Below are 72,089 nucleotides of genomic sequence, written 5' to 3'. Positions count from 1 at the left end.
GAAGTGGAGAAAATGGTTAATAGATTGCAGTGCAATAAAGCAGCTGGGGTGGATGAAATTAAGTCGGAACTCATCAAATGCAGTGGAATGTCAGGTCTTAAATGGCTACACAGGATAATTGAAATGGCCTGGGGGTCAGGACAGGTTCCATCAGACTGGACAAAAGCAGTAATCACATCAATCTTTAAACATGGAAACAGAAAAGATTGTAACAACTACAGAGGTATCTCTTTAATCAGCGTTGTGGGTAAAATATTCTCAGGTATTGTTGAAAGTAAAGTGCGAGTATTAGTTGAAGACCAATTGGATGAAAATCAGTGTGGGTTTAGGCCTCTTAGAGGATATCAAGACCAGATCTTTAGCTTACGGCAAATAATGGAGAAATCTTATGAGTGGAACAGGGAATTGTATCTATGCTTTATAGATCTAGAAAAGGCATATGACCGGATTCCTAGGAGGGAGTTATTGTCTGTTCTACGAGATTGTGGAATAGGAGGCAAACTTTTGCAAGAAATTAAAGGTCGTTACATGAACAGTCAGGCAGCAGTTAGAGTTGACGGTAAATTGAGCTCGAAAAATGGCTCTGAGCACTATGGAACTTAACATCTGTGGTCATCAGTCCCCTAGAACTAACAATTACTTAAACCTAACCTAACCTAAGGACATCACACACATACATGCCCGAGGCAGGATTCGAACCTGCGACCGTAGCAGTCGCGCGTTTCTGGACTGAGCGCCTAGAACCGCGAGACCACTGCTGCCTAAATTGAGTTCATGGTTCAGAGTAGTTTCAAGGTAAGACAAGGCTGTAACCTGTCTCCACTGTTGTTCATATTATTTATGGATCATTTGTTGAAAACAATAGACTGGCTGGGTGAGATTAAGATATGTGAACACAAAATAAGCAGTCTTCCATTGTGGATGACTTAGTTGTGATGTCAGACTCGATTGAAAGTTTTCAAAGTAATATTTCAGAGCTAGATCAGAAATGTAAGGACTATGGTATGAAGATTAGCACCTCCAAAACGAAAATAATGTCAGTGGGAAAGAAATATAAACGGATTCAATGCCAAATAGGAGAAATAAAGTTAGAACAGGTGGACGGTTTCAAGTACTTAGGATGCATGTTCTCACAGGATGGCAACATAGTGAAAGAACTGGAACCGAGGTGTAGCAAAGCTAATGCAGTTAGCGCTCAGCTAGGATCTACTCTCTTCTGCAAGAAGGAAGTCAGCACCACGACTTAGTTTTCTGTGCACCGTTCAATCTTTCGACCAACTTTGTTGTATGGGAGCCAAAGCTGGGTGGATTCATGTTACCTTATCAACAAGGTTTAGGTTACGGATGTGAAAGTAGTTAGGATGATTGCAGGTACTAGTAGATGGGAACAATGGCAGGAGGGTGTCCACAATGAGGAAATCAAAGAAAAACTGGGAATGAACTCTATAGGTGTAGCAGTCAGGGCGAACAGGCTTAGATGATGGGGTCATGTTACACGCATGGGAGAAGCAAGGTTACCCAAGAGACTCATGAGTTGAGCAGTAGAGGGTAGGAGGAGTCGGGGCAGACCAAGGAGAAGGTGCCTGGATTCGGTTAAGAATGATTTTTAAGTAATAGGTTTAACATCAGAAGAGGCATCAATGTTAGCACTGAATAGGGGATCATGGAGGAATATTATAAGGGGGGCTATGCTCCAGACTGAACGCTGAAAGGCATAATCAGTCTTAAATGATGATGATGATGATGAGTCACGGTCTAAAAACAGTCAAAATGGCTTGAAAATCAGTTGATGGTGAGATAAATATATTAGGAGACAAGACACTTTAAATAGTAGATGGTTTTTGCTACTTGGGCAGCCAAATTTCTGATCATGGCGAATTAGAGAGGATATGAAATGAAGACTAGTAATGGGAAGAAAAGCATATCTGAAGAAGATAAATTTGTTAACGTCGAATTTAGATTTAAGTGTTAGGAAGTATTTCCTAAGGGTATTTATGTGGAGTGTAGCCACCTATAGAAGTGAAACGTGGACTATAAACAGTTTAGACTGGATGACAATAGAAGCTTTGAAAATGTTGGGCTATAGAAGACTGTTGAAGGGTAGATGGGTAGATAAAGTAAAATTGGAAATTTGTGTCAAGTTCTATAGGACCAAAATGCTGACGTCATCGGTCCCTACCCTTACACACTACTTACTCTTAAACTGATTTGCGGTAAGGACAACACACGCACACACATGCCCGAGGGAGGACTAGAACCTCCGATGGAGGGAGCCGAGTGAACCGTGGGAAGACGCCTACACCACGTTGATACACCGCGTGGCTAGATCACATAATTAATGAGTGGATGACTTAGCTAGGGAGACAATAAATTTGTGACACATCTTGACTAAAAGAAGAGATCGTTTGCTAGAACACATTCTGAGACACGGAATCACTAATTTAGTACCACTGTGAATTGCAGGGGCCAAATTCGTAGAAGGAGACGAAGAGGTGAGTATATGGTTGGTTGTTTGGGGAGGGAGACCAGACAGCGTGGTCAACGGTCTCATGGGATTAGGGAAAGATGGGGAAGGAAGTCGGCCGTGCCCTTTCAGAGGAACCATCCCGGCATTTACCTGGAATGATTTAGGGAAATCACGGAAAACCTTAATCAGGATGGCCGGACGCGGGATTGAACCGCCGTCCTCCCGAATGCGAGTCCAGTGTCTAACCACTGCGCCACCTCGCTCGGTGTGAGTAAATTAAGCAGATTCAGAAGACTGCAGACTGCTGTAGTTGTTCGGATATTGAGAGGCATTCACAGAATAGAGTAGCAAGGAGAGCTGCGTCAAACCAGTCTTCCGACGGAAGACAATAACAACAACGGGTAAGATAGCGAGTAATGTATGTTTGATGTGGTTTGATAAATTCTGTAGAATTAATGATGTTCATGAAACGATATGATTATAGTGTACACCAATTAAATTTTCGTTGAATACTATACACATGCACTGAGTAGTGACCTACCATAAATTTCGTATTTACATAAAATGTACAAATAGGCAACTCTCATGTATGTTCCGTGAGCAGAGCATTGACATAAAAGTACTTGCGAACTAAGTGCCTATAACTGCACATCATATTTCGAAATTCAACAGCAACCCTCGAAGGTGTCCTGAATAACAATCGCAAGAAATGCTACTAACCGCTCGCACCCAAACATAAATCTCGACTGCAGCTAGTAATGCAATACAGCTACCTCGAATCTCATCGACAATCTAGACAGTCAAATAATCTAAGTCCAATGTAAAGTTGAAGAAGGTAAATGAAATGGCTGCTTGGTCGCACATCCTCAACAAAAGCACACTCATCACCCACCAACAAAAGACGACAAAAGGGAAACACCTACGAAAGAATGCACACGCACTACAGCTCACCCTAAAATACTGTCTGTGACGAAATACACTACTGAATCAAATTTAAGTATTTAAATAATAGCTACAATTCCAGTCTAAAGTAATTACACGTACTTACATGATATTATAATAGTGTATAAGATATTGCCTTCATTTTTCGACAGTTAGTTTAAAAACAACAAATATTAAAAAAGCTGTCATCAAAATACACAAAGCATGCCCGCATCTCGTATTCCAAGGCGATTTAGAAATTTTAAATGAAATGCCTTTTATTTTGACATTCTGTTCATTACTATTAAAGCGCCCATGTAGTTTTCATAGAATTTTAATAAAGTTAATTTACATAACTAAACAATGAAAGTGCATCAAATAGCAAATCCAAGGCACGCACCCATTAGGAAGGCTCTAAAAATTCATGCCTAACTGTGAAGGATTGTAGTATCGACACATTTCCATTAAAATTTATTTTTTATTGTAGCGTGGTGTCAACAAAGAACAGACACCATGTATTTATATAACTGAATCCCCACGATGGACAATTAATACACAATGTTCAGTAAGGATGCTCATTTAAGTATGACCACCAGGCGAATGACCGGACATCACGCTTTCCTGTACACAAGACTGCAACATTCAGTTACACACATTGCGGTAGTATCGCGTACCCAGTGTTTCAATGGAAGAGCCCTGGCAGAACTTTTATTTTTACTCAGGAGGTATATGTGAAAAGTTTTCCGACGTGATTATGAGCGAACTGCGGGAATTAACAGACTTTGAACCTGGAACGGTAGTTGGAGCGAGACGCAGGGGGCGTTCTATTTCCGAAATCGTTAGGGAATTAAGTATTCAGAGATCCACAGTGTCAAGAGTGTATCGAGAATACATTTCAGGCATTACCTGTAACGTCATACTAGGTAGGACACTGTAACAACATTTGACGTTAATGGGCTATGGCAGCAAGGCAGCCGACCTATTGCGTTTCTTAACAGCGCGTCAGCATTTGAGCGGCTTTCCTTGGCTCTTGCCCATATCGGTTGGACCCTGGGCGACTTGTAAACCGTGGCCTCGCCACATGAATTCCGATTTAAATTGGTGATGATAGCCTTCGATTGTGGCACAAATCCCACGAAGTCATATACCCAAGTTGTCAACAAGGCATTATGCAAGCTGGTGGTGACTTCGCAATGGTGAGGATTGTATTTATATGGAATGGACTGGGTCCTCTGCTCCCACTGAACCGATCATTGACTAGAGATCGTAATGTTCGCCTATTTTGAGATCATTCATGGCTTCATGTTCCCAAAGAACGATGGAATTCTTATGGATGACAATTAGCCATTGTGGACAGCTCTGCCATAGGGTTTATCCACCAAAATTTCCCAGCATTAATGCATTTCAAAAATTTTGGGTCATAGTCGTCAGGTCACTTCATGAACAAAATCCTGCAGCGCCAACAATTCCACAATTATTGACATCTGTAGGGGCAGTGTGGCTCAATATTTCTGCAGGGAACTTCCAACGACTTATTGAGTCCATTCCACATCGAGTTGCAGCACCAGCTCCCACAACACATTATTAGCTCTCCCATGACTCTTGTGAAATCGATGTAATTTATCCTCCTTGATGGACAACGAACCCACTTTCTTCAGTGTGGATACACATTTACGTTCGACCTCATGCGTGATCTACAGTTAGAGAGCGTGTAGGATATGGACGGGGGCTGCAGAAATTTAGCCCTGGTTGGGAGTGGGGTTCAACTGGGAAATGAGCGGAGAGAGTCCGCACAGGTGAGATAAACACTGTGTCTGGGTGGTGCAGTGGTTAACGGAATCACCTCGCTTCGCACGACGGGCGAGTGCGTTGTTCCTGTTCCCACCTTTATCGTACGGCTGCAAGGGTTTCGTTTTTTATCCTCAATGTCGTGTGAGCCGTTGTGTGTGTCACATCATTGTTTGTCTTTCAGTGTCCAGTATTTGTGATTCTATTCTGACGCGTCGCTGCCTTGCGCCTTGCTGTCGTCCATGACTCCATCCACAAGTACTGTCAATTTTAGTTTTCACTTACGAACAACACAAAAGGCAAGCATTAGCCGACATGATTCCCCAAGCGACAGCCATTGTGCCTAATCGGGTTTCTGAGAGGCAACGGGGCCCGTTGCGTGATGGTCCTAGTGCATTTCCACCGTTAACCTCGCGTAGGTACTTCGCCGCTGCAGCATCCGTGCAGCCGCTACCTCGACTTCAAATAAGCGCAGACGGATGCAAGATGGTAAAGAGTCAGACGATTCCTCTTCCATTCTTCGCTCTATTGGAACGATTCCTTCGGAGGAGATCCCTCCGCTCCCCGAGTACCGACCGGATGATTACATGTCGGTTACTGTTCAAGATTCAAAAGCATGCAGCATCCAGTCCGATGCCACTTCAGAGACCGAAACCGCCTCTTGGGAATCACTCGGGGATAGTCCTGTTCCTGAGCTCCGTCCTATATCCCCGGACTTGGCAGGCATCCACAGTCTGTAACGTCTTCCCAACCTTCTTCTGCAGCACCGGATGGCGAACGAATGTAACAGGCTGCTGCTGATCAGAACCAGATGAGCACATGTGTGCCAGTGAGATATATGCTCACGCGAAAAGACGTACCATAAGTTTTTGTTTCCAGGAGCCTTTCGAAGACTGGAGGAGGTGGCAAAGGAGGTTACTGTTTAACTCCCCGTCGAAAAAGAAGTCATTAGAGATGGAGCAGAAGCATGGATTAGGAAAGGATGGGAAAGGGAAGCGTTCGTTCGAAGGAACCGTGCCAGAATTATCCGGAAGCGATTTAGGGAAATCACGGAAAACCTACATCAGGATGGCCCACTGGAAGAGTGGGGTGTATCCTCTGTACCTCTGCAGGAACCTCTCCCCTCCCCCCCCCCCCCTACCCCACGACCACACATACCGCAGTTGTCTTTCCGTACAGACGTAACAAACAGCGTTTTCAATCTAAGCGCGCGGCACCGCGAAGAAATGACAAAACAGAAGAGAGGTATTCACCTCTTTACATTCAGATTCATCCTTTGAATCTTCCATGGACTGTTAAAGGTCATTTACAAGTAATCAACTGCATAGTTCCGGTAATCGACAGGTGAAGGTCTATACCTTTCTTACCTCGAATGTGAACAGAATTAGTTCCAAGATTAGATTTGCGGCGCTGCAACAATTTAATTACGATTCGAGTGCAGTTGTCATATTTTTGGAACAAGATTTAATTTGACGACTTTTCTATTCTCGGTTTTCTGGTCTCTTTAATGTGGCTTCTGAACTTCCTACTGATACTGTGTTATTTTGCAGTCAAGGACCAGCGCTGACTTATGTCCAAACTCTTGCTACGTTAATTTAATTCTTGCTCATACCTTGTCAGGACCGCCGGCTATAGTGGACGAGCGCTACAGTCTGGAACCTCTCGACCGCTGCAGTCACAGGTTCGAATCCTGCCTAGGGTATGGATGTGTGTGATGTCCTTAGGTTAGTTAGGTTTAAGTAGTTCTAAGTTCTAGAGGACTAATGACCACAGCAGTTATGTCCCATAGAGCTCAGAGCCAGCCGTGTTAGGATCTGGCCATTCCACGCATCGTGCGCGTTTTTATAAAGATGATACAGTTTATTTATTTCGTAGAACTCCGCAGAAACTTCCTTTAAGCGGCCATTTTAATTGTATTTTGCGCCCTGTGGATCAGACCCCTAACTTTAATCTCAGTAAGGGACCAGACGATTTGGTACACTCTTCTTAAGTATGCGATGCTTAGCTTTATCACTGTCAACTGTCGTCTGCTACACACATTTTACAGCTCCTTCCAGCAGCGGACTCGATCGCTTCTGTCTTTCGGTATTTCATGTGGACAGCCATAAGCATTAGATGTGATATCGTTTCACTGATCACTGCGGACCGGTAACTTTCAATTAAGTGGCGTAACCAGTCAAATTATGTCACCTCCCCTGGATTTTGAACACACCTGTCTTATAAGATCCTTCCTTCCAGATCGTCGTTCGAGATGTTTGGACCGGTAGCTTGCGTTCGCAGGGCCGTTATCCTCCAAAAACGGCATAGTGCTCAGCCGATGACAAACGTTTGATACGGAAAGAGTTAACGCGTTACGGCGCTGAGACGGCGCGGGATCTCTGTCGTACAGAGGAATTTTCTTATTCCGTCTTTCGACAACTTTATGACGTGGCCCCTTTACGGACTATGGATGTGCGCCATGTTAAGGAGAAGCTTCTCCAGTTGAAGAGACAACAAATTGCAGGTCTCAGGGTGCGATTGCAACCCAGCTCCTTCCGACAGGATGAAGTGAACTCCTTATCTCACCTTAACCTGTAGCGAATTAATCACACTGATGGCCACGTACTGACATCCTAACGTGACATTTGCAAAGCTATCTATAATTACTTTACAGACCTTTATTATGTCCCTGCTACTGATACAATTGTCCCTGACGCATTTATTCCTCTGCTGGGTTGTTTCATTAGTCTAGAATGAAATGATGAATTTCTAAGTGACTTTACTCGCGATTATGTAGATCGCCTTAGTGTAGGTTCTCCATCGCAGAAACCGCCACGACTAGTCGGCATTCCTAAGGAATCTTATGTACACTTTTGACCTCTTATAGATAAGACTATTACGTCACCGGTAAATGACGGGTTTGATTCCTGAGCCCTTCATGGTTAGTAAAATTTCACCGGTCTCCATCACATGTATTATAATAGTAAAAAAGTACATATAAAAAAATGAAAAAGACACATTTAAAGGATAATAAATTGCATTATTTGAAATGTTATGCTTGTACAAATTTCGGCTAATCGGACTTCCTCTCTTACATGTCAATTGTAAATACAGGCAGGAAACTTCAAGGAGACCAATACGTGGCAAAATCAAGAAAATCCTCCTTACTGGTTTCCACTTCAATTCAATAAAAAATACTTAATACCGACATCAAATCTTCTGTTATATCGAAATATATATGGTACAAAACACTTGTAGTCCGTCATACTCCGAGCCGCACATCTTAACAGAAACTTCTACATACGAGAGAGAGATAGAGAGAAACACCATCATTTACAAAGAAAAATTAATTATTCTTTCTTTTTCATTTGTCTGCGCCTTACCGGGCATTCATATTTAACGTCTTTGCCAAATCTTATGGTCGATCGGTGTTTCATTTTTTGTTTTTAATAACTTTTAACTTTAGCAGGTATTATCCAATTCTTTTACTGGTCTTTACACTTCTGTCATAGTGACTGAACAACTTACTGCCCAGATCACCATCCAACGGGGTTTACAGCAGAGAAGCACCTTCTCCGCGATGATTTTTGTCTTGGACTTAGAACTTCTGCTTTGCTGTATTACTGATCAGTTATGTGGCTGAAACCTATTAGGAGAAAACTTTTCGCTACGATAGTACGTGGATGAGGTTATGGTACTGCTACGTAGTATCCATGACATATCCTTGCTGACAGACATATGGTCTCTCTCTCTCTCTCTCTCTCTCTCTCTCTCTCTCTCTCTCTCTCTCTCTCTGGGATCCGCATTAATGAACGGAAATACACCCTATTCCCATTGCAGGGTTTCCAACACGTTTTCATTCCGTGGATAAAGGCGCTTGGTCGCCACAAATCGCTCTCCTATGGAAATGGCTGCACTATGTTGATGGGAGATGACGAATCGAAATCAAGGGGCAGTTCGTGAACATGAACGCTGCTCCCATACTCTTCTTCACAATGTGCTGATCTTTTATTCCTACTTTTTCAGCAAAATATAATACGCTGCACACATATTTCCGCTCTCAGCGATGATGGCGCGGATACTGATGCAATTGTCCGATCGTTTCCTTTGGAAAAGTCATACTTTCCGACTTCGGTACGGCACTAGTTGCGAGGTCTCGTCCCATTGGTCGGCTGCGACTTGCCAGTATCAAAGTGAAGACTTCATTGTTGTTTATACGGCGTAAGGCTTTAATATTTACTCGACCTACTCATTCTACTACCACTCGCTTGTTTACGTGTCTTCGACAGGCCAGTCCGACACCCACCTTAATGACAGCACATACGTAAATTTATGTTCTAATAAGTTTACGGGAAGCCGATATTTTATCGATGACACACCTTACCATAAAATCCTTCCTTTTTCGTTCGGGAGTACAATCATTTCCCTCCACAGTTGAAATGGCTGTGCGATTGATATACGGGAAAACAGTGTGGTTTGACATTAGTCTTCCTATCCTCCCTATGGGAGTCGCCTCATCGTTGTTTAGGGTCAAGAAAAATCTGATCCCGACCAACGAACGCCTCCATCACATTCGTCTCAGTCCGACTGGTCTTTGCGGGGAACTGATACATTACTACACTGACTTGTCTCTTGGGTAAGAGAACACTGGCACTGGATTCACCGACAACTTAATTTCCTTACCTGATAAGCTGAAGCTAGTTTCTCGGTTGACTTTCTTCCCTGTCCATACTTTCCCGTCTTCCGTTGCACAAAGACCAATTCGGACACAACATCCACTATGTAGATGGGTGTGACAACGACCCCGACCTCCACACATTTCGTCAGTATGTGGCGGAAGCTCATTAGAAGTGGCAGAGGCTTCCTAGGTATCATGCTTTATTTGCAAATATTTAGCACCTTGTCTCTTATTCCCAAGGAATTAGATAGATTTGTTTTTGGTCCATTTTGGTAATGCCTTCTCTCACTCCTAGACAAAAGAAAATTTCAATACCATAATTGTAAAATTTATGTCTGTCAAATTTTGTTTTCATAAAGTAACGTAATTAAAAATGTTAAAAAATAAAAGAAATAATAAAAAATGATGTAAAAAACTAACCTACGTCCATGTGAAGGACAAGCAAAGCGATAGGCGGCCGGGAGGGGTGGGGGGCGGTGGGGTGAGGATGGTAGGCGGTGGGGCAGGCCTCGGGTTCGATCCCTGCCTACTTTGTCTCCACCCAGCCTGAAGCTGACTGTCTGCTCTTTCCTTTCTTTCTCCCCCTTCGACAATTCTACCGCATGCAGAATTCCTAAAGTAATATGTTGTAGTGTTTACTGAAATCATTCGCTTTCATCTTAAACTTTACGTTGTCCAGTTATTAGTTTTATGATCCTTCGTAAGCAAATCAATTTCATTTCGTTAGATATAATGCTGCAAGCTTGATGCTGCAATGAATTTTTCTCGTTACCTCCACTTTTCCTGCTGTACTTAGTATTTCTGTATTATGTTCGTCGGGTCTGTAACGTAGTTATGCTGTCGATATACTGTTCATCCTTCATTTCGTCCACCTTAGAGCATTCCTCTCCCACGCGGCTAGTCGTCTTTGGCAGTCAAACGAATCACGTCTTCCTTTCGCACCGGCTACCAGATTCTCGCACTTCCACAACATTGCAGTGTTCTGTGCAAACAGTATCACTAAATTTAACTTCCGTCTGTTGCTTTCTCCTCTAAGTGTCTTCCGAGCAATAAATGAAGAAAGTTTTTTGAATACTGATGGTGTTGCGATTTACGTCGGCTTAGTATAACTATATTGGTTGTATTTTTATGACTGTCGCTATAGTGCGGTATAGCTTTCGTAAACCCTCTAACGGTATGGTATTTGTTGTAAAATGAAGAACAAATACAATACCGATATAATTCCTCCAGAAAGTACTATTTTCGGCTTGAATGAAACATATTATATATCCCCTGATTACAGCACTGATCATTCAAAGGTACTCTGAAATGCCTATCGAATGCTACATTTAGTATATACTGGGTGGTTTAAATTAAACTGACGGTGTTTCTAGTGCTGATTAGCGTGCTTTATACTTTGCGAGAAGCTGAAATAACGTTTGTATGTTCATTAATCGGAGTGTTCACGGAGTAAGTCGAAAAAATAATAGTTCCAATTTCTGCATGTAGGTGGAAATTGTGCGCTGTAAGCAGTCAGAAAACAGTGCTTATGCAGGAAACGGGAGACAAGATCAAACACAGGATAATCGTGGTCCTGGCACGTTTATTAGGATATTGAAGTTAAATATGTTGCATCAGTGTTCACATTATGTAGGTATAATCCGACCGATATGTCGTTGTGTACTATCCCTCAGATTTATACGAGTTTGGCCCTGATAGACAGGGTCTTTTAGATATCCCCACAGCCAGAAGTCATTTGGATTTAGGTTGGGGGACCGGGAAGACCATGCTTCTTGAAATTGCTTGGAGATGATGCCGTAGTTACCGCAGTTTTCTCGAAGCAAATCCTTTACCGGGCAAGAGAAATGTGGTGTTGTAGTATCTTGCATGATAGTAGTGGGATGGACACAGTCGCGCTCTCGCCCGCGTCTCTTGCTCGTGCGGTAGCGTTCTCGCTTCCCACGCCTGGGTTCCCGGGTTCGATTCCGGCGTGGTCAGGGATTTTCTCTGCCTCGTGATTGCTGGGTGTTGTGTGATGTCCTTAGGTTAGTTAGGTTTAAGTAGTTCTAAGTTCTAGGGGACTGATGACCATAGATGTTAAGTCCCATAGTGCTCAGAGCCATTTGAACCATTTGAACAGTCGCGCTCTTGCAAAGTTGGAATCAATGTTGTACGAGGAGGTGCAGATTTCGATGTACGTGGTGTTATCTCGAAAAAAAAAAAACTACTGACCACAAAGTTACATGAGCATGAGTGCGTCGAACGTTCCTGTGTAACGTGTAGCAGAGTGGAAACCCGTATGCGACAATTCTGTGTGTTCAAGGCACCGTACTGAGTAAACCTTGCCTCGTCCGTCCAAAGAATATTCCCTGGCCACATGTGATCCAAATCCACACGTGACATAAAACGAACGCCAAAGTGGCTTCGTAGGCTATCTTTTCGCTTCATTTGGTGTGCGTAGTGAAACTCGTGTGGATACTGCTGTAAAATGCGCGGAAGCCTTTTGAACTGTTAACCAACGGAGAGGCTATTCCCGTTTCACGGCGTGTGTGACCTAGCGGTTCTAGGCACTTCAGTCTGGAACCACGCGACCGCTAAGGTCGAGGTTTTGAATCCTGCTCGGGCATGGGTGTGTGTGCTGTCCTTAAGTTAGTTACGTTTAAGTAGTTCTAAGTTGTACAGGATTGATGACCTCAGATGTTAAGTCCCATGGTGCTCAGAGCCATTTCCCGTGACACAGCAAGACAACTGGTTGCATAATTTGATACATGTACAGCACTGTAACTTCATTAGCAACTGCGAGTGGAATGGACTGCCTCTCTCTCACTGATGCACCACCTAATTCACCTGCTTCCACAAATGTCTTTATTATATTCTTTAGCCCTTTTACCGGCCGGTGTGGCTTACGCTTGTCGTTATAGTGGTCCGTTGTAAGGCGTCAGTGATTGTAGATAAATATTTCAGACCTGAAAGATGCCCAGGTTATGTTAATCTATTATGATACTACTCACTTTTTCCTCGATGCAGGCGAGCCCTGTTCAGATTTTACTAAATATCTAACCCGGATTATGGTTCGTTCTACACTATCCTAATGACAGATTACCTATCAAAACGACGTTCAGTGGCAACAAACGTTAGATTTTCCGTATTTGATATGAGTATTAAGCGAAATAAACGGTTTAAAACACTGTTAGAAGCTACTCATTAAGATATGTAACCTTATGTTAAAGGTTTAATGCAGTATGCCGTAGCTATTACAGTTAGAAACTGTGAATATGTTTTCAGACAGCGTAGCTCAAGGTGCACTACACTCCTACATTCCAACTTTACGCAAAATTTCAAACATGCACGAAAATTTTTCTTCTTGACACCTGCACAAAATGATGAAAGGAAGAAAGGATATTGATTACGACATTTTCTCTATTAATGTAGTAAAGCTTTTGCATCTGACATAACATTTTCGTTTAGTACGACTGCGAACTCTATTTCTGACACATTTGATGACAGTATCGATATAGGCTACTGGATGAATCTGATAAATTACAGCAATGTACGACACGTTGATCAGGAGGTTTGTTGTCATAAATACTGAGCTGAGTGGAGAACTGGCTTTTGCTTAAAACGGAGAGCAAACACCTATGACACTACTATACTGTGTTAAATATTGGGAGCATTTAGTGGTTTACAATAAAGATTGTTAAATTTGGAAGTTCGTTGATTTTCTTTCCTTTAGCAAACTTTTCTCACGTACATGCGAAATGTCAGAAGCTTAACATTTTTACCCGTGAGTAAAAACTCTTTAGAGTATGCGGGTTGCTGGGAACTTACTAGACACTAAAAGCTCGTAGGTGCAGATTACGTAGGACATGGGATATGCTTGGCTTTTAATCTCTGGTAGAAATTTCTTTTATTCTAGTTGTTCTTTAATTCATGCATTGCACACATAGCTTATGTCAAAAAAAAATTCTATAACTCGCCCTGCGATCTGCACGCAGGTGTATTTAAAATACCGTTAAATTACATTTTATTTCTTCCTCAGAGAGTAAATGTAAGCTTCGGTATTATTGCATTTCCCCCTGGAAATACTGTTAAGAACATTCACCTTTACATTCTTTTGTAGAGTGGGACAAAACGAAAAAGTAGAACATGACACATATAAATGCAATGGCACGGTCTGATTTTCAGCGTATTTACATAAACACAGAGAACTCAATCCACATGCCTGCAGAAGACTGCTGCTTCTGATTTAACTTCTGAAATTTTCCCCTCGTATTTCTTCTTCTCATAATTTTCGGGTGTGCAGATGGATCCCGTCAACATTCTGGCTGAATATCCACGGGATCGTGCTGAATACCCTAAAATTATTACAAGAAAAAACTGTAGCATCTCTTTCCTTCTAGATAAAAATTTTAGAATGCAATACCATTTCGATGTCACCTTTTCTATGAACTACTCAGCTTGAATGTCACAAAATACTCTCCAGAAATTGAATCCATGTGAATTTCGCAAACTTCAAGACTATTTTAAAAAATGTTGAGTACAGTCAGGTTCTTCTGTTTTACTGTGCAACTCAGAATAAAATTGCACGAATCCAGTGCCACGAATGAACTGTCTAAGAAATCATTGTCTTCTTATAACAGCTGTTTGGCTGTGTGTGGCTCTGTGTTATTTCGAAACTTGTGGCTCCAGCCGTTTTCGAAATGTGTGATGTAACTCCATTTTTGGATGCAACAGAATTATCAGATACTCAAACTCACCTGTCGTGAATAGTTTACTTTGCTGTAGTTCAGTCTGCGTAGCGAAGAAGCGATGATGGAAATAAAAGAAACGTTCAAGTGGCGAATTAAAATTCAAGGTGAAAGGATATCAAAGACAAGATTTGCAGATGACATTGCCATTCGCAGTGAAACTGAAGAACAATTACATGATCGGCTGAATGGAACGAACGGTCAAATGAATACAGAATGTAAGCTGAGAGTTAAGCGAAGAAAGAAAAACGTAATGAGAAGTAGCACAAATGAGAACAGAGAGGAAATTAACATCAGCATTGAAGGTCACGAAGTAGATGAAATTAACTAATTATGCCATCCAGGCAGCAAAGCAAACAATGATGGACGCAATACGGAAGGGATAAAAACCAGGAAAAAATGGAATTCCTGGCCGAGAGAAGTCTACTATTATCAAACACAGGTCTTAATTTGAGTAAGAAATTTATGAGAATGTACGTTTGGAGCACAGCAATATATGGTATTGAAACAAGGACTGTGGGTAAACCAGAACGGAAGGGAATCAAAGTATTATAAATGTGATGCTACAGACAAATATTGAAAATTAGGTCGACTGAGAGGGTAAGGATTGAGACGTTTCTGCACAGAATCGGAGAGGAAAGGAATATGTGGAAAACACTGACAAGGAGAAGGGACAGGATGACAGTAGATCTCTTAAGACATGAGCGAGTGACTTCCACAAGGTGGTAGAATAAGTTATAGAGGGCAAAACCTGTAAATGAAGACACATATTGGAATACATCTAGCAAATAACTGAGGACGTAGATTGCAAGTGCTATCCTGAGATGAAGAGTTAGGCAAAGCAGAGGAATTCGTGACGGGCCGCATCAAACCAATCAGAAGACTGATGACTAAAACAGGAAGTACTGAGTGCAATAAAGGCTAAAAGAAGTACTGTGGATTAATCACCGTGACCGTCACTGTGACAAGGAAAGAGTGGTTGGCCCAGTAAGCAGGCCTTTGAAATCGTGTAACCAGAGGCACCACAAACTGCAATATAGTCGATGACTGACGACTGGTGCTCTGGATAATGAAGTGTTTCACTTTGTGCACTTATGAAGTTTAAACACGCCATACAACTTCCATGGCATAGGAAACTGTCGTTAGAAATAACCCCTGTCAGTGACATCACTCCTGCCCGTACCAAAGGTAAAACTCAGTATTTCCGTTGCGAAATTTGCCACACACCACACTACCTTCTCTATCTGGCAGCCAGCAACAATGTTCTTTTCAGCACTTGAGATAAAGATCTGACGGAAAACAGTTTGAAAATAAGGACTTCAAGGTAGTTCTTGTCAAATGGTCTAATTCCGATGGAGGGAACCTAAAAGTTAAGCGGTTACTAAAATTCTTAGAAGTGAACCGCAATTACGCTGAAATATGAAGTAGGTTAATAGCAAACTAGAACCGTCAGTTAAGCAAGTGTAATGTGTTCTTCTTTCCCTCAAGGCTGAAAACGTCGTACGTGAAATAAAGGATGTAACTGTACTTCATTCGACGATAATGAATGGCACTTGAGGTCTGCATCTGCCTTTATTTCGTTCCAATAGACTACGGGAAAATAAAACTATAACGAAGATCATACAGAAATAACTCACGATACATCAGCCTATGCAAAATCATCTTATTTTTAAAATAATATTTTCAGCCAGAAGTAAAAACTAACTAATAAATTTACACCTTGAGTAATGTAATCGTCTTATATTGTGAGTTAATTCCAAGTACTTTACCTTCCACTGATGACATTTACTGACGGTGCCAAGTCACTGCATTTGCAATTCAGTTGAAAATCCAACTCAAAGGAATATTCAATCCTTAAAGGGATCAAAGTACTATTTTACCCGTTATTACGGCTTAAGGTTAAATTCTTATTTATTTCATTAGCGATAATGCAGATATTCACATTTATTTCCCCAGTGTAAGCCGTGGATTACGCGAAATTCAATTTGCATCTCGTTTTGCTTTTGTCCCAGCTCTTGACAGATTTACCGATAGTACCCACTGCACACAATCTGTTCCGTGCTCTACTACCATTAAACAAGCTTTAATGCAGAGGAAAAAAGTAAATTGGTATAAAACAACACCGCGTAAAAGGCCTTCTGGAGGAGATATGCTGTAGCTACGACTCTAGGTATTTAGATCTGTAAAAGCATTACGTGCCCAAAGGGGTGATTCTGACCGGGAGAAAAGAATTTACACACAAAATCTCTTATTTTGAAACTTTGTTTTGACTAGTTACGTAGGTTTACATTCCGATCTGTACTGCGACAACTACTTTATGATAAGTGACAGAGGGTTCTTCGGTTTCATTATAGTTTCGCATTGTGTGTTCCGTTCGCGAATGGTGCCCAGAAATAACAAGTATGGTTCAGCCTCCCTAAGATTTTGCCTTTCTCTGAAGTTTCCCGTTTACGTCGTTTCGCGGTATTTGTGTGGGGTGACTCTTTTTTTGGGCGCATGGTCTTAGAAAATTTAACTTCCCAGAGACGTACTTCGCTACTAACCGTGCGTCTGACGCTGATAATGGATGTGAATTTCCATGTGTTCCTCGGGCAAACACGCGTCGCTAGCTTTTCGATCTATCTTTTCTAGTAATCCTACCTCTGGTGCTCTGCAGTTTATCGGAATACATAAACATAGAATATCATGTCTATGGGGCAACTTTAAGGGCCATAGTTCTCATACTATTCCTCATCTGCTCTACACAAACTCAAGAGCTGAAGAATTGTGAGCACTGTGCACCTTGAATTGAATGCCGCCTGGTGGCATTGCCGACGTATGGCACAGGAAGAATAGTTAACAACTGAAAATGCACTGACTCAGAAAATAATGTAGAGACAGAGCTAAAACTAGACACATGCCAGTAATGACATGGTTTCTTATTGAAACTAAAGTCGAGTCGAAACACATGTTATCAAATGGTGCTGGACGACAACACGTCAGTAACGCCGCATGAGAATCGTGTAGTAAAACGAGCGGTTGGGAGACCAATTTCTGGATTCGATTTTATTTTCAATAAGACATCATGTCATTACAGGCATGTGTCAATTTTTAACTCTCCACCTACATTACCTAGTAAGGTAGTGCAATATTAGTTGTTAACTTTCCTTATCGAGTCACATGTGGCCTGCAATTGGAAAAAAATATCATGATGATCTATCCATAGGCAAAAGATTCCGGAATAGTCCTCCAATCGGATCTCCAGGAGGGGACTGCAAAGGGGGACGTGATCATGAGGAAACTATTGAATAATCAACGAAAGGATAACCTGCTACGAGTCGGGGAGTGCAATGCCGGAAGCTTGAACGTGGTAGGGAAGCTACAAAATCCGAAAAGGTAAATGCAAAGGCTCAAGCTAGAAATAGTAGAGCTCAGTAAAGTGAAACAGGAAGAAGACAAGGATTTCTGATGATATGAGTATGGGGTGATATCAATGGTAGCAGAATATGGTGTAGTGATTTGGATGTCCTTATCAGAACCGATAGCAACCCGACACCGACAACAATGGTTAAGGTGTATGTGCTGACTTCGCATGATAAAGATCAAGCGATAGAAAAAGTATGTGAGCATATTGAAAGGATAATTCGGTACGTAAAGGGAGGTGACAATTTGATAGTCTTGAAGGACTAGAACGCAGTTGTAGGAAAGAGCAACTGGTGACTAGGAATGAGAGATGAAAATACTAATTTAGTTCTGTAATACGTTTCAGCTAATAACAGTGAATACTCTGTCTCAAAATCACAAGAGTAGGAAAAGGCCTGGTGATACGAAAAGATGTCAGCTAGGCTACGTCATTGTCAGACAGAGATTCCGATATCAGACATCGGATTGTACGGCGTACCTAGGAGCTGATATAGAATCACATCACAATGTAGTAGTAATGAAGAGGAGGTTGAAATTTAAGAGCGTAGGCAGGAAGAATCAATATGGAAAGAAGTGGTGCGCCAAGAAATGAGTGACGAATGTACTAGGGAATGAGAAGATACGCTTGAAGTTCTCTATAACTAAAGATAGAGCAATAAGGAAAAGCTCAGTAGTCAGTACAGTTTAAGAGGAATGGACTCTCTGAAAAGGCCAGTCACAAAAGCTGGAAAGAAAAATATATGTTCAAGGCAGGTAACTGCGAGAAAACCATTGGTAACAGAAGAGTTAGTTCAGATGATCGATAAAAGAAGAAAGTATAAAAATGTTCAAGAAAATACAGGAATACAGATATAAAAATGGAAGAGAAATGAAATAAATAGGAAGTACGGGGATGCTAATACGAAATAGCTGCATGGAACATGGGAAGAAATCGAAAGAGAAATGATTGTCGGTAGGACTCACTCATAATATTGGAAAGTCGAAACAGCCTTCGCTGAAATTGAAAGCAAGAGTAATAACATTAAGAGTGCAACGGGAATTTCACTGTCAAATACAGATGAGAGAGCAGTTATGTGGACAGAGTAAACTGAAGGCCACAGGGGGAAGGTTTGTCTGATGTGATACAAGAAGAATCAGGAGTCGATTTAGTAGATATAGTGGATGAAGAATTAGAATCAGCCTTTAGGTAGAGCATTGGAGGCTATAAGACTAAATAAGGCATTCCATCAGAGTTTCTAAAGTCATAGGTGGAAGTGACAACTCAGCGACTTTTCACGTGGGCGTGTAGAATGCACGAGCTTGGCGATACACCATCTGACTTTTGGAAAAATATCCTCCACACAACTCCAAAGACTGCAATAGCTGATAACTGGGAGAATTATCATCAGTCATCTTATCAGCTCATGTATCCAATTTTCTGACAAGAATAATATGCGGAAAGATGGAAAAGAAAATTGAGGATGTGTTAGATGAAGTTCAACTTGGCTTTAGGAAAGTGAAACGTACCAGATAGGCAATTTCGACGTTGCGGTTGATAATGGAAGCCAAGCTAAACAAAAAATCAAGACACGTTCATAGGACCTGTCGACCCGGAAAACGCTTTCGACACTGTTAAATGGTGTAAGATGTTTAATATTCTAAGAAAAATGAGTGTAAGCTATTGGGAGTAACGAGTAATATACAATATGTGCAGCGTCCAAGATGGAATAATAAGAGTAGACGACGCAGAAGGATGTGCTGGAATTTTAAAGGGTGTAAGAAAAGGACATACTCTTTCGTTCAATCTATACATCGAAGAAGTTATGATGGAAATACAAGAAAGTTTCAGGAGTGGAATTAAATATCATGGTGAAAAGTTATTAAGTTAAGGGATTCTACTACGTAGGGAGGAAAATACCTAGGGACGGACGGGACCAGGAAAACATCAAAAGCAGGCTAGCGATGGTCATTCCCGATCAAGGGAAGTCTATTAATATCAAACATAGGCCTCAATTTGAGGAAGAAATTTCTGAGAATGTGCGTTTGGAGCACAGCATTGTATTGTAGTGATACACGGACTGTGGGAAAACCGGAACAGAAGAGAATCCAAGCATTTGAGATGTGGTGCTACAGATGAATGCTGAGACTTAGGTGTACTGATAAGATACGGAACGAGGAAGTTCTGCACAGAATCAGAGAGGATACAGTGACAAGGAAAAGGGACAGGATGGTGGGTTCTCTGTTAAGACATCAGGGAATGACTTCCATGGTATTAGAGGTGGCTGTAGAGGGCTAAAACTGTAGAGGGAGACATAGATGGGAATCCATCTAGCAAATAAAGGAGGATATAGTTTGCAAGTGCAACTCTGAGATGAAGAGGTTGGCATAGGAGAGGAATTCATGGTGGGGTGCATAAACCAGTCTGAAGACGGATGACTCAAAAACAAACCACCAGAGAGGGAATCTACCCTACCATTTAGTGTCCGGTTAACAAACACACTAAAAACAGAGCGATGCTGTGCCGTGGTTAGCACTGGTATTCGGGAAGACGGCCGATCAAGCCCCCGTCCCGCCATTCTGAGTTTGATTTCTCTAAATTGCTTGAGGCAAACGCCAGAATGTTTTTTTTTTTTTCTTAAAGAACACCGCCAATATCCATCCCTGTCCTTTCCTAACTCGATGGGACAGATGAAATCAACCAACCACCAACCAACACACTAAAATGTCTTGGTCTAACCCAATACCGGCAGTTAACTAGGAAGTCTCACCTACTAACCACCCAACAGAAAGCCCACAAAAAATTAAAACTCCTAATAGACCGAATGTGGGGATTACATCCATCCACAGTTCTCCCCATCTACCAGCAAATGTTACATGGATCTCCACCCCACCAAAATTCTGTAAGTCCCTCCAAAACCTCTAAAGCCTTCCACTCCGTCCCACTTTCCACATCCTTTACCTTCCCCCACCTGGGTCTTCTACCATATCATTAAATATTCAACTCTCTTCAGCCACATCGAACGCCTCAGCATTTCCGATGCTATTAGCAAACTAGTTCCTAACCACCCCTTTCTCTCCCCTATTACAACAATTCCTGGTATGCTGCAAAGCCTTCACAAACACTTGCCAAAGTTCATATACCTATACACATTCCGTATCCTATCCTATCGCAATTATAACCTACATCCTCCCCTCTCTGATATTTTTCCCTCCTCCGTGTCCGTATATCCCACTCTACAGCAATGCTCCAATCTCCTTTATCCTCTCCATAGATCCCTAGTCCTTTCTTCTTGTAAGCAAAGCCCATTGTGCCACATAAAGTGCCATCTTTTGGTCGTTTCTTTTTTGTTTCACGAGAAACCCATGTCATTTTTAACATATGTGTCAGTTTTTACCTCTCTGCCTCCATTATGCAGTGTAGTATAGATTTTCAAATATTAACCACTGTGTACAGGGTGCCCGAATTAATACGGTCAGTTACTCCCTTGGTCACCTTAACGATTTTTGTTGTAACACATGAAATCCTGTCATATAATCAAGGCATTATTAATTCCCTCCGATAAAAATCTTGTTTTTGTTCTAATATTCCTAGTCAACGTCCGTTTGAATTCAATAAACAATATCTGACCAGTGTTTAAATTTAGACCCCATCATTTAGCTCGCCTGCTAATCCACTGAAAATCACGTAAATCATTCCCTGATCTGCCAAATATTCAGGAAAAATCCTTTCGCTATTTCTCCGAATATCCAATGGGTGCGAGCCAGTACATTTGTTGGCAGAATCAAGACGTTCATAACCCTCTACTAGTTTGTTATGAGACATCCTATCACTGACACAAAAGGACTTGTCAATTATTTTCTTTCCAGGGTCGCAGTTCTTGTCTTGGATTTGTGAAGTGTTTTGGTTACACTTCGGTCCACAGATGTGTACGTATTTGCTTCTTTATTTCTCAGAATCAACCACTGTCTCTCTCAAACGTGAGTTTTCATTTTTAAGTTCGTCAATAATTTCTGTTTTGAGATTGAATACTTTTTCGTCCACTTTCGTTACTACTAAAATTTCTACCGTTGCTTCGTTCTATATGATTTATAAATGGAATTTTTCGTTGATATCATTGATCTGCCATACATAGTGGCCACACTGCCATTTATGGCATTTATTTCATGTCTTTGCTTACAGTTCTCAAAATACCAACCTTCTCGGCTACTTTTCCGATCTGTTTACGTATCTATACATACTGTGTTTTCATTTGATTATTGAGGCTACTACTACCATTTACCTGTGTTTTCATTCGATTGACGAGACTACTAATTTCTGCCTTGATTTGATTATCAAGACCACTAATTTGTTTTATAGTATGACTGTTAATTCTGGTACCTTGAGCTTTAATTTGGTAGATAAAATTTTTAACATATCCTTCATGCTCTAAAGTTTTTCACGGTCTTGCTCTACCGTATCCCTCGTTCTGATTCTACCTCATGTTTCTCGAATGGTTCTTTCTCTGTTGGTGGCGACCCGAACATATGAACAAATTCATTTCCAAAGCCACTGCCTTCTACGTAATCTCTCACATTTGCTCAATCCTTAAATCGTTTTCTCTTTGTGACAGGCTCATTATATAAATCAGATCATTAACGTACGTGTGATATGCTACGCTAGCTAACTGCCTGTTCTGTTACGCTACATGTCTACTCATTCCAGTAACTGGTATCGGGTTCCATAATGTTTCTAGGTACATTCTGTACTATCTCATTCTGTTCGCTTTGATCTACTAGTGTTTCCGTGTCCATTTAATACTGACTATGAATTACAGTTGAATTCTTAATCTCCCATAATATTTGCTATTATTTATTTTACTGAGTTTACGGAAAGTCCATGCCTTTGGATATTCAGTACTCGTATTTGTTTCGCGCTTAGTACATATGCTTTGTTCTCTATTTCACTGTGATCTTCTCTACTATATCTGCTGTACGCCCCTAATGTGCTAAAACCACCCCCACCCGTCCATCTCCTTGTACATATTGATGACTGTCTTTCTTGCTCTCTATCCTACCCTTCAATGATCTCAACGCTCCCTCGACACCCACCTAAACCAGTATATGACTCTGTGCAACTAGTGGCTCCTTCGAATCAATCCATCCAAAACATATACAATTAGTGTAGGATGTACCACAGCGTCCCTTCTGCACTATGATTTCTGCGTCACCATCCATGACAGTGAGACAGGACAAGTTACTCTCTTCTTTACATCCTGATGCATCTTGAGTGAGACTCTAGAAAGCTAACAGCCTGAGCAAACGTTGATGGACTCTGGTAGGACGCTAAAAAGTATGAGGTATTGATATGATTCTTAGCTCGTACAAACGGCATGATGGGAGTTGATACCGGTCGGCAGCGAGCCCATCCCTTAGTAAAACGTGCCAGACAGGTCCACAGCCGTACAGGGCACAGAGGGCAGCCCCTCGTCAAGACAGGCCTGCTGTTGAACAATGCCACACTACGTGCTGTGGTGCCAGCAGAAGCCTGGGCTAGGGCGACGGTCTGTAGGAACGCGTCTACACAGTGGAGTCATAAACGAGGCATTACGGGCAGAGCCTTGCATAATAAAGATTCACCTGTTTTCACGTTCACCGATAGTGCCAAATAGGCCAGTGGACCACTTTCCCTGGCCACCTCGATTGTATAAGAAAAATCTGGCGACTGAGAAACGTTTGGAGATAGAATCGTTATTACACCTCACAGCTAGGACAAACAAGCTCCAAGCCACAGGCAATTTAGATATAGATCTTTGATTGGCTTAAGATGGGGTGAAGACGGTGTCATTTGTACACGTTACTGGAAAACGATTTTTTTTTCTTGCTGTACCGACACTGTGACTTCAAACGTCTCTGACTACTCATTTTCCGAGGGCATAATTATTCGTTTTCGGTTTATCAGTCATGACGTTTGGTATCCTTGTGTGCTCTGTCGTATAAGTGAGCCAAATTGATCCTTGGTACGACTTGCGAACGGGTGTGTCACACACTGAAATCTACCGTGATTTCAGGTCTCTGGGAGTGAGTAAATTACGATCCGTCTGCCTGGTCGCTAGACCGTGTAATTTTTGCATGTCTTTCGTGGGCGCGATCGATTCACAGGTGGCACCTCCACATCTCACTTCCGCGGCACCCATCTCGCCAGCTGCAAGTTACATCGCCACACGAAGCAAACAGGGTAATGTACTGCCACCCCGGCATTTTCAGGGCGTACAGATCTCAATCGCCACTAGCTCTCAGCTGCACGTATGTAGGGAAACTTCAGTAGATTTAATCAATCAAAGTCTGCTCAGCGTCAGATCAATTCAGATTGCGTTATTCACTTTCTTAGGTCCAGTTCAGTAGACTCTCTCCATTAGTTAAACTGCTTCTGCCGCGCAAGATCCTTGTCCAATGTAGTCTTACATCACTCGTTAGTTGTTTAGGGTATTATTCAATCTGTAACATGTTTAGCATAATTTATGTATGGTTAAAAAGATAAATGTTGATAGAACTCGAATTTTGCATAAATTGTCAATCATTACGCCATGATTAATAAGCCAAATTACTTCTGTATCCCAGGCTATATTATACATTCTTGCAGATCTCGCCCCTTTCCGTTCAAAAGATGCCCATTCTCTGTCTGATAGCCATCGACTGACTGATGCCACACAGGAGAGTTGCAGTTCGACTGCCAGACCCACCTTTTGTGTTTCCGCCTGGACAGTTTCTTTGCGGACGGACTTCCCTCCAAGCTTTACATGACTACATAAGTACTTTCCGTATGCGTAAACTAGTATTAAGATTCACGTTTTAACTTTTACATTGTTTTACATCACTTTACTTTTGCAATTAGATCCATATATTAATTACAATTACATAAATTATCATAAGAAATGAATAAAATACTTACATCGATTTTAGATCGAAGAGTATGGTTATACAAGTGTCACCTGAAGTGAAAACAGAAAAAGAAGTTAGATAAGGCCATTATAGGTAAAATCTATTGTAGTGTTACAGATTCCAACTACGTTCAAATTTCTATAATTTAAAGCTGTGACTTGTAGAAGGTTTCTCTCCTAATTAGCCCACACTTGGAGATTTAAATGGTGAACTATTCTGGGGTGTTTTGCCAGTGAATACATCATCAAGACACTGTCTCAATTACAGGCTACATATCACGTGGATACGACGGACGTGCATCTGTTTCTACTGTCTTCAGAATACCTATGCCGTTTGTTATCTTGTAGTTGTTTCCCCCAGCAAGGAAAGCGGTTTCTAGAAACTACCTGCTCCTCCTCCCTCCACTACGAGTTCGTTGGCGTAACGGGGTTGACTTTTCGTACTAGAAAACTTCGGCTGCCATTTGTCATGATTTTATTCGAAATTTAAGCAATGACTGTGATCGATAGCGGGGACCTGATCGTTTAGACTGCTATTCACAGACACTCTCCAATTTTCCCTTTTTTTCCTTTTAATCCTAATTCTGGAAACTAAATGTCTTCATACTTAAGATGAAAAAAAGAAGTCGGTTCTTCGGGGCTATATTCTTTCTGGTGCAGTAAAGAATATTAGCACTTAAAGAGCTTCGTTACTTTTCGTTGAATTCCAACTTCTGTTCGTGCAAACCAAGTGAGATGATTAAAAAATTTGGGAACTGTCGAGATATACTCTGCCGCGCTTTTGCCTCAACCCCAATGTTGCTGTTGCAGGTAAGACTAAAGGCCCAAACTGTTATATAAGTGTTATTATTGAACTGTGAGTCAAATGAACCTCGTACCATGTATACGACCTGGATGCTGTGGCTGGGAAGATGTGCCATTCCGGTTGGAAAATGACTTTAAACTCAACTGTGGTAAGGCACTTTGCACACAGGTAACCTGGTGTTAGTATGATGTTGTGTAAATTCACTCTAAGTGGAACTTTCCCATAGAACTTATCGGACATATAGTATTTGTCATCCGAAGGTACGAATTTCTGATTAACGTTTCGCCAATCTCTGCTCTCGTCTGCTGAAGGGCAACTGAGTCGCTCAACAAAATTGCAGTTACAGATTTCTAGTAGCGGATTATAAACTGAAAACAGATCTAGCCTAAATAATATTGTAATGTTGTATAGGATTGCACAAAAGTGTAATCACTTCTGGCATGGGTGTGGCAGTTGTTGGAGATAGTGACTTTCAGACCAGGCTGCCCAAACAGCGGCTGCTACAATTTGTTTAGAAATGTTGTCCGGAATGAGATACCGATATGACGTGTTTGAGCATAGGTAAATCGTAGGTGTTTATGAAATTAAATTGCAAATACCGCAGTTACCCCTCGCGGAAGGTTATTCAAAAAGATTGCATTTTGTTCTTCCTGTTTTGTGCAACATGTTCTTGATGCCGACTGTATAAACCCAGTAGCTTACGGAACATAGCATTTGCGAGCCGGTGCGGTTAGTGCATGACTTTCACAGCCCTCCTGCGGCCGTGTCGGTTTCTGCCTACCGTGGATAGGGCCGCTGTGGTCTTCATATTCCTCGCCAGCGACGATGACACTGTCGTCATCTACAAGTGCGTGACTGTATGTATGTTGGAGTAACGTTAAGTAGAGGCCACAATGGAGGCGTCAAAAAAGTGATTCGATGGCTAATGCCTATAACGTCACCGACTACGTGCATCGTCGTCTCCGACCTTGATGGGAAGTTCAGTGAGATGTGTGAGACCAATTGACACTAATTATGGTTTTGGTGTTCACGATGCTTCGCATTATTGTGTAAATGAAAGTCCATAGGAACTGTCTTAGGTAGAAAAACCCGAAGCGACCAAAGGCATTTTGTAGCCCCATTGATACAATGTCTCTGTAATCAGCAAGCACCTCTCCCGCGGTTCTAACAGGTGTCACAATAGGTTCGTGGGGTGGGGAGTAGGGGGGAGGGAATGGGTTTCCGATTCATCAATTAATAGCTCTGGTTTTCAGCTTGATGACATCCTTAAGGCACGTTATAGCCCGATAATGATGTAACATTATCAGTTTGGCTTGGTTGCCTATAACGATGGTGAGTCCTCCAGGGAAAGCCTCCGGTAATGGCGTGCCATTTACAGCCTCATTAAAGATCCGCTGTGGATGTGATCGCAGTAAGTGCCGAAGCCTGTTATAAAAGCTCGTAGGGGTGCTGTCCGTTCCAGGCCCCTTATTACTAGGCCTCTGCTGTAAGGTTTGAATTAGTTCTTATAGGCTGAGGGTTTGAAAATGACGGACGTTTGCGACCTCCATCGTCTGCTCATGGTTAGAGTTTCGAGCAAGCCATGTCAGAAGTTATACAGTGGGGATAATGGAGGGGGAGGGGCTGTATAGAGTTCTTATACTTACATACGTTAACAATTGTGTGACATTTCGTCTTGGCACAATTTACAAAAAGTGCGCGCTTACGGTCTATCCAATGACATATGCGGTTGCATAGAAAGTTTTCTAACAGACAGGGAGAAGTATGTCGTCCTGAACGGGGTAACTTCAACAGAAACAAGAGTAACTTCAGGTGTGCCACAGGGCAGCGTAATAGGTCCTCTGCTTTTTACGGTTTACATACAAGGTCTGATTGATGGTATTGACTGCGGCCTTAGACTGTTTGCCGATGATGCTGTAGTGTACAGGAAAGTAGTATCACACGAAAGCTGTGAACAAATCAATGAGAATTTGCAGAAAGTAAATGCGTGGTGTAATGACTGGCAGTTATCCCTCAATATTAGTAAGTTTAACCATCTGCGTGTAACAAGGCGAAAATCCCCATTAATGAATGAATACAAAATAAATGATCTGCGTTTGGAAGCGGTAACATCAGTCAGTATCTGGGTGTAACTATTCGCAATGATCTCAAACGGAGTGATCAGATTACACAAGTAACGGGTAAGTCGAACTCTGTACAGCGGTTTATTGGTAGAATCCTGAAACGATGCAGTTCTTCCTCCAGTCTTAGAGTATTGTTCGTCTGTATTGGACCCTTGCCGGTTGGGTCTGATTCAAGAGATTGAGAAGGTCCAAAGAAGAGCGGCAAGATTCAGGACTGGTACATTTAGCCATCTCGAGAGCGTTACAAATCTCATAGAAAGTTTGAAGTGGGACACACTTGCAGATAGACGACGCGCTAAACAGAAGAGGCTGCTCACTAAATTAAGAAATCCTATCTTCACCGAGGACGTAGAGCATATATTATTATCTCCAACTTTCAATTCGCGTAATGATCATCATTGAAAGGGAAATAAGAGCTCGTACTGAGGTGTTCAGACATTCGTTTTTCCCTTTCGCGATCCGCGAGGGGAACAGGGGGGGGGGGGGGGGGGGATATGACTTTGGTGCGAATTGTCTCTCCGCCACATACCGCTTGTTGGCCAGCAGAGTATATATGTAGATGTAGATTTAGTCACCATTCAATTGTGAGTGTATGACCCCAAGACCGCTTACCGTCTTAGCTCTGATGTAGGTGAACGTCGGCTACAATAGGTGCCATTGGTGCCATATATCCACCAATATGGTTTTCTCGTAGTTTCATTCAATTCGGGGAAGTAATTAAAATTTGGATTTTGGTCCTAATCTAATCTACATGACTACTCTGCAATTCACATTTAAGTGCTTGGCAGAGGGTTCATCGAACCACAATCATACTATCTCTCTACTATTCCACTCCCGAACAGCGAGCGGGAAAAACGAACACCTAAACCTTTCTGTTCGAGCTCTGATTTCTCTTATTTTATTTTGATGATCATTCCTACCTATGTAGGTTGGGCTCAACAAAATATTTTCGCATTCGGAAGAGAAAGTTGGTGACTGAAATTTCGTAAAAAGGTCTCGCCGCGACGAAAAACGTCTATGCTGTAATGACTTCCATCCCAACTCGTGTATCATATCTGCCACACTCTCTCCCCTATAACGCGATAATACAAAACGAGCTGCCCTTCTTTGCACCCTCTCGATGTCCTCCGTCAATCCCACCTGGTAAGGATCCCACACCGCGCAGCAATATTCTAACAGAGGACGAACGAGTGTAGTGTAAGCTGTCTCTTTAGTGGACTTGTTGCATCTTCTAAGTGTCCTGCCAATGAAACGCAAACTTTGGCTCGCCTTCCCGACAATATTATCTATGTGGTCCTTCCAACTGAAGTTGTTTGTAATTTTAACACCCAGGTACTTAGTTGAATTGACAGCCTTGAGAATTGTACTATTTATCGAGTAATCGAATTCCAACGGATTTCTTTTGGAACTCATGTGGATCATCTCACACTTTTCGTCATTTAGCGTCAACTGCCACCTGACAGACCATACAGCAATCTTTTCTAAATCGCTTTGCAGCTGATACTGGTCTTCGGATGACTTTACTAGACGGTAAATTACAGCATCATCTGCGAACAACCTAAGAGAACTGCTCAGATTGTCACCCAGGTCATTTATATAGATCAGGAACAGTAGAGGTCCCAGGACGCTTCCTTGGGGAACACCTGATATCACTTCAGTTTTACTCGATGATTTGCCGTCTATTACTACGAACTGTGACCTTCCTGACAGGAAATCACGAATCCAGTCGCACAACTGAGACGATACCCCATAGCTCCGCAGCTTGATTAGAAGTCGCTTGTGAGGAACGGTGTCAAAAGCTTTCCGGAAATCTAGAAATACGGAATCAACTTGAGATCCCCTGTCGATAGCGGCCATTACTTCGTGCGAATAAAGAGCTAGCTGCGTTGCACAAGAGCGATGTTTTCTGAAGCCATGCTGATTACGTGTCAATAGATCGTTCCCTTCGAGGTGATTCATAATGTTTGAATACAGTATATGCTCCAAAACCCTACTGCAAACCGACGTCAATGATATAGGTCTGTAGTTAAATGGATTACTCCTACTACCCTTCTTGAACACTGGTGCGACCTGCGCAATTTTCCAATCTGTAGGTACAGATCTATCGGTGAGCGAGCGGTTGTATATGAGTGCTAAGTAGGGAGCTATAGTATCAGCGTAATCTGAAAGGAACCTAATCGGTATACCATCTGGACCTGAAGACTTGCCCGTATCAAGCGATTTGAGTTGCTTCGCAACCCCTAAGGTATCTACTTCTAAGAAACTCATGCTAGCAGATGTTCGTGTTTCAAATTCTGGAATATTCCATTCGTCTTCCCTGGTGAAGGAATTTCGGAAAACTGCGTTCAATAACTCCGCTTTAGCGGCGCAGTCGTCGATAACAGTACCATCGGCACTGCGCAGCGAAGGTATTGACTGCGTCTTGCCGCTTGTGTACTTTACATACGACCAGAATTTCTTCGGATTTTCTACCAAATTTCGAGACAATGTTTCGTTGTGGAACCTATTAAAGGCATCTCGCATCGAAGTACGTGCCAAATTTCGCGCGTCTGTAAATTTTAGCCCATCTTCAGGATTTCGCGTTCTTCTGAACTTCGCATGCTTTTTCCGTTGCCTCTGCAACAGCGTTCGGACCTTTTTTGTGTACCACGGGGGATCCGTTCCATCTCTTACCAATTTATGAGGTATGAATATCTCAATTGCTGTTGCTACTATATCTTTGAATTTGAGCCACATCTCGTCTACATTCGCATAGTCAGTTCGGAAGGAATGGAAATTGTCTTTTAGGAAGGTACTTTATCCGCTTTTTTAAATAAAATTATTTTGCGTTTGTTTCTGATGGATTTGGAAGAAATGGTATTGAGCCTAGCTACAACGCCCTTGTGATCACTAATCCCTGTATCAGTCATGATGCTCTCTATCAGCTCTGGATTGTTTGTGGCCAAGAGGTCAAGTGTGTTTTCGCAACCATTTACAATTCGCGTGGGTTCGTGGACTAACTGCTCTAAATAATTTTCGGAGAATGCATTTAGGACAATCTCGGAAGACGTTTTGTGCCTACCACCGGTTTTGAACAAGTATTTTTGCCAACATACCGAGGGTAGGTTGAAGTCCCCACCAACTATAACCGTATGAGTGGGGTATTTATTTGTTACGAGACTCAAACTTTCTCTGAACTGTTCCGCAACTGTATCATCGGAGTCTGGGGGTCGGTAGAAGGAGCCAATTATTAACTTAATTCGGCTGTTAAGTATAACCTCCACCCACACCAATTCGCACAGAGTATCTACTTCGACTTCACTACAAGATAAACCACTACTGACAGACACCAACACTCCACCACCAATTCTGCCTAATCTATCTTTCCTGAACACCGTCTGAGACTTCGTAAAAATTTCTGCAGAACTTATTTCAGGCTTTAGCCAGCTTTCTGTACCTATAACGATATCAGCTTCTGTGCTTTCTATTAGCGCTTGAAGCTCAGGGACTTTTCCAGCGCAACTACAACAATTTACAACTATAATTCCGACTGTTCCTTGATCCAAGCACGTCCTGTAATTGCCAAGCACCCTTTGACATTGCAGCCCATCCCGCACTTTCCCGAGGCCTTCTAACCTAAAAAACCGCCCAGTCCACGCCACACAGCCTCCGCTACCCGTGTAGCCGCCAGCTGAGTGTAGTGAACTCCTGACCTATTCAGCGGAACCCGAAACCCCACCACCCTATGGCGCAAGTCAAGGAATCTGCAGCCAATACGGTCGCAAAACCGTCTGAGCCTCTGATTCAGACCCTCCACCCGGCTCTGCACCAAAGGTCCGCAGTCGGTTCTGTCAACGATGCTGCAGATGGTGAGCTCTGCCTTCATCTCGTAAGCAAGACCGGCAGCCTTCACCAAATCAGATAGCCGCTGGAATCCAGAGAGAATTTCCTCAGATCCAAAGCGACACACGTCATTAGTGCCGACATGTGCCACCACCTGCAGCTGGCTGCACCCTGTGCTCTTCATGGCATCCGGAAGGACCCTTTCGACATCAGGAATGACTCCTCCCGGAATGCACACGGAGTGCACACTGGATTTCTTCCCCTCCTTAGCCGCCATATCCCTAAGGGGCCCCATTACGCGCCTAACATTGGAGCTCCCAACTACCAGTAAGCCCAACCTCTGCGATTGCCCGGACCTTGAAGGCTCCTGATCCTCTGAAACAGGGCAGGCAGCTGCATCTGGCTCAGCCAGAGACAGTGCCTGAAACCGGTTTGTCAGACGCACCGGGGAGGCTTTCTGGTCAGCTTCCGGGGACGCCTTTGTTGGATCAGATAACTGAAGTCGTCAAATACAGTAGTATACGTCGCAAAATTTATATTTGGGTTAGCTGTACTTTAAAGAATTGTTTCCTCTCGCTACAAGTCCATGAACCCGACAGGGCAAAAAATCTTTGAATATGTATGTCAAAGATTTGGCAAGCTATGCCCCTGGCAGATGCGGCCAAAGTGGTAATTCTGCTTGGTGTCCCTGCTTCCGGTCCGATATTGATTAGTTAGTTAACTCCGGTGGCGTTTGCAGTATCAAGAGAGGATATTTCTTGCAAAAGGACAACATAAGAATCTGTTTCACGTAACTGCTTCCATATTTACTCAAATTTTAATTTTTGTCGTCTTGTGTCACATTTCTTGGATATAACTTCTAGTTGTGAAGGCTGGGCTTGTATGGCGCTTGGCAATCTCTGATATGTATCCGCTCGAGAGAAAGACCTACCTTTGTACAGGTTGTCTTGTATGGTATTATTTTATCTATTCTGGTTGGAGAACGCCGCAGCTGTTGATTATTAATATTGTTAGTGATTGTCTAATAACTTCGTTTTATGTATTGGCGAGATCGAACCTTCAGCTTATGTGGTTTTCGGAAATTTATTATCAGCAGGCGAATCAACTGGAATCAGGTAAGTTTACACGATACTTAACCTAAATTATCCTAAGGACAAACACACACATCCATGCCCGAGAGAGGACTCGAAATTCCGCCGGGACCAGCCGCTCAGTCCCTGATTGCAGCGCTTCTGACCGCTCGGCTAATCCCCGCGCGGCGTTTGGTCAATGTTAAGTACTTCTAATGTGTTGCACCAAATTGGTAGCTGAAGGGGTATACGAACACAATTATGTTGGAATTGTAAATGACCAATTACTCTACAGACTGCATATATTTATGGTTGATCTTCATATACGACAAGGGCCTGAATATCCTTCGTATTGATGAGAGGCGTTCGATGTTTTTTCTAAATCTGTGAGGACTGCTGGAGCATCGTTAAAAATATTTAGATTGGTGTTATTATCAGCTTCTCTTCTTTTCTTTGAAGAACCCTACCGTAAGTGGTCTATCCAGACTGAATGTTTCCATCAGAAATTTTAAATGAAACGTAATGTATGCTGATGGTGTGTAGTACCATTCCCACTCAGCGATATTTATACCTCGAAAACATATCCCGGGATGATGGCAACATCAGTCCTTCCTTTGGTCTTGTTATTGAGACGCTGGTCGATTATATCTCAGTTAACTTTGACAGAAGCTCCATTATGAAGTAAATCAAACTGAGATCTATGAGTGGCCTCTGAAGGCAGGCCTATTTCACAATAAGGGAAATATCAATCTCATCTAGCTAAATCTAATCCTATTTTTCTGAGATTCTTTTAAATTCACTATGTGCTCAACAGGTGCTTACTTACAGTTGTTGCTGACGAATGACTTAGATACATTACTCTTCTGTGCCCGAACACGGCTGCCCAGGTAGCACATGAACAGAACAAGGCCTCACACGACGTCCGCCACATGAAGATTAGATGGTCGTTAAACTTCAGGTAAACTGCGTGTCCCCATAGAAAAGGCATCTTCCCGTAAGATAACTGCACGTGTAGGAAAGCCAGAAAGTTGGTAAAGTGGTTTTAGGCCCATAATAGGAAACGTAATGCAAAACATAATAGAAAATATCCTGGCCTTCTCCTGATCGTAACATAATGGACTACATTTGGGTCGCTTACAGCACCAGCACCATGCCCTCAGCCACCGGCCCGTAATATGCATGAAGTACGTCAGCTGTGTGGTACGCGTCTGGTGCCACATGCGCAGGAAACCTGCCTATGATTTATCGGATCCATGTCGCCTATAATCGCTGCTATATTCCATTCCGAATGCGTGCCGACACGCTACTAAGCTAGTGATCCAAATGTTTTGGTCGACCAGCGTCAGTTATCGCGTGTCCACAAACAAACATCTTACGAGTTTCAGCCCTTCATCTTCGTCCACAGGTTCAAAAGAGCACATCAAGCTGCAAAAAATGGTTCAGATGGCTCTCAGATCTATATGACTTAACATCTGAGGTCACCAGTCCCCTAGAATTTAGAACTACGTAAACCTAACTAACCTAAGGAAATGACACATATCCATGACCGAGGCTGGATTCGAACGTGCGACCGTAGCTGTCGCGCGGTTCTAGACCGAAACGCCTAGAACCACTCGGCTACACAGGCCGGCCCGAATTTGAAGTAATTTGGTTATAATTGAGTATCAAAGAATGCCAAAAATGGTGATCGAATGCTTTTATAGACCACCTGGGTAAGGATCTGTAGCTGTAGAGCGCTGCATTTGCATTTCAGTTGCTTATGGTTCAAACGGCTTAAGTGTTAAGCTCCTACTTTTACAACTGGTAATTACACTAGCCAGAAACCATCATGCAAGTAGAAGCCCTTCTACCAGCTGCACTCCCAAAACTCGCGTTTCCTCAATTGCTTTGAAAAGTATTTTGAGTCACATTTACTGCCACACGCATTAATACAATGCCAATGCCCCACTTCTAAGAAACAAATTTAAAAAACCGTATGCCTATATATATCGTAGATACTTGGTGGCTAGAAGTTTTTTAATGTAGTGTAGCCTATTACAAGTATTTATTTCACAAACCAAATGTTCATAAAATTAGTACTACATTATCTCATGCTGAAGAAAGTGACTTAAGGCTGTTTTTTTTTTTTTTTTCGTTCGTGAGAACTTGCTATCGATAAACTGACTGAAAGCGTCCTTGTAGATTGGAGAGTATAGTGTCTGCTGTACACGTACAGATTTCGAGAAAACGTGGCCTTCGAGCTGCAGGAAATAGGTGGGAGCTATCTGTGACTTTCCTCCTCGGTTTGGAAATCACATGACGTGGGTGCTACACTGTTTACTTCACAAGTATCCTAGTCTCTTACAAAATGCTGTTTTGAGTGGCAATAGCAAGACCTGATTCTTTCTTATCATACGTGTGTGTCATCTCTGTAGATAGTGAGGTACGGTGTAGTATGTTTGTATTATTGGAACGGCTACCGAGAATCACATGTTACTGGCACGTGAAATTGTAGGTTTTAAACAGTATAAAGTGTATAGCGACATATTCGACGATTACTGTTGTGAGTGTATAACATCTTATCTCTTCACGAGAACAATTTCTGTGGTGTCAGTTGTGGTAGTACCATTAGTAGTACCCAAATACTTACTCTGCCACTTTAAGTGGTCGCTTCATTCCATATAAAAGTTGACTCTCTTTCAAGCCCAAAGAGAAATAATACTAACGATTTCACTATACTCACAGAAACACATACTTAAACACAATGTAATACCTTTTTCATAAATTGTAAATATTCAGTGTTGAGCATTGAGAAACTTTTTTTTTACCCAATTAAGTTCCAAATCTACAAACAACGTATAGTATTCACCTGATTAACAAGTGCAAGTGATTACCCAAGATCACGTATTTATCTATTCATTGACCTGTTAACAACAACAATCCAGACCAAGTTGGAAGTATCATGACATTTGCTGGGATTAATGACAATAAGATAGTTGTAGCCAAGACGGACACTAACATCAAAATCCTCCAAAAAATAAAGGCAAAATACATCTATTTAAACCATTTGATATGAGACAGCCTCCACTCCTTCCAATCTCACTACGTAACCATAGAACAGAAGTGGTTTACGCTAAAAGAAGCACTGCTGTCGGCAATTGGAAGATATGTACTAAATAAATTATTAAGCGATGATACTGGCCCCCCATGGTACGCAAAACAAGTCAGAATACTACCGCAGAAGCCACGGAAAAATGCGAAATTCAAAAGAACACCAAATCTCCAAGATTGATGAAGTCTTACAGGAGTTCGAAATATAGTACAAACTGCAACGCGAGATGCTTTTAATAGTTTTCAGAACAAAACTGTGTCTCGAAAGCTGGCAGAAAGTGCAAAGACATTCTTGTCATATGTTAAGTACATCAGTGGCAAGACCCCATCAATACCTTCATTGCGTAATGACAATGGTGATATTTTTGATGACAATACCACTAAAGCTGAGTTACTAACCACGGTTTTCTAAAATTCCTCACAAAAGAAGACGAACTAAATATTCCAGAATTCAAATCAAGTACAATTACTATGAGAAACTTAAAAGTAAATGTCCTCAATCTAGCTATCCAGTTTCAGACACTTAAGAAAAGATGAACTCCGCTCCAGACTGTATACCAGTCAGTCTCCTTTGAGAGTATGCTGATATATTAGCAACGATATACAATCACTCGCGCCTAGAAATACGAGTACTCAAAAACTGGAAAGATGCACTGGTTACACTAATACCCAAGGAGAGAAATAGGAGTAAATACGCTGAATTTCAGACCCATGTAACTAACGTCGATTTGGAGCAGAATTTTTTAACAAATTCTCTGCTCGAGCTTTATCAATTACGTCGACGAAAACGATTTATTGCCAAAGAGCCAACGCGGATTCAGCAAACATCGTTCTTGTGAAAACAACTAGTTCTTTATTCTCACGATGTGATAAGTGCTATCAACCGGGGTCGTCAGATTAATTCCATACCTTTCACATTTACATGAAAGATTTTGACACCGTTTCTCACAAGCGACTTCCTATTAAATTGCGTGCCTGTAGAGTATCGTCTCAGTTAGGTGAGCCGATTTGTGATTTCCTGTCAGACAGGACGCAGTTCGCTGTTACTGACGAAAAGTTATCGAGTAAGCTGGAAGTAATATCCGGTGTTCACACAGGAAGTTTGTGGGCCCTCTGTTGTATCTGATGTTTATAAACGATTTAGGAGACAATGTTAGTAGCCCTTAGATTGTTTGCAGATGAGTTTTCATCTACCGTCTTTCAAAGTCAACAGATGATTAAAAAGAATAAAAAAAAATTTGACAATGCATTTGTTTATTGCAAAATGTGGCAATTGACGCTAAGTAATGAAAAGTGTGAAGTGATCCACATGGGTACTGAATGTGCCACGGATATGATACACGTGTTAGGGTCGCAATCATTAAAACAAAGGCGCTTTTCGCTGCGGCAGGACCGTCTCATGAAATGTCAATCACAGAGTTTCTTACTAAAATGTATAAATATTTAGCTGGCACCTACCTACGTAGTGAGAAATTTTCCTCATAATGAAATACAAGAAATCAAAGCCAGCACGTAAAGATTTAAGTATTCGTTTCTCTAGCGCTCTGTTCAAGAGTGGAACAGAACACAATCAGCTTAAATGAGCCGTCTACGAGGCACTTAACTGTGAATTGTAATCATGTTCATGTAGATGTAGATGAACAACTGTATCAAATTTCGCTATTGTGACCTGGTAATGTAATGTAATCACAAAAAGTAGTTGCTGTCCTGAACACCTTTAGACAAACTTCTGTGATGGGAACGCAAGCCACTAACCCAAAAGGATACTTACTAGCTACATAATTACTATGAGCAGATGTGAATCTGATACAACTATCGACTTAACCGGAAGTGCGACAGTAGTTAATTAGTTACTTCTACTCGAAACACGGTTGCAACACTTCATGACTATTCACTACTAACAGTTTGCAATATTTTTACTCAATTTAATGAAACTGATAAATGGAGTAAATTTGAAATACAGTACGAGATTTCATTTAATCCTATAGGATCTCAAGAACATACAGGTTGTGCTCAGGACAAACCGACGGAGGCTACATAAGATACATGATGTCGCCAGCATAGCCATACAATGACCTGCCTCAGAACGTGCAAGAACTTTGTGCAGTTGCAACAGTGTAGGGTGATCAGCACCCCAGTCGGTGTGAATCAGACATAGAAAAAATACGAAATGCCGCCAGCACATTTCCTTAAGATGACGACGATGAGGAAGGCGAGTTAAGCGGGCGTCGAAGACCAGTCCAAAAGAGTGGTAAGTCTCCAATACATGAAGTAGTTGGTCATCGATGGAAAACCTATTTAGTGAAAGAAATACCGTCGTACTAAACCAAATAGCAAATTAAATGAAACTCCTGCGCCACTTGAATGTAACCACGGTGTGGTACCCTGTTGTGGATCAGTATCAGTGACTAACAAATCTCACCAATCCAGTATGCCTCGGCAAACATATAGTGACAGAACAATATTACTAGTTTACAACTTTATATCTAACTTTCATGATACAAAACTAATGCTGTCCTCTTTCCCTCTCCATCTCTACATACTTAATTGAACCACTGTTAATAGTACGCTATCACATACCATAATCAGAATACACCTTCTCTTTACAACAGCCTAGAATAAAGTAGAATAAATTAAAATGCTTTGTCCTCGTTCGAAACTTGGAAAACATACTTAGCGCCTGAGCGCCATGTTTCCTCACTGGCTGACCCTACAGGTGCCTCAAAGAACGTCGGTAGATAAAACTATTATATCAGACGCTACATCAGATATGGAGATGGACCATCAGTTTAAGAGATAACAGCAAATATTGTTCGCGAGTTCATGAAGCGTAATAAGATACAATTTTCATGAATGTGCTACTAAACAAAGTGGTCATTGGATTAACTTCAGAAACTTACAGGTGCCTCGACTACAATTTTTTATTGTTTGAAAACCGCCTTACATATTTCGACATCCTGTCATTTTGAAAGTTTATGAAGTACAATACAAAACTGGCATCTAAAGATATGAAACGTGTTACATTTTCACCATTGATTAATGACATGGCGCAGTAACTAGAATACGTTTTAGAGGGTACCAAACGCTACATCACAATATGACCCATAGAAAGCTGTCGAGTGGATACAGTGCATCTACTAATAATAATGAAAAGGCAACTAAGAACCCCTCTCAAGGAAGAAGACTGGAAGCAACTGGATTAAACCACTAAGCGACGCTAGATACTTGGTAAAAGGTATATTTGTTTGTTCTCGAATACGCTTTTCATCATTATATCGTACAAAACAATGGCCTTCAGTACAGATTACATTAAAGTTCATTTCGCAGCACTTTACGAAAAGATACTTTTGAGAAAACAAACCTTTCTGGAAGGCCAGACATTGCGCTAGGATCACCTAGGGAGATTGTCTCTTAAAAAACTTGATTTTTTTACTATGTACTACGTACCCAAAAACTGCATCTGTAAAGGTACATACATTCCATTATATGTTATCTTACAAAATATTGAAATATCACTCCTAGAATCTAGGCATTACCTCAAAAAAAAAAAAAAAAAAAAAACATGTGGCTTCCATGCATCAACATATTGGTCAGTAAGAGTAAAGCCAATTAAACAGAAAGTAAAGCATAAGCGACAGACACATAGGAAAGTTCAAATAACCCATGAAGACACAACCTTGGAACGACATATTTCAGGACCACCACCCTTTGTGGCTACTATCCAGACTGATTTATCCAACTTAATCTCCTCAACGTCGAAACATCAGTTTAACTAAATACCATCCAGAGTTACGATTATATTCGAGTAGAGGCAGAGCACAATTGTTGACAGTAAAAGTGCATTGACAAATGAACATTCTCACGTAAATAGTTTCGACTTTTACATATTATGCATTCTAGTTTTTCAGTGGACACCTTTGGTGTCATTGGAATTCCCTGGTGGCACGGACGTCACTGCCCCTATACGCAACATCAGACCTGTCCGCCCTCACTCCAGAGTGGGTGGCAGACAGTGGTGGGTTCGCGTGTCACTGGACGTAAGGTGAAGAAGGAGCAGTCCGTGCGGTTGGCTCCCTACGTCTTAGCAACAGGTACGAGGTGCTTCCCAGTTTTGATGATAACTCTGAGCCAGCACATGATGCCTCTCCTGTTGGACCAGCTGTTGGTTTTCTAGCCCAATACTGACAAGAACAGAGGGTGTGTATCCTAGTCATTGGGAGCTCCAATGTTAGGCGGGAGATGGAGCCCGTCAGGGAGATAGCAGGAAAAGTGATAAAAAATTCCAGTGTGCATTCCGTATGTTTGACGGGAGTTCTCATCAGTGTTGTGAAGGAGGCCCTTCCGGCGTCTATCGAGCGCACTGGGTCCCACATGCTGCATGTACTGGCCCATGTCGGCACGAATAACGCGTGCTGCTTGGGTTCTGAAGCCATCCTTGGCTCCTTTCGAAGGCTGGCTGATTTGGTGAAGACAACTAGCAATGCACGCGGGGTGCAGCCTGTCTATTTGTAGCATCGTAACCAGGATTGATCGCGGTCCTCTGGTTTGGAGCAGAGTGGGAGGTCTGAACCAGAGGCCCAAGAGGCTCTGCGGCGGTATCGGATGCGAATTTCTCGACCTCCGCTATCGGGTGCTGAGTTGTAGGTTCCCTCTTAATAGATTAGGCGCACACTACACGCGGGAAGCGGCTACTAGTGTAGCGGAGAACGTGTGGTGTGCACATGGGGCATTTTTTAGGTTAGAGGACCCCTCCCGTGGGAGCAAACATGATTTTTCTGTTAAATTAGCCACAGCGACCTCAGAGTATCCAGGTGCTCGTAGATCAGAAACAGAAAAGATTGATATGATTTTAGTAAATTGCAGAAGCATCCAAGAAAAGGTCCCACAATTATTATCGCTCAGTGAAGGTTATAATGGACAGATACTATTGCGAACAGAAAGCTGGTTGAACCCAGATGTCAATGATTACGAAATTCTAATTTCAGACTGGAAAATTTATCGTAAGGATAGGTCAGTCGCCAATGGCGTCGGCGTGTCCTTTGCAGTAAAAAATTCGATAAAATCGAGAGAGTTGGCTACGGATTCCGAATGTGAATTAATGTTGGCGAAATTGAGCATCAAAGAACGGTCAAAAATTATGATCCGATGCTTTTATAGACCACCTCCGTCAGGATCTGTAGTCGTAAAGCGGTTCAGACAGAGCATGTAGAATATCATTAGCAATCTTCCTGATCAAGCTGTTGTAATAGGGGGTGACTTCAATTTACCAGTTATACATTAGGAGTGATATGCCATCAACACTGATGCCAGAGACAGGGAATCGTGAGGCTTTGTTCTGTGTATTTCCTCCGAAAATTACCTTCAGCAAATAGGTAGAGACCAACTCGTGAGGGTAACGTCTTAGACCTCCTGGCAACAAACAGACATGAACTTATCCAATCAGTTAACGTAGTGGAAGGTATCAGCGATCATAAGGCTATGACAGCACCTATGATGACGGGTCCTACAAGGAATGTTATGATAGGTAGGAGGATATATTTTCTCAGCAAGGGTGACACGATACAAATTTCAGAATATGTAAGCAGTCAGCATCAAATATTTTGTGATGAATACGAAGATGTGGAGAAAAAACGGAAAAAATTGAAAGGCATCGTTCAATATGTGATAAGTGAGTGAAAACTGGGAAGAGTCATCATGGAAAAGCGTGCGCTCTGGAGTTCCCCAAGGCTCTGTCCTTGGTCCACTACACTTCTCACTGTACATTAATGATATTTCTTCAGTGATTTACTCCTGCAACTACCATCTTTATGCCGGCGACATCCAACTGTACATAAGTGCAAGCCCCAAAAACATTGCTGGCGCAGTAGCGAGTATGAACGCAGATCTTTGCTCTGTTTCTCGATGGGCACATAACCTAGGTCTGAAACTAAACCCCAAGAAATCCCAGGTCATACTTATATCTCATCCAAAGTTAATCATCCGGTACTTTCGCGAAACAGTCCCTAAAATACTCCTCAATGGTACCCAACTACCATACCAAAAAACAGTAAAAGACCTTGGAATAATCTTAGATGAACACCTAAACTGGAAAGAACAAACAGTCACAGCTTGCCGGAAATCGCTCTCCTCCCTACATGCAATTCAAAAATTTAGAAAAATATTTCCAACCCATGTTAAACAAAAATTAGTCCAAACACTAGTCTTGCTTAATCTTTACTACTGCGATGTAGTTCAACACGGCACAAATAGTGAAAATTCTAGATGCCTCGAGCTAGTGATGAATGCTTGCGTTAGATAAGTGTGCAATATTCGGTTGTATGATCATATCAGTCCTTCATACTCCCAGCTGGGTTGGATACGCCCACATACGGCACGCGATCTCCACACGATGTGCTTACTTCATCGATTTCTTAGCCACTGGTGCCCCCAATACTTATCTTCTCACATAAAACACCTATCATCATTCCACAATCTCAACACCATATCGGATACGTCTATCATCTTGGCTGTACCTTTACATAACACAAAATATTTCTCCGTGTCATTCTCCATCTCAACCATACGACTATGGAACGCGCTCCCCTGTGATCTGCGTCTTATCCAGAACTACTCTACATTCAAGAGGGAACTCAAAACCTACATATTAGGGACGGTATAGCCACCATTCTTGTGCCCCTCCCATCTCTTTCTTTCTCCTCTCCATCACAGCTTCGAATTTTACCGTTCTATTTCTCTTCCTCTAACCTATCTACCTCTTATATATCTCTTTCACCCCATTCTATCGTCTTATGTCTCTGCTCGATGAGAATAACACACAAGCTTCAAGAACATAACGAGAAAATTCCCAACTAGCAATGGGACTGACATTCAGAAAAGAAAAGTATGTTTACTTTCATACACATAGTCATTATTATTATCATCATTATTATTATTATTATTATTATTACTATTATTATTATTGTTATTATTATTATTACTATTATTATTATTATTATTGATTGTTATAATAATTTTTTATTGTTATGATTATCATTGTACTACTGTTATAATATCAATTTTTTTCTTTAACATCAATACTGCATAATAGGCTATATGTTCTTAATGTTAAGTAGAAACTGTAACTCGTTGAATCTGAGTATGCCTGGTTAAGTGTAAGAGAGGGCCTGAAGGCCCTAATCTTGCCAGGTAAAATAAATGCATAAATAAATAAATAAATATGCCCTAGACAAGTACGCTCCGAGTAAGGTTTTAAGGGAAGGGAAAAATCTACCATGATTTAACAGCCGTGTTAGAAAAGCGCTACGTAAACAAAGAGCACTTCATCTGAGATTCAAGAGAAGTAAAAACATAGCTGACAAATAAATGTTGAACGTCGCGAAAATGAGCGTAAGGAGAGCAACGAGAGAAGCGTTTAATGATTTCGAAAATAAGACGATGTAACCCGACCTGAGTAAAAACCCTAAGAGCTTTTGGTCGTATGTAAATTTTGTAAGTGGGTCAAAATCATAAATTAATTTTCTCAGCGACTACACCGGCACAGAAACGGAAGACAACAGAGAGAAGGCCGAAACACTGAAATCGGTCTACCGAAGTCGTTTCACCGCGGAAGATCTTAACACTGTCCCTCCTTTCAATCGTCGCGCGAACGTCGAAATGGCAGATATTGAGATAACCGATCGCGGAATTAAAAAGCAGCTGCAATCGCTAAGTACTGGAAAGGCTTCACGACCAGATGAGATACGTATTAGATCTTTATAGATTATACGAAAAATCTTTCTCCTCTTCTAGCAGTAATTTATCTTAGATCGCTTGAGCAACGGAAGGTACCTAACGACTCGAAAAAAAACGCAGGTCATTCCCGTTTTTAAGAAAGGCTGTAAGACAGATCCACACACCTATATCGTTGACGTCCATCTGTTGTAAAATTATGGAACATGTCTTACGCTCAAAAAGTATGATGTTGTAGGAAAATTAACAGCTCTTCTATATAAATCAACAAGGATTCCGCAAACAGAGATCCTGCGTAACTCGCCCTGTTCCTCCATGAGATCCACAGTGGAGAGGACATCGGCGCTCAGGCTGTTCCTTGATTTCAATAAGGCATTTTACGCCGTCCCGCGTTGCCGTTTAATGATAAAATACGAGCTTGCGGAGTATCGGAGCAGACCTGTGACTGGATTCAAGACTTTCTAGAAGATATAACTCAACACATCGCACTTAACGGAACTAAACCGAGAGGTGTAAAGGTACCACAGGGAAATGTGATAGGAACGTTGCTGTTTACAATATATATAAATGATCTTCTAGGAAGCTTCGGATGTCATTTAATGCTATTCGCAGATGATGCAGTTGTCTGTACCAAAGTAGCTACGCCAGAAAAATAGTGAGAATTTGAAGAATGACCTGCAGAGAATTGATGAATGGTGCAGTTACTCTGAACGTAAATAAATGTAACACATGGCGCACATATTGGAAAAGAAATCCACTACTGTACAGCTACACTACTGGCGAGAAAGAGTTCCAGACAGCGTCTGCCGTAAAATATCTAGGCGTAGCTATCCAGAGCAACCGTAAGTGGAGTAACCATATAAAACAGATAGTGCGAAAAGCAGACACCAAACTCAGATTCATCGGAAGAATCTTACGGAAACATGACTCATCCACGCAGGAAGTGGCTTCTAAGGCGCTTGTTGACTCGATTATTGGGTATTGTTCATCTAGCTGGGATCCCTATCAGGGAAGGCTGATAAAGGAGATAGAGAAGATCCAACGAAGAGCGGCGCGATAAGTCACGGGATCGCTTAGCTGGCGAGAGAGCGTTACGGCGATGCTAAGCAAATTCCCCTAGCAGACGTTACAAGAGAGACGTTGTTGCATCACGGGGAGATTTACTATTGAAATTTCTGGACAGTACTTTTCAGAAGGTGCCAAACAACATATTACTTCCCCCAACATACATATCGCGTATTGACCACGAGGAGAAAATTCGAGAAATTAGAGACAATATAGAGGCTTACGACAATCATTCTTCCCTCGCACTATTCGCGAGTGGAACAGGGTTGGAGGGATCAGATGGTGGTACCGAAAGTACCCTCCATCACACACCAGTAGGTGGCTTGTGGAGTATGGTGTAGATGCTGATAAATCCGTATGAAAGATATGGTGGAATTCTTCATACGATAAGTAAGTGAAATTAAAAGTTAAGCATTAAATTTTGGCTTAGAAAAGGGTAGTAGAAAGTAGGAGGTAAAGGAGGCGTATGATCTAAATTGGCATATTTAAAGTAACTTATATAAGATTACAGTGTTTCAATGTAATTAACAATTCTTTCTGATTAAAATATATAGTTCCACAGTCATTACAAACTACTAGGACACATATAACTTCCAAACTGAATTTTCCGCTCGGGCTGGTTAAAGTAGACACGACTGAGATTAAGTCATACTAACCGTGTTGTTAAGAACTTTTATGTGCGTGACTTCATGAGTTTATTTTTCATGTATTTGGCGTGTGCAATGTGCCTTGGTGTAGGCACAACCAATCAACTGTACTGAAGTGGTGAATCTGACGTTATTACACTTCCTGCATGTCAGAAGTAGCGCCTGTGTTCCATCTACTTAAATTTAATACGGCGCTCTTCAGATCATGGAAGCTTCAATCGGAACATTGCAAATGTGCGAATGTGTTAATGTTACAGATGTGGAATTCCTGACAGAAGGTGATGGAACTTAAGTAGCGCTTTTCGACAGACCGCAGATCTTAGAAGAATGAAATCAATACACCCTGTGTCAAAACATCTTGTGTGACATTTTAGTGTTTACAAGTGCAGAGTTACCGTTTTTGCATGGTCTTATGTTATAAATGAGATGTACTCTCCCAGAGTCAGGTTGTGGTGAACTGAGGAAACATTTCAAAACAGTGTTAATTGGAACATCCTGAAGGCAGTATGCAAAAAACGTCAAACTGGAATGAACTGCTTAATTATGGAAGTGATCATCATTATAGTGCTACCGTAGAGAGTAGCTAGTAGTAACATCACTTATTTTCCATATATAATGATTGTTGCGTAGCGGGTGTCTCATTCAAAACCTATACTTGGATGTTGTTTGTTAGTGAGAAGGTATTATGACAGATGCAAGAGGGATGACTGTCTACTAGAACTTGTCAGCAGCAATACTGTGACATGTTGCCACTGGAGTATCGTTCCGCGATATTAATGCAAGTATAGGTCGAGTCCTCAAGTCTGTCATGTCACTATGGAAGCTACCGTTCCGGGCGATCCGTAACATCTCCATGTAGCATCTCGACGACCCACGCGAGCACCAGAGAGTACAGACGTGCTTTTTGTTCGTCCATGCAGGTTAGTACAGTAGCGTTAGAAATCTTGATTCACAAAATATTGTCAGATATCGACTTGACAAGTTTTGCTACGTCCGGAGCTCCACGGACTTCCAGCATGGGGACCATTGCTATGACATTGACGAAGATAGGTGCTAGCTACAACAACGGGTGCGGGAGCTTTTGCATGTGTTCAAACGATTCCCGAATCTTCGTACAAGATTTGAATGAACCTATCCGCTTGTGGAGACCCAAATGCAACGAACGTAGCCACATTACGTTCGTCATCATCGCATGAGGTCGGCGGCTGTCGCCATGGCTTTGGGTGCCAATTTGCATAAAACACCACTGCTTCGCAAAGCCAGTAATCAGGGCAGCCAGCTAATAGATACGCAGATGGCTGTGTCCTGTCCTCGAGGTTCCCGTCACATATCTTTCAACAAGGTAACAAAAGACCATACGCTGCCTCTGCTATCCTGAGATCGCCGATACAGAGAGTATTCGACTGTTGCCAAGGTCACTTCGCACAACGTGTCTGACACCCCTTCCAACATCTGGACTTCACTTGACGGGAGACCACTCGCCAGCCATTGCAACTAATGAACACTGGCGTATAGGTGAAGCAAGCTCTTCGGACAAAAAAATTGCCACCCCAGTGCACACACACAGATCTGTCGTTAATCCTTTACAGCGACTGAATCACGTGCTCAAGCGCGCGCAATCTGACTGTAGGTGAACACAAGGGAGTAGCGAACAGTGAGTCATTTATGTTTCAAGCAGACATTGTGCGTAAACACGTAGCAACTGTCATACTAAGCTGCTGAGGACAAACTTCTGGAAACAAAACCTAGCGTAAAATATCTTCGTGTAACTATCCAGAGCGATTCAGACCTTCAGCAGGCGAACAGGAAATTAGGTGGAAAGAGTGGACGGATTGCAGCTCACATCGTTCACCATTGTTTATCGAACGATATTTATTTAACAATAACTAAAATCAGATACATTAACAGGATTACAAAAGACCACTCTAAACTTAGAAATTACACACCTTAGTTTAGTGACAATTTATACAAGGCTATAGTTAAAGCAAAGTTTGTGTTTGACAGCGGTTCTTAGATTTCAGGCTCAAAATTTCAAACTTCACGAACCACAACTCAGAAAATGATTCAACAGCTGAATAATTAGTTAATATTTGGAAACAGATGGCGGTTTAGGACAACATAGAAGCATAACTCATCTCAAAATACACTCCTGTAAATTGAAATAAGAACACTGTGAATTCATTGTCCCAGGAAGAGGAAACTTTATTGACACATTCCTGGGGTCAGATACATCACATGATCACACTGCCAGAACCACAGGCACATAGACACAGGCAACAGAGCATGCACAATGTCGGCACAAGTACAGCGTATATCCACCTTTCGCAGCAATGCAGGCTGCTATTCTCCCATGGAGACGATCGTAGAGATGCTGGATGTAGTCCTGTAGAACGGCTTGCCATGCCATTTCCACCTGGCGCCTCAGTTGGACCAGCGTTCGTGCTGGACGTGCTGACCGCATGAGACGACGCTTCATCCAGTCCTAAACATGCTCAATGGGGGACAGATCCGGAGATCTTGCTGGTCAGGCTAGTTGACTTACACCTTCTAGAGCACGTTTGGGTGGCACGGGATACATGCGGACGTGCATTGTCCTGTTGGAACAGCAAGTTCCCTTGCCGGTCTAGGAATGGTAGAACGATGGGTTCGATGACGGTTTGGATGTACCGTGCACTATTCAGTGTCCCCTCGACGATCACCAGAGGTGTACGGCCAGTGTAGGAGATCGCTCCCCAAACCATGATGCCGGGTGTTGGCCCTGTGTGCCTCGGTCGTATGCAGTCCTGATAGTGGCGCTCACCTGCACGGCGCCAAACACGCATACGACCATCATTGGCACCAAGGCAGAAGCGACTCTGATCGCTGAAGACGACACGTCTCCATTCGTCCCTCCATTCACGCCTGTCGCGAAACCACTGGAGGCGGGCTGCACGATGTTGGGGCGTGAGCGGAAGACGGCCTAACGGTGTGCGGGACCGTAGCCCAGCTTCATGGAGACGGTTGCGAATGGTCCTCGCCGATACCCCTGGAGTAACAGTGTCCCTAATTTGCTGGGAAGTGGCGGTGCGGTCCCCTACGGCACTGCTTAGGATCCTACAGTCTTTGCGTGCATCCGTGCGTCGCTGCGGTCCGGTCCCAGGTCGACGGGCACGTGCATCTTCCGCCGACCACTGGCGACAACATCGATGTACTGTGGAGACCTCACGCCCCACGTGTTGAGCAATTCGGCGGTACGTCCACCTGGCCTCCCGCATGCCCACTATACGCCCTCGCTCAAAGTCCGTCAACTGGACATACGGTTCACGTCCACGCTGTCGCGGCATGCTACCAGTGTTAAAGACTTCGATGGAGCTCCGTATGCCACGGCAAACTGGCTGACACTGACGGCGGTGGTGCACAAATGCTGCGCAGCTAGTGCTTCGACGGCCAACACCGCGGTTCCTGGTGTGTCCGCTGTGCCGTGCGTGTGATCATTGCTTGTACAGCCCTCTCGCAGTGTCAGGAGCAAGTATGGTGGGTCAGACAAACCGGTGTCAATGTGTTCTTTTTTCCATTTCCAGGAGTGTATATAAAACTTAATAGCTATGCCCAAAGACAGAGTAACTTACTTACACCTGCCTCTAGACAACTAGCAAAGAGAAACTCTTGAAACACACCTCCAATTGCATCTAGATAATTTAACAAAGTGAAGAGGGGCACGAACTTACAGAGCTGTGTTCAGGGAGACAGAGCAAGTTTCCTTAAATCTCACCCCAGTGAGAACGAGCGTGTACAGGTTGATGTAACTTCGTTCAGACAGGCGATGAAAATTCTCTTACGGTATAACCCAGAAAACATTTAAGTGGTTCATTAAGTGATCACGCAAGAACAGCTGCTCAAGAACGCCATTGAAAAAGGAGGAGAACTAATAATTAGTACTCAGAACCAACTTGTTGAATGAAAAATATTTAAATATGAAGTAGTTAAGCAGCAATTAGCTCTAAGACAGGAAATAAATTTCTTCTTTTACTTTTCAGGTCACAAATGGCTAGCGAACGAACACATAAGAAACCTTTACAGCACAGCAACGCTTTGTAGTTCTACAGCCTACTGTCTCTTAAACCTCGTAAACCTGGAGTGTGGCATATTAGAACAAATAAGCCCTCGGTCACCAATATGAAGTCAAAATTGACCAGGTTTCGACGCTACTAGCAGCGTCGTCTTCAGAATGAAACTAATTGTTCTAAAACATAATAAGTATATAGGACATTAATAAACTAAAGTGTGTACTGACTGGAAGGAGATGCAGTACTTACAAGTCACATTCTGAAAATATCCAAGCCGAAAAGGCGACGTCATGAAAAGTTGTAAGAAAGATAACATGGCGTGCCGCCAAGGGCTGCAACTCGAGTTCACTCAGGTACGAGCAGCCCTTAGCGGTTCGCCATTTTATCTTATTTAGAACTTTTCATGAAGTCGCCTTTCTAAGACAAGCGCTAGTGAAGAAAGTGGTATGTTCTATGAATAAATCTGTATGTGATTTTGTTGAGAATATAGCAGAGCTTGTTTCTTACCTGAATGATGTCACAATTTTATACTATCAGAGGATATCACTATGCTTTTCACTACAGCACAGAGGCCTCAAACTGTTGATAAATATTACAGCTACTTCTGAGCACTTAATTACTTTGGACGGGGATGTGACTTTGCCCCAGTTTGGGTGAGACGCCATCAAACCATTCAGGTATGTCTTCTGGGCAAACGAAAATAATTTTTTTCTGTAACTAATATCGAAATACAGAGCTAAAATCTAAAGCTTATTTCTTGAGGTCATTTCCGCATTAAGACATAATTTTCCTGTAACCACTTTATCAGCCAATTATATTGCCTGTTTACTATTTCTTTTTCAGGAATTGATTCCTTTGAGTTCCCGTGTGTTGGTGACAATCGACTATTCCTTTTTTGCCGGCCGTTGTGGCCATGGGGTTCTAGGCGCTTCAGTCTGGAACCGAACTGATGCTACGATCGCAGCTTCGAATCCTGCATTGGGCATGGATGTGTGTGTTGTCCTTAGGTTAGTTAGGTTTAAGCAGTTCTAATTCCAGGGGACTGATGACCTCAGATTTTAAGTCCCGTAGTGCTCAGAGCAATTTGAATAATCCTTCTTCTTTCTTTCTTTCATTTTTTTTTGTGACTCTGCTCCAACGTGTTTTTTCTATACTGTCAATGTATCTTACTACACTACTCGCTACAGAACAGATGTCTCGAATCGTTGATAAATGGAAGACGTACTTATGAGCACTATATTGCTACAAAACTTATGCTGATCTGTAATGTCGCCCGATGGTTCGGGGTAATAATAAATTACTACAAACGCTGCCGGAGCACTGACAAGGTTCAAGTGTGGTCGCTGACATGACGGTATATCGATGTGTGTGGGACGGCTGTGGTACACAGACGTGACGCGTCTGTGGCTTCATCCGATCGTTCAATTAATTTTGGGCAGCGATAAAATAATTTTGTGTTGTAAAAACCGAGCAATGACGATATTGCTCGAACGCAGTTGGGAACTCCTTAACTGCACAGCATTGATGATAACGTCGACAGGCGGCTGAGGATGAGACACATGATTTTGGTGGATTGTCACGGGTTGTCTGCATTCCAGGAATGTTACGGAAGTCATGATGCCAGTGTCCATGAAATATAAAGCGTGTGTAGTGTCTGTGTTCACGGTATTATCTTGCGCATATGAAAACACTGACACTGATGTACGAAACATAAAGAACACTCACTTTGCGCAAAGGGCATCTGGGGCGTGCACAGCGCTGGATTCAGGAGCTTCATGCTGGGCAGCACATGACAATGCACAAGCAAATCTAATCTTGCACGCCATTGGCCGTGCTTTAGAGTGTGAGCTGCGGGGTGCACAGTATGCAGTCGCTGCGGATTAACAGTTCTTCACTGTGACAGCACACTTGCGAATTGTAGGGCCACTGGATGCAGAAGATTCGCCGCGAAGGGGCGAGCCCTTTCACGGAACATTGTTGCATTGTTCTTGGAATGCCCTTGACATTGCGTAGTGGTGATGCTGCTGTCAGGGGAAATGAGACATGTCCATTTATGAGAATTTCTTGGCATAGAATATAAACTGACGTACTACACCTGGGCTCTTTGGCTGATACAGGAGGCTCGAAGATAAAGAGCCCAGCGATTCTTTTGTTGAAAAATACTTTCCGAACTGAGTCAGAGGCAGTAACTAAATGACAAGGCTTAACAGTCAGTGTGGGCGAAAATTATTTGTGATATTCTGTTATTTTTCGGTACGGTTACGAATTTAACCTTCGAATTTAAGCTTATGAAACGCTCAGATACACTAATGGCTCATCATTTGTGGGCATTAGTTGCACTTTTAAACAACCATTAGTCGGTTACACGTGCCTTGGATCATTTGAACAGTTCTTCTATGAAACTGATGTGTAACGAGTCAGTCTACAGGATTATTAGCGTTAACATCACTGAACATGGTATTATTAGTCCTACTCATTGAACTATACTCTTCTTTTTCTCTTTTTCGCTGCCTACCAGTTCTGAAACAGAAATTCGTCAATGCAATCGAAGGAGTTGTCCGGGATAAATGACTTTCAATAAGATTTAAAATATGTTTCGCTGTCTGTCAGATATTTTATGTTGTGCAAAAGATCAAAAAAATTTGTGCTGCGTATTGAACTCATTTCGGAGACGCTGTCAGCCTTAACAAGGGGCAATGCAAGTAATTTTTTCCTATAGTATTGTAGATATGTACATCACTGCGTTTCTCAAATTACACTACTGGCCATTAAAATTGCTACATGAAGAAGAAATGCAGAGGATAAACGGGTATTCATTGGACAAATACATTATACTAGAACTGACATGTGATTACATTTTTACACACTTTGGGTGCATAGGTCCTGAGAAATAAGTACCCAGAACAACCACCTGAGGCCGTAGTAACGGCCTTGATACGCCTGGGCATTGAGTCAAACAGACTCGGATGGCGTGTACAGGTACACACCTGCCCATGCAGCTTCAACATGATACCTCAGTTCATCAAGAGTAGTGACTGGCGTATTGTGACGAGCCAGTTGCTTGGCCACCATTCACCAGGCGTTTTCAGTTAGTGAGAGATATGGAGAATGTGCTGGCCAGGGATCGAACAACGCGAGCAGCAATGTCGCGATGCGATAAACCGCAATTGTGATAGGCTACAATTCGACACTTATCAAAGTCGGAAACGTGATGGTACGCATTTCTCCTCCTTACACGAGGCATCACAACAACGTTTCACCAGGCAACGCCGGTCAACTGCTGTTTGTGTATGAGAAATCGGTTGGAAACTTTCCTCATGTCAGCACGTTGTAGGTGTCGCCACCGGCGCCAACCTTGCGAGAATCCTCTGAAAAGCTAATCATTTGCATATCACAGCATCTTCTTACTGTCGGTTTTGTTTCGCGTCTGTAGCACCTCATCTTCGTGGTGTAGAAATTAAAATGCCGGTAGTGTATGATGGACTGTTTCTGAGGGCGCTTTAAAAATGCCTAGAACCTTAAAGAGGTACCCTCATGATATCCGTAGGTAAATACTAAATATTATTTTAACTGCTCATTTTCTTGCTATCAGTACTATCTTTTACTCCAAAAAGATATTCCGGGAGACATTAGTGATTGGAAATGTGCAGCATGTCTGGAGAGTGATTAGAATTACATGAAGAGCAAAAGTAGCTGAACTTAATTGTTTGAGAAGTTTGGTAATATATCTCTTCCAGTACAAGTTTTCATCAATATGTACACTCGAAGATGTTGAGCATTTTGGCACTCATGTGCTACATTAGTTGTTGGTATGACTCTATTTCTTGTACAGAACTGAATGTAGTTCTTTTTATTTTATTTTTTTATTTTTTGCAAACTTTGTGGGGAGTCCTGAGTCCTTTAGCAGAGAACCACTTAATAAATCTTCTGAAAATTTCATTTACCAACTCTTCTGTTGTTTTTCCTGTAATGGTATTTATCGTCAGACTAGTATCGTCGGCAAAACGCACCAGTGTTGCTTGTTTAATGTGGAAGTTCATTCACAGACGTAAGGAACAGGAGTGGATCCAAAATTGAACCCTGTGGGACTCCATTTGTAATTATCCCAGTCAATGAAATTTCCTACCTTACCGACATTGCCTGCTGTATGTTAAGTAGTTGCAGCCACAATCGGTTCCTGCCACTACCGCAGTTCTAGGGTGGCAGAGGCCCTAGCAGGTGTTTGGCTGTCGCTGCCTGGGGCTGGCTGTCGCCGGGAGACCGAGACGTGTTAATGCGATAAACTGATTTAGGAGTGGCACGGCACGCCACGGAGCGGCGCGGTCAGCGCTGTTAACAGGCCGGCGTGTGGCGGCGGCGCCACGCTTACACGCACGCGCCATCAGCACGGGCCCCGCGGTGGGAGTCTGCGCCCGGGGGCCGCAGCTGACAGCCCGCCCTGCGCTCACCACAATCGCGCCGTGGAGACCGCGTCACCTGCAGCGGCTCTCCCAGCGGGCCTAAAGTGAAATGCGTCCGTGCTACGAGTGGTGCTGCAGAGGTACTATTTAAAAAAGAACAATCGTAGGTTGCACAATTTTCTTCAATAACTCAAGAACGACTCGTTTCGCCTGGATGGTGCATCATCAGGCTATGTTAAAAAATCTGAAATTTTCGGCCAGAAAGCATCAGGAAAGAAAACATGTTACCGAACAAAACGTAGTAAAAGACAACCCCATATAGTTGCCTTTCAGCACGTTTTATTTGGTGTCATGCCATCTTTGACGGAAGCTTTCTGGCAAAAAATTTCAGATTTTTTAAATAACATGATGACGCCCTATCCGAGCGAAACGTGTTGTTCTTGAGTTAATACAGAACATTGTGCAACACATGATTTTTTTTAAATATTAGTAGTAATAAAGTTTCTGTACCACCATTCCATCACGGAATGGAATAATTTTTAATATATGTGGATCCTTCATTATTGGCCATAAACTACAACGATGGCTATTACAATTGCAACCACAGGCTGTAAGCTAGCGCACCAGCCTCCGTAATTTCTCGAGACCTCGGTGGCTGCTCGGGAACGGGGTGGAAAGGGAGAACACTTCCTCCTCGACTACAGAAGGTCATGAGTGAAACCGCTCCAACATACACGTGATAATGATGGACCTGCACTGAAAATAGCACTACGAAAAGTACACGCTATAGCATCATCATAGTAATCAGAAATTTCAGATTTTTCCCCGCTTGCTTACAAACATCGTAGTAACAGGAACGAGCCAACTCATTTCTTGTGCGTGGAAGGAACCTTCTTTTCTGTAATAGTAATACTCAGTTTAACAAGTTATAACATCAGTAGAACGAATTATATTGTGTAACATGTGACTTGCGCTTACTTCATCGCATCCCTTCGTTTCACACTGTACACAACTCTTAGCGCTACAAGTGGGGGTTGATTGGTTGCTTTTGGGGGGAAAGGTCCAAACAGCGACGTCATCGGTCCCCTTGGATTAGGGAAGGATGGGGAAGGCATTAAGCCGTGCCCTTTCAAAGGAATCATCGTCGCATTTGCCTGAAGCGATTTCGGGAAATCATGGAAAACCTACATCAGGATAGCCGGACGCGTGTTTGAACTGTTGTCCTCCAGAATGCGAGTCCATTGTGCCAACCACTGCACCACCTTGCTCGGTCTACAAGTATTGATTACTGTCAATATGAAGTTAAAGATCGTCTTATTAATCATTATTTCTCCTTAATATACATGCTATCCTCTACACATACCTTTTGAAAACACTGAAGTCAATTTTTCTTCGTTAATTAAGAGATAGTTTTGAAATTTTTAGATGAGGTCTGTGGTGTTGGCCAGAGATTATAATGCCACACTTATGCCAGCAACGCACATATATACTACAGACATTGCCGATGTATCTCTGCTATCCGCATTGATGAATAGGAGAGGCTGGAAAAGACACGCCCACCACTAAGCCCAGCTGGACCCTCACAGATTGACAATAAAGCCGTTCATTAAGTGCTCTGTCCAGTTCGTGAGCTCAGCTGAAGCAGTCAGTATCATCAACTTGGACTAAAGAGTTACTGAAGTCCCACTTGAAAATGTTTCTGTAAATGTTGAACATTATATTTCAAGTGAACAGTTTTTTATGAATGCATCAAGTGGCACTTTAACGGTAAAGGACAGTCATAAAATATCAAGCAATCGTAACAAGGTAAGTAAAACTTTATCATCCGTGTTAAAAAGTGAAGTAATATTTCATCAGTTAGAGTTCAAGTGCGTCATATTCCCGAGCAATCACGGAAACCACAATTATGGCCTGATGGTAGTTTCATCTGGTCGTAACGAAGACAACGGAAGGCTTTTTCTAAAGCTCCAATTATTTACGTTTCAGCAGCGACTTCAATTTTTCATTTTCGTTCGACATCTGACGATATTCCTCAACCACCGTCCGCAATTGAGATTTCTAGTTTAACTTAAGGCAACGAGCAATAGGATCGTGATACCATTTATTATTCTAGAAATGCCCGTTTTACGAACTAAAAGACGTATGAAAATAAATATGGGCACTCTCAATTCGCATGGTTGTAATAGTTAATAAAGATCGTTTCAGAATAATCCCATAACATTGGACTTTTTTATTAATTCTAAACATTCATGGTGGTGCCTGTTTGTTCTATATCGTGTCTCCCTACCACTTTCGCGCAACGACGCTCTGAGCGTGTTTTTTAGGGAATTGACTAGTTTGAACCTGGAACCTGTTGCTGGTAAGGAGACGCCAGACCACACATTACATGTAGAATTCAGAATAGTTCAGTGAAACTAGCGATGATATAACCAAATACTAAATGATCTCAGCGTCAGCTCCACTGCACTCCCTGTAAAAGAATCATAATACTAACTAAATTTAGTGGAAGGGGTTCAAGGCTTTCCTATTTTTAGTTAGCTGGTAAAATAACGTCGAACAAGCAGGTAAGTTTACAACTGGAAATTTTATTTTACTCACAAAACATTGTTTATAAATTGCACTAATGATAAAAGGAGGTGTATTAATACAGGATGGTAAAAACCAACTGCGTTCAACAAAAATGTGAACGAATACTCCCTGAATGGGTTTCCAAGTTCTACAATGGATCGAAGGATGACCTATGCCATATCACATCTACAATCTAGGTTTAAATTAAGTACTACAAAAGAGAAAAACTATCAAAATGGTCTACAGTGACCCTCAATTATCTTTAATAACTTATCTAACTTGTCGTAAATTACAGTGGCTGATGTGGCTTCTCAATAACTATATAACAGAAAAATCATAGCGTTTCAGATCTTTACTTCAAGTGGAAAATATGAATACCATGAGTTTTAATTAACGATCGACACTAGTATTACGCTAAAAGGGGGTGTAACAGATGAGACTTCTGCAGTTCTGAGTGAAGCCTTATGCGCCCAAAAATGCGGCATCGCGTGAGTTCGTTACCTTGTCGGTGTTTAGTCACCGTCAGGGCGGCAGCGCTCGGCGCAGCAGCCATCCAGCTCGCCGTCTCGGAACTAACTCTTCTCCTAACTTCTCCTTACTAAAAAAACTATCTGGCTGTGTTTTCATCTGACCAATCAGGGTCTCAATGTTAACCTTAAGCTCCGCCTACAAAAATTCTGTCTATCCAATGAGAAACGCTATACTTTTCGTGGTGGGGCAATGTTTTTAAAGTTTGCAACGTAACAGAGACGCGAAAAAGTCTCACGCTAAAACCTGCAGCTGGTGTGGTCCTTTTAGCGTTATCGTAAGATCTATACTGTTCTTCTGGAGGACTCTATCTTTTAACATGGGATGGGGGTGGTCCTAATGTAACAGACACACTAAATCTTGCGGGTGGGAGTGGCACTTTGTGTTATCGTAAGATCTATAATGTTTTTCTGGAGGGCTGTAGCTTTTAACAAGGTCTGGGGGTGGTCCTTGACTTAACAGAGAGGCGAAACAGTCTCACGCTACAACGTGAGGGTGGTGTGGCCCTAGTGGTTAGCTGGCGACGTGGGTGTCCAGTCCGTCCCTTATCATATGGCCTTCTAGCTTAACAAGGTTCTACTCTCTGCTTCTGTCCTCGTTTCTCCCCTCGGAACTGCGTCTGTCTCACGGTGGGAAGGTATGACATGCATTTAGTCATTCTTGTGTTAGTCTGTGGTATTCCATTTGCTCACTCGTTACTCGTATTACTTCGGTTAATTTAATGTCACGATTTATTCGGAGCTATGTGACATACTACTTGATTTGCTTATCATGTCAGGGTTTGCATGGAAAGTGTTGGATTTGTTGACACCTTACCAAGTGACGCACCGTCCCAAAAAAAAAAAACTCGCGCATACATGTCACCACCGAGCGAGATGACACAGTAGTTAAAAAACAGGGCTGTCACTCGTGAGGACGACGGTTCAAACAAGCGTCTCGCCATTCGGATTTAGGTTGTCTGTGATTCCACTAACTGCTTGAGGTAAATGCCTGCATAGTTCCTCTGAAAGTGTACGACCGACTTCTTTCCCCATCTTTCTCTAATCTGATGGGACCGATGACCTCTGTGTTTGGTCCCTCCCCCAACTCGACCAACCAACCAACATGTCACCATACGAAGCTTCTGCCTGTTCAAAATAAGATCTTATGGTGACATTCACTGCCAGAGTTTGTTGGATTGTAACTCAAATCCACTGGACACGGACATTTGTAGCCGAACTCTAGATATGCCAGAGTAATAAAAACTAATGTGATTGCGACTGACTGCTCTATGTCTCCGTCAAGGTTAATTTCGGTACAACGCAGTCCTTGGTAACCACCGAACTGAGACGTACAACGTATCATTTTCAATGACCTCTATGAGCAGTACGAGCACTGTCACAAGTCGTCAGCCCTCTGCGCTGAATACTAGTCGGCTGTTTCTGCCACAGTGCACCTCGGGACAGCGAGTACTCTTAAATGTGGGACTGAGGCGTTGTCCTTAGGTGCGAGTCTGCAGACTCAGATGGTCAGATCTAATAGCATCAGCTCAAACGACACAAAGTAACGAAACTTTGCCTAATGTGCTTCTACAATGCACACTGAAGAGCCAAAGAAACTGTTATAGGCATGAGTATTAGAATACAGAGATACGTAAGCAGGCTTAATACGGCGCTGCGGTCGGCAACGCCTATACACGACAACAAATATCAGGTACAGTTGTTAGATCGGTTACTGCTACTACACTGGTAGATTATCAAGATTTATGTGATATTGAACGGGGTGTTACCGTCGGCGCACGAGCGTTGGTACACAGCATCTCCGGGGTAGCGATGAGGAGGGGATTTTCCCTTACGACAATGTCACGAGTGTACACTGAATATCAGGAATCCGGTAAAACATCAAATCTCCGACATCGCTGCGACCGGGAAAAGATCCTGCTACAATGGGACCACCGATGACTGCAGACAATCGTCCAAAGTGACAGAAGTGCAATCCTTCCTTAAATTGCAGCCGTTTTAAATCCTGGGCCATCAACAAGTGACAGCGTGGAAAAAATTCAAGATACATCATCGATATGGGCTTTCTGCATCGAAGTTCCACTCGTGTACCCTTGATGACTGTTCGACACAAACTTTACGAATCTCCTGGACCCGTCAACACAGACATTGGACTGGTGATGACTGGAAACTTGTTGCCAGGTCGAACGAGTCTCGTTTCAAATTGTACTGAGCGGATGGGACTGTATATGTATGGAGACAACCTCATGACTTCATGGAACGTGCATGTCAGCAGGGGACTGTACAAGCCGGTGGATGCTCTGTAATTATGTAGGGCGTGTGCAGTTGGAGTGATATATACGTCCAGATATGACTCTGACAGGTGAAACGTAAGAAAGCATCCTGTCTGATCGCCTGCTTACATTCACGTCCATTGCGCATTCCGACGGACTTCAGTTTCAGTAGGACAATGCGACACCCCACACGACCAGAACTGCTCGAAAATTGTTCCAGCAACACTGTTCTGAGCTTAATCTCTTCCGCTGGCCACCAAACTCCCCAGACGTGAACATTATTGAACGTATCTGGGATGTCTTGCAACATATTTATAGACAGCCCTGAAAGATACATGGTTTCAGTTCCCTCCAGCACTACTAACAGAAAGCCAGAATGAACTGTTATTTTCGGAATTTTAAGTGCTCTAACTTTTATATCTACCTCTTGTGTTGCAGTAATAATAATAACAATAATGAACATAATTTTTTGTAGAACTTAAAATCAACGGAAATTTAGCTTTAGTAAAGATCTATACGGAAATTCTGCAAAAATTTGGATAACATTATGTAGCAGATTTCGTTCTTGTAAACGTCACACGTTTTCATTTTCCTCTAAATAAAGTAGTACGTACTTCGGTAGCATTATTATTTCTCATTACAAAGTAGTACGTACTTCGGTAGCATTATTATTTCTCATTCATTATCTTTATCTGAGAGTTGCTGAAAAAATCTGAGGCTGAAACGAGTCAGGTTAGATCTAAAAACCAAATAGAAATACAAACAGCATGAATATGGACAATTATACTGATTACTGATAATAATCGTGGGCACGTAACATGATTTCATGTATTTTCTAGTACATCGGGTGTGCCCCTCCCATAAACCCCCCTCCCTCTTCCCCCCCCTCCACCACCCACCAAAAAAAACGAGTACATGTAGCAAAACTATTTTAGCCGTAAATAGGCCTACGTACAACTCGAAAATAGGTCTTATGCTTATATCTTCGTTATGAGTCGACAGTAAGGCAAAAGAGCCAGAAATGATTTGTCACAAAAGATCCACAGCTCAGTCACACAGTGCTTACTGGAAGAATCGTCATTGGACGATCGAAATGCAGAAACTTACACTTGGTGTAACCACAACAAACTGCATATTTACCCAGTACGGCAAATCAGTGATGCTTCATTAACGTGACAAGAGGTGAAAATTCACGGCAAAGATTATGACTGTTAGCAAATTCAAATAAATGACCTCGGAAAAGCAAGTAAATCGCAATGATACATGTATTAGAGGAACTGCGATTAGTATGGGCAGCCAGAGCGGTTCTAGGCTCTTCATCCGGAAACGCGCGTCTACTACGGTCGCAGGTTCGTATCCTGCCTCGGGCATGGATGTGTGTGACGTCCTTAGGTTAGTTATGTTTACGTAGTTCTAAGTCTAGGGGACTGATAACCTTAGATGTTAAGTCCCATGGTGATTACAGCCATTTGAACCATTTGAACTTAATATTTTTCGAGTTGGAGGTTACACATCGGTCGCATCACTCTGCCATTTAGTAGAAGCTGAGGGATGTAGCATCGAAGATGGTGAACGGCCTAAATTTCAGCATCGGCTTATGCTGTTGAAGGTGGGAAGTAATAATATCATACTAGTGTACTAGTTTATTAGTCGAATGGTGGTTGTAATGTAACAATGAAATCTTGGTCACTCAGTCCAGTTGCGGTTCAAATGGCTCTGAGCACTATGGGACTTAACATCTGAGGTCATCAGTCCCCTAGAACTTAGAACTACTTAAACCTTAATAACCCAAGGGCAGCACACACATACATGCCCGAGGCAGAATTCGAACCTGCGATCGTAGCATCAGCGCGGTTTCAGACTGAAGCTCCTAGAACCTGTCGGCCACAATCCGGTTTCGGTTTGCATCAATGTCAGCCATACCAAGGGCGGTTCGGTTGGTATGGGCCATAGACGTAATCTATTTGTTTTGCTTTGGGGGCAGATGCGCAGGCTCAAGAAAACGCCTGCCGGTGATGATAAAGGGGAGTAGTCTGAAACTTTAAAGAAGAGAGTGGTTTAAAGTGTTTTGTAAGTCAAAATGGGCGAAAGGGAGGCTGCCGATAGTTTTCATGTTCACAGCGCTGCACTGAAAGCGATAGAGTAAACGTGTATGACACCTCAGGTGCCGTTTTTGAAGTCAACATTGTAAGAGGGGAAGTTTTTTGAAGAAACCTGGACCCAGTGTGCAAGATGTGAGGATTGGGCACACGAACTTTGGCAGGTATTGATGATTCGTTGTACTGCAATGAAGAACTTTTTTTTTCACTTTCAATATTAAAAATTTGACGACTATTGTTTATCTAACGTGCATTATGCGAAAGATTCAAAAATATTATTTTCCAGAGTAAAATTTCTGTTTCAGTTTTATGTCTTCAGTTTAACTATGTACTATATTGTACGTTTGTTTGTGGGAACACTACAATAGCCTTTTCCGTAGTAACATTCTGTTGTATGACCCGTAATCCCTAACACCATTATAAACGTCTCGAACTGTAACTCGTAGTAAACCTTGCCTTACTCTGTGCCTTCTTGGTGAAGTTCTCAAAAGCATTTACTCGAAAAAATCACTAATAAAAGCTCTTTTTGATTACATTCCAATTCATACAATATTTAAAGTTACATACCAATTGCGGCTTTTGTGGCCAATACCAGCCGCCATCAGAAACACGTGATACACGAAGTTCCAGAGCGTAAGAAAATTGAACGACGTTTGATCTACCAAAAATAGCACAGCACTTTCAAGGGATCCGTAACAAGCAGTGTGACTAGACTGACTGTTTTGCAATTCGGATGAATTAATAGCAAGCAGATTCTGTACCAAGCTTCGAAATACTGTATGCTCTCCTCGCTGAAAAACTGATAATCATACGTGAAAGACGAGTCTAGAAACTGGAATTTCCAGCAATGTTGCATCAAGAGTTAAGAGTAAAGTTAAGCATGAAACTCACGTATTTCGTAAATAATAAAGGAATTCGTATTGCAAGTATACATTTCCGGTCGGCAATCCAGCTACATCACTACCGTCCAGCGTCAAGAACCCCACGGTAATCGACACCAAGTGTTGTGGTTGGCAGGAGAGCCAACACCGTATTACTAAAGGACGCCGAAATGCACGCGTTTTAGCTCACGCAGGCTGGCGTGAGGTCTGGTACATGACAAGGGAATTAGAATTGAGAAAAAAGGACGTAGCTGGTGGAATACTTAACTCTAATCCATTAATGATGAACGTCGCTCTCGACGTTACATATTTCACAATATCAATAGTACTGATAATGGCGCCTTGCTAGGTCGTACCAAATAACGTAGCTGAAGGCTATGCTAAGTATCGTCTCGGCGAATGAGAGCGCAGAAAGTGAACCATCGCTAGTCTCTCTAGACCTGCCGTGTGGCGGCGCTCGGTCTGAAATCACTGATAGTGGCGACACGCGGGTCCGAAGTACACTACGGGACCGCGGCCGATTTGAAGGCTACCACCTAGCAAGTGTGGTGTCTTGCAGTGACACCACATTCGTCCCCCGCAAATCGCCGTAAGGTTGTGACATAAGGCTTGCGCCCGCCGTGGGGAGGACCACATGTTGACGTATGCGACGAGGTGGGGAGCCTAACAACAGGCGAGGCCGTGCCACCCGCATCCTGCCATTCGGACCGCGGGGAGCTAGGAAACACCTGAAAACCTGCTCCAGGGTGCACGCCAACATGCGGTGTATGCGCCTGTAGAGACAGGAGGGGCCGAAGGGTCGACCTCCATCGGGCCGGGGCACCCGACGGGCGAAGACGACACATGGTCTGGAGCGGGTAAGAGTTCCATGTCGGGGGACAACTGGTCACGGGAAGCGATCGGCGGAGGGTGACCCAGGGAGGCGCCCGGCGGTTGCAGCGACGCGTCCACTGCGGGCGTCGCCGGTGGGAGAACAGGCGGCGGCGGCGGCGGCGGCGGCGGCGGCGCGTCGCCATCGGGCAAATTGGAAGGCAGCGTCGGTAACACCTGGGGCTGAGGCGAGCCAGTAGATGGGTCCCCGGGGCGCTGACCGGACGACACCGTCGCTGAAAGCAGACGGCGAGAGGCAGATCCCGTGCGACGACAGAGGCGCAGCTGATTGAGATTCCGATGCACCTCACCAGAGGCCCCCAAAACGAAATACATAGCGCTGCCGAGGCAGCGAAGAATGCGCCCTTCGAGCCAACGCCGTGAACCTCGATAGTGGCGATAGTAGACAACGTCGGCCGGAGTAAAAGCAGGTGTCTGCCGCTGCACAGGAACCTGACTCGGCGGATGTAGCAAAGACATCAAGGTTCAATGATGACGACCGTGGAGCAACTCAGCCGGCGAGCGACCATCTAGGGGCTGAGAGCGATACGAGGACAAAAAGAGCAATAAAGCGTCCTCCCGATAGTGCGACTCTTTCAACTTCAACATCTGTGACATGAAAGTCCTGACCAATCTTTCAGAGGCACCGTTTGACTGTGGCGAAAACGGCGCGAACGTCAGATGTTGAATACCATTGGCCTTGTAGAATGACTGAAATTCTGCGGATATGAGTTGTGGGCCATTGTCGGAAACAATAGTCTGTGGAAGACCTTCAATGCAAAAGATAGCGGATAACGCTTGGATGGTGGCAGACGACGTCGTGGAAGACATCCGGACAACAAAAGGAAAACTACTGAATGAATCTACTACAACCAACAATCGAGCATTCCAGAATGGACCAGCAAAATAGATGTGTAAGCGTTGCCAAGGGGAAGTGGCTTTTGGCCATGCAAAGAATTCCCACGGTGGTGCTGATTGTTGTTCGGCACACACCATGCAAGAAGAGCACATATTCGTAATCGCGGCATCGATTCCGAACCAAGTACAGTGCTGACGAGCAAGTTGTTTCGTTCTCACTATACCCCAATGTCCTTTGTGGAGAAGCTGTAAGACAGAGGACTGAAACGAACGTGGTACCACGACCCTGGACTGATCATTATCAGAACGCAACAGCAAAACTCCTCGTCGTACAAAAAGTCTCTTCTTGTGACCAAAAAATCGGCGAAACAACGGGTCCCCGATCCGTGACTATGACAAGGGCCATTGCGTAGCAACAAAACGCAGAACGGGAGCAAGGACAGGGTCGGCAGCTGTGGCTGTAGCTACACGTCGAAAACCAATCGGAAACAATTCGACCACGTCATCAGTTTCCGCATCAATAAACATGCAAGCAAGTTCGGAGGAATCGAATGCCCTATCCTCAGCAACAGGCTAGCGGGACAACGCATCGGCGTTTCGGTGCTTAGCAGTGGGCCGATACAAGATATCGTAGCGGTACTGAGAGAGGAAAAAGACCAGCGAATGAATTTCTGCGCTGTACGTGGAGGTACATGCTTGGTCGGATGAAAAAGTGATGTCAAAGGTTTGTGGTCTCTGACGATGGTAAATCGACAACCATACAAGAAATGATGAAACTTTGTAACACCAAATATGAGAGACAATGCTTCTTTCTCGATCTGTGAATAATTTCTTTGAGCAGACGAGAGCAATTTGGACGCAAAGGCAATAGGGCGATCGCCCGATCCATCTTTGTGCGCAAGAACAGCACCGATCCAGAAATCCGATGCATCCACCATCAACAAGAGGGGCTTCTGGAAATCGAATGGCGTAAGGCAAGTATTGGAAAGCAACGCCGATTTCAACCGTCGAAAGGCGCGTTCGTACTCCGTCGTCCAGACGAACGGAACACACTTACGGCGTAAGCGATGAAGCGGAGCTGAAATGGAAGAGGCATGAGGCATATAGCCGTGGTAATAGTTTATTTTTCCCAGCACACTCTGTAGCGGCTTCAAATTCTGCGGCGAAGGCAAGTCTTGTATGGCACGAAGGTGCGTGGGACTGCGATGTATGCCTTGGGCATTGTGTACATGTCCGAAGCATGGCAGGTCACAAGCATATAACACACATTTGTCCTTCCGCAAGCGAAGACCGTTTTGTCGCAAGACCTGAAATAATGTTCTGAGATTGGCCAAATGTTCTTCTTCCGCCTTTCCGGAGATCACAATATCGTCCTGATAATTTGCTGCAGTAGGGACCGACGCACAAACAGTTTGTAGATACTGCTGAAACAATGCAGGGGCGGATGCACACCCTAATGGCAGTCGTTTGAATTGATACAACCCAAGATGCGTGTTAACCACCAAAACGCACTGGGATTCTTTGTCCACCGGTGTTTGCAAGTACGCATCTGCGAGGTACAACTTCGAAAAAGTTTTACCCGGGCACAGCTAGTGAAAAAGATCGTCCGGGCGGGGTAAAGGAAAAGTTGCAATCACTAGTTGTGGATTCACTGTTGCCTTGAAGTCCACACAAAGTCTCAACTTTCCACAAGGTTTTGGCAAAATTACTAAGGGCCATGCCCAGAGAGAAGCCTGCACACGTTTAATTACACCTTGTGATTCCAAATTGTGTAATGTTTTTGCGACCTCATCACGCAATGCGTGGGATACATTGCGCGCTCTGAAAAATTTCGGTTGCGCGTTTACTTTCAGCTCCAAATGTGCTTTATAGTTCTTAGCGCAAGCGAGACTGAGTGCAAAAATGTCTGCAAATTCTTCACATAGACGAGAAACACTGTCTGAAGGCACCGTCTGGTTCACTGATAGGACCTGATTTACTACAGACAAGCCGGCCGCGGTGATCTCGCGGTTCTAGGCGCGCAGTCCGTAACCGTGCGACTGCTACGGTCGCAGGTTCGAATCCTGCCTCGGGCATGGATGTCTGTGATGTCCTTAGGTTAGTTACGTTTAAGTAGTTCTAAGTTCTAGGGGACTGATGACCACAGAAGTTGAGTCCCATAGTGCTCAGAGCCATTTGAACCATTTTACTATAGACAAATCGAAACCAAACAAGTTCACTTCAGAAGACGATCTAAGGACGTAAAATGACACAAGTTTTGTTTGTCCTCTGTATGTTGCAAGAAGGCTGCACTGTCCTGAATAGCTATCTAACGTAACATTTGCGGCACGCAACGGAGGTGTGCCAAGCAGGTTGTAAGTGTCTTGATTGATCAGTGAAACTGCAGCTCCGGTACCGAGCTGGAATGGTATCACTTTTCAGTAAATGTCCAAGTCTACAAAAAGTTTATTGTCCTGCTGACGACAAGAGCGACTGTCTCGTGCAACGTGAGCTGACACTGGTACATAAGCACTTGCGACTTGACGGGAGTTCCGGCGATGTCGACGCATACTATTTTTGGGATGAACACAGTCACTGGTAGATAGAGTGGCACTGCGCGGAGTGGAATGAACTACATGAATTTCCTTGGGCGAAGTGTCGCAAGCCTGAGTATCCTTGGTTCGATTCCGATTCCGGCGCGAAGCAAAGGGCCTGGTACGGTTTTGAGCTTCCGATCTGAGCTGTTTCTGGCAAACACTCTGAACAGGTCCTTTTTTATTCCAATAGAAGAAAATAGTTTGGCGTGGCGGGCAATTCTCACGCGAATGTTTAGTAGCACACCGCGGTCGTGATTTGATCACTGCATTTGCATGCCGGCGCGGCACACGTGGCTGAGAGCGTGGCGGCAGCGGCGCGACCGGGCGCAAGGGCTGTTTAGTGCTCCGCGCAGCTCGCCCGGCGGGCCGGTTAAACCTGACACACTGCTGGCGAAGTTTCAAATTATTCCTGAGCAAAGTCAAGTGTATCCTGCCGTTCCGATGTGTCCATCACTTGTTGAAGGGAGGGAGTGACTAGTTTCAAAATCTGTTCCCCTATACGAACTTCAGAAACGTTCTGTGCAATTTCCTCACGTACCATAGTATCTGAATAAGGGATTCTACATTGACACAAAAGCACAATCCCTAGTAAGGCCTTACAAGGTTGCAACCCACTCCCGATTAGTCTGACCTGCCGTACGTTTTGTACGAAAGAAGGTATACCTTTTGGTAACTACACTGACTGATTCTTTGAAATATGCATCTAATGCAGACAAAATTTCTTCGTAGGGCAGAGTCGCTACCTTGCGTCGGGGAAATAATTTGACTATCACACGGTACGTAGTCACGCCGACCGACGATAACAAAAAAGGATGCCACTCGTTACTTTGAATTCTGTAGGCGGCGACATGGAATCCAAATTGGCATGACCACACCGTCCAGCTTGCCAGTGCAGCAGCAAAAGGGCGAAAAGTGGGTTGCAACAGCGTGTTGTGGCTGTGTTAGCGGTGAAGCGGCTGCTGCCGCATCATTTTGCATTGCACGTTGGCACTGGACGAGCTGTCCAAGGGCATCCAGTAATGCCTGCGTCTGCTGATTCTGTAAGCGCTAAGATTCGGACAGTACATCTGGAGATTGTGGCGAAGCCATTACACAAGTAAATCAGGGCAATATCGATAAGAACGCGGTTTTGCCTCCTCGCCAATGTTGTGTTTGGCAGGAGAGCCAACACCGTATTACTAAAGGAGGCCGAAATGCACGCGTTTTAGCTCACGCAGGCTCGCGTGAGGTCTGGAACAGGAGAAGGAAATTAGAATTTAGAAAAACGGACGTAGCTGGTGGAATACTTAACTTTAATCCATTAATGATGAACGTCGCTCTTGACGTTACATATTTCACAATCTCAATAGTACTGATAATTGCGCCTTGCTAGTGAAACGTCCCCTTTGAACAATTTATTCAAGACTGTGCTTAAACTGACACACAATATTTTTAGCGCAACGCAATCTGACTTTCAAAAATTCAACGAAAGAATGGCCCTGACTAACAATAACCTATACGTTTCACAAATCATTTACCTCACAAAAATCTTCGTTACTCAAGCTACTGCAATACAGCGAGCGCCACTACTGCCAGCTAAATAAATGATTCAAACTACTGAAGGCACTAACTACTGATAGGCATAGTTAGCAAATGAAAGATTTTAATAGAGAACAAACAATGTATTTACCTCACTAGTGATAATATATATAGCAGTTCATGACACCAATTCCTACAAATTTCAAAACTCCGCCATCTCTCTCCCCACGTCCACAACTGCTGGCGGCTCACCTCCAACTGCGCAACGCTACACTTTGTTAACATCCAGCTGCCGCTGCCCAACACTACAATGGCAGACAACAACGCAAACTAAACACAGACTGCGCACAGCACAGGCAGTGATTTTCATACAGAGCGCTACGTGGCGGCGGCGTTACCAATAAAAAATCCTAAACAGCCTACTTACATAGCCCCCATGCTCCCCACAAAAAAATTTACAAATTGTTTTGGGCAGTGGCCAATACAGATTTGAAAATTTTTTTCATAATTACAATAACAAAGAAATGAAATGCACACACTTATCGATACAATGCTGGTCAAAAGCTAAAATTTTCTCACACTCCATAAAGACAGTCCTGATCATTCATTAAAGTAAAATTGCAGTGTTTTCCTCAAAGTCTGAGTAGTAAAAGAAAATGCATATGGAAGTAGTGTATTTCCATGCAGTCTTGAAGAAGTAGTGTTGTCCCTCCAACGGAAAGACAGTGCTGACTCTTGACATGCAGACAGGTAATGGGCCACAACAGAGCAAACCCACAGCAGAGTCAGTCGAAGTTTTGAAGAATATTGGTAGGTAGGTCAACACAGAGTAGACCCATTGTAGTCCTGGTAGAGATTACGGTATTAGTGGGCCATCAGAGCTGCAGACCCACTGCAGTCCTTGTAGAAATAATGGTATTGGGGAGTCTTCAAAGGTGTAGACCCACTTCAGTCCTTGTAGAGATAGCCAGCAGCCACCTGTTTGACTGTGCAGGCGCACAATCACCATTGAAGAGTCTTGCGGATAATATAGCAAGTCCATAACCACCACTTGTGCACTCACAAAAATTGTTTTTGAAATGTCCTTACAACCAACAATGCTGTTATCCAGTCCCTTACTGAGTTATTAACACACGTGCAAACACTGTCAGTCCCTACTTCTCACATATTGTCCATATACTATGACCAACAGAAATATGTGCAGTGAAATGTAATTTACAAGTTACTTAATATGATGAACTGGTGTCAATTACAATTTTATAACATAAGAATACAATAACAAAGGACAAAATATATCATTAAAGAACATAATAGTACAGATAATACTTGCTGTAATACAGGCTTTACAAAAGAATCGAAATAACAAATGCACCAGTGTTACAAAATTACGACATAAGTACATACATAAAAGATCAGTATAACTTTTGAAACATCAACTTCACACATGAGCATTAAAACAAAACACAATAAATAACATATTTACAAAGAAAATAACATAGTATTTGAAAAATTCTACAACATAAATCTTATTAGCTAAACACATAAAGACAGGAAAAAGACAAATACACAAGGGTACATAAACTCATAGAGGGATAATACGAAAGGAAAGGACAGGGTTTGTTTTACTGCAGTATTTTGCATAGAGATCTCCCTTAGTTCATCATTATTCCCAAAAAGTCCTATCTAAACCTGCTTTCTGTATTCTGTTCTCATCCTCTATCAAAAATAGTTTTTCTCCTCTGTACACTACTTTTTTGGCCAAATCATTTCCTTATAGCTTCTCAATGCTTTTCTTCCTATTCATCATAGTTAGTTTCTTATATAGTCTACCACCTCTTAAGCTAACTTAAATCTATTGAGCTCAGATACTAAACTAAGGGACGAGGCAATGCAGCGGCACAAAACAATTAATACAAACAGCAATGACAAAAAAGAATGCAAGTAAGCATAGCGAGCAGCAATAAATGTAATAATTTATATCTAAACATGACAAAGCTCAATCAGAAAAAATGTTACACTAAAGACAACAATGGAGATAAGGACAACGTCTATTCACATCTTAATGTCTATGCAATTAAAGTGGTGCACCACAAAAATGTATTGTACAAAAATATTACCATGTACTTGAAAAGACAATTCTGTATATGCAATTTCTGTGAAGGGAAATGTCTTTTTGTGCTACTTCGTTTTTTTTAAGTACATCATAAAGTTATTATTTACTGGATCTGTAGGCATAAAATATTTATATTAGTACATCCATAAAATTTATTTTAACCAATGCTTCAGTGCAATTAGAAACTAGATATTAAACAAAATGAGTAAATAAATGAATAAAGCAAGCCACATGGCATTTCTCTCAACTAGCAGGACAATAGCCATGAAATGTTTCTCGTCGCTTCATTAGGCATTTTAGTAAATATCATAAATTAAGAGCTCCACAGTGTAATCATATGTTTTCAAGTTTGGGCGTGTAGTATATGCGATGCTTTCTACAAAGGAATCTCAATAGCGAGGATAATGACCTCTTTTTTTTCTCCACCTGTGCCTCTGACAGGCATACACTAATGGATTTCTTTTGTCAGCTGGTTGTCGCGCAGCTGGGTGCCCACGACGCATTACATGCAGGTGGTCACTTAACTGTTTTATCGAAATATTTACGACACCAGTTTCCGCTACAGTGGCAGTCTCATATAAAAAAAATTCACAGTCCAAGAATTTGCGTTACAAATATGTAGAAACAAAATCCTTTAAATAGAATAGTGTCCAAATAATTTTCGCCAGCATAGTGATACATTCACGCATATACACTCATTTCATAACTCTTAAAGTACGATTCTCGGTTTCCCACATCCTTTTTCACAAATCAGAGTCCCTAACTACTACTTGCTATTCCTTGCTTAATTACACATATACATATTCCTAGACACTTCTTCAATATTTCATCATAATAAATACGTAGCATAATCAAATTCCTCATATAGCATCAGCTTATTGATCATAAACATACCGCAACAGCGTAATACACATCGTCATCATAACATCATAAAACCTCAGCCAAATCTCAAAATAGTTGGAGCTTCCTCCAATAATTTCAAAACCTAAGAAAATTCTCTGCTCATGTCAAAAGTGTCATCTACCTCAAATGTACTTTAAAAATCGTGATCCCATACCAAATACGTCATTCAAAGCTCTCATAGTATCACAATGTTCCCGAAAAAATATGAACAGTTCACAAAATACAACTTCGTAAGTGTGAAGTTATCCAACTGTGTAATTACGTAAACATCTGTCACTGATATAGTAAAGTAAATGTTTGTCTCTCTCAGTTAAATGATCAGATAGCTGTGTAATTTGTGTTAGAGAAATATGGTACCGATGTGTAAAGTTGTATAAACAAATACCATATTAGCTAGGGCTCCTTGTGCTTGCCATACACATGGAACACAAAGTAAGCGTTTACCCCCCTGAGGATTAATGTAATTATATCCTCAGGTGTTACAGATTACAGCAATGGAATGAAATGTATCACGGAAAACTTTCTTTGTAATTCAAATATGTTGAAAAATAAATAGTTTAATGCGTGTCCTGTAGCGCTAAATGTGCGTCTTGCTGTAAGACAATCTCTGTGGAAGTATCGTAGTTATTGTCCTCCGAAAGCTAAGTTCTGCAGAAGCCAATGTACTTACCTCATGATAAACGAAATTGAAATGCTTTGCGTATAGATATCTTAGTTATTACGCTTATTGCCGCGATGAAGTAAGTACTGTACTGTACGTATTGTTGTGCTACAGAAAAGGCTGTCTCATTGTAGCTATACCACAAACGTTACTACTAAAACATGTTTTACTTTCAAGAAAAATTCAGAAAAACTGTGCAGATATAAAACAGATAAACTGCAAAAGCAACATTGTAAATTGTCACTCATTACTAGCGTGGTGATAAAATCGTGTAGCTGTCACATAAACTAACCACTGTATCATCTGGTATCTCACAGAAAGTACTTTAAATCCAGAATGTATTTTCAAGTAAACAAAAATGTAGCATTTAAATCTCATTAGCAATACTGGTAAATGTTCTATGTATGTGAGCCTTATAGTCGTTACGTAATCGTGCAACTAACAAGCAAGAATGTACACACGAAATAACACAGTGATGCCTGTTCACTATAACAATGCACTCGCAAATACTGTGTAAATATGTTCCGTAGGTTCTAGACTGGATAGTGAACTTCAAAACATTGTTACATGTTAACAGTTTCTAAGTGT

This window comes from Schistocerca gregaria, chromosome 3 (genome assembly GCF_023897955.1).
Source record: "Schistocerca gregaria isolate iqSchGreg1 chromosome 3, iqSchGreg1.2, whole genome shotgun sequence".
Taxonomy (NCBI): domain Eukaryota; kingdom Metazoa; phylum Arthropoda; class Insecta; order Orthoptera; family Acrididae; genus Schistocerca; species Schistocerca gregaria.
This window is presented reverse-complemented; position numbering follows the sequence as displayed.